At 38.3% G+C, this 63,501-nt stretch overlaps 2 protein-coding genes across 4 annotated transcripts; one reads left to right on the plus strand and one right to left on the minus strand.

The window, feature by feature from the left end:
• Nucleotides 1–22,803: 22,803 nt before the first annotated feature.
• On the minus strand, nt 22,804–48,402 carry LOC121383395. Of its 2 annotated transcripts, none has more exons than XM_041513398.1 (13): nt 48,227–48,402; nt 38,516–38,703; nt 37,614–37,772; nt 36,842–36,976; nt 35,797–35,868; nt 35,283–35,409; nt 34,469–34,640; nt 33,774–33,878; nt 32,861–32,963; nt 31,964–32,152; nt 28,682–28,833; nt 26,262–27,128; nt 22,804–24,929 (listed from the first exon to the last, which is right to left on the minus strand). In XM_041513398.1, exons 2-13 carry the CDS (start codon nt 38,688–38,690, stop codon nt 23,118–23,120), a joined length of 4,068 nt encoding a protein of 1,355 aa, XP_041369332.1. In that variant the 5' UTR covers nt 38,691–38,703; nt 48,227–48,402; the 3' UTR covers nt 22,804–23,117. The 2 variants fall into 2 exon arrangements, with proteins under 2 accessions (XP_041369332.1, XP_041369333.1); XM_041513399.1 differs by lacking the exon at nt 48,227–48,402 and adding an exon at nt 47,690–47,815.
• A 612-nt stretch (nt 48,403–49,014) lies between these two features.
• On the plus strand, nt 49,015–60,098 carry LOC121384044. 2 transcript variants are annotated; one of them, XM_041514225.1, is made up of 5 exons: nt 49,015–49,326; nt 51,831–51,919; nt 56,495–56,551; nt 57,127–57,333; nt 59,463–60,098. In XM_041514225.1, exons 1-5 carry the CDS (start codon nt 49,316–49,318, stop codon nt 59,879–59,881), a joined length of 783 nt encoding a protein of 260 aa, XP_041370159.1. In that variant the 5' UTR covers nt 49,015–49,315; the 3' UTR covers nt 59,882–60,098. The 2 variants fall into 2 exon arrangements, with proteins under 2 accessions (XP_041370159.1, XP_041370160.1); XM_041514226.1 differs by lacking the exon at nt 51,831–51,919.
• Nucleotides 60,099–63,501: the final 3,403 nt, after the last annotated feature.

Here is a 63,501-nt window from a genome sequence, read left to right on the forward strand (position 1 = left end):
CGGTCCTCGTCGAACTGACGAACGTGAATGGCAATGTCCCCCTTCCACAGTTTAGCCACGACGTAGACGTTACCGCCGAGGTCTAGTTTGCATCTCGTTTCGTTTTCTTCGTTTTTGACACTGCCCTCTGTAGTGCTTCTGTTATTTCCCGATGCCATTTTCTTCTTTCCAAGTATAGCGCAATCAGACACAGGAACGTAAGTATACGTCTTCTCACTAGCAGTGTCGTTGAGCGAATGGCAAGCGTCCTGAATATGGGGTTTTATAGACCCCCCACGGTAGCGTCCCCACGCTATCTGGAAGTCAAGACGTGTCTGAACACGCTCTCTGGGGTGACTCATGGCCAACGCCGTATATGGGCACGTTTCAAACCTTCCCCCGACATCTGGCAAAACCCCTGGAATTTTCCACTCCCCGTTGACTGGTTCTCCTTAATCAACCCACACCTGTCAAATCCATCTTGCCATCTTAACGACTTCCACACCATCTGTTTCCTGTACATCAAACGGCTGTCACAGTTAAATAAACACCCCATCATTCGACACCACTCTACATTAACGACTTCCGCACCATCTGTTTCCTGTACATCAAAGGACCCCCGACGGTTAACACACCCATCAATCTTACCAACATCCGGTGTTTATTGACACTAAGGTCAGGTTCCCACAGCTGTCCAAGTCATTAACCCAGTAGCGTCCCCACGCTTAAAGGTCAGCCAGCTGCACGACCCCGAGGTGCACTGACGTCATTAGGTTACTTAAAGGTCAGCCAATCGGAAGAGGCCACGCCCCTTAGAGGTCAACCAATCAGAACGCAGGACAGGTCACGTGACCTAGCTCATTTGCATATTTTGGTACCCAAGTGCCCCACGTACTACTAGTGAGATTGTTCCAGAGATAGAGATAAATGAGTTGAGTATGGAACAACAGTTAGCTTTTAAAAAGCTTGAGTAAGAAAGAGAAGAACGTGCATTAGAGAGAGAGAGAGAGAGAGAGAGAGAGAGAGAGAGAGAGAGAGAGAGAGAGAGAGAGAGAGAGAGAGAGAGAGAGAGAGAGAGAGAGAAAGAGAAGAGAGGGATAGAGAAAAAGGAGAGAGAGAGAGAGAGAGAGAGAGAGAGAGAGAGAGAGAGCGAGAGAGAGAGAGAGAGAGAAAGAGAAGAGAGGGAGAGAGAAAAAGAAGATAGAGAGAAAGAGAGAGAGAGAGAGAGAAGATAGAGATAGGGAGAGAGAGAGAGAGAGAGAGAGAGAGAGATATAGATTATATATATATATATATATATATATATATATATATATATATATATATATAGAGAGAGAGAGAGAGAGAGAGAGAGAGAGAGAGATATATATATATATATATATTATATATATATATATATATATATAGAGAGAGAGAGAGAGAGAGAGAGAGAGAGAGAGAGAGAGAGAGAGAGAGAGAGAGAGAGAGAGAGAGAGAGAGAGAGAGAGGAGAGATAGGGATAGAGAGAGAGAGAGAAGAGAGAGATGGGGATAGAGAATTCCAGTTAGCAAAATTAAAAGTGGAACATGAGTTAAAGTTGAATACTGAAGAAGTTAGACCAGAGGCAGGAAATGGGTTTAACATGTCGGAGGCTTATAGATCAGTGCCTGTATTTGACGACCAGGAGGTAGATATGTTGTTCCAACTTTTTGAACGGGCCGCTAAGCAGCTAAATTGGCCGCAGTCTAAGTGGACATTGTTAGCCGTGTCTAGCAGACTCCACTACACTGAGCGTATGCCTATCCAGCAAATTCTTATCCATGTTTAGATATGACGCACTTATTATTAATTAATTTTCTAGTGAACAACGTTGCTACTTCTGGTATTTTGTAAAAATAATTTATAAAGCCCCCATTTACAAACAATGCTTTTTTTAAATATGCATGTCCCGTTTCAGATCCGGGACGAGCGCCCCAATTTTCACTCCTGTCACGGGGATCCTATAATACCCGTAACTGAATAAAACACGATTATCCAAATCTCTCTCCTAACTGTATATCTATTAGATCTCTCTCTAACAGGCAGGCTACTACCCGAGTGGCCCGGCTCTAGGAGTGATCAGAGATAAGATTTGATATAAATGTATATATGTAGCACCCACCCGCTAACGTCAACGAACTTCGTCAAGCGCTCATTCAGGAATGGAACAATATTCCACAGGCAGAAATCAACACTTTAGTCAATTCTATGCGCCTGCGATGCACTGCAGTGGTCAATTCAAGAGGTGGTCATACCCGTTATTAAGTGGGTGGGTTTTTTTTTAACCCCTACCACACTTGGTCAAAATTTCTCCCAGTTTCTGTTAACCTATGCCATGATTTTTGCACCAAACGATGCATCATGGAACACTCTTTAAACGCATATATAACAGTTATTCCCCCGGTTTGTTTTCATCAAGTTATGTTCAAGCAAAGTTAGCAGAAGTTTCTTATTTTGTTCAGTATATATATATATATATATATATATATATATATATATATATATATATGTGTGTGTGTGTGTGTGTGTGTGTGTGTGTGTGTGTGTGTGTGTGTGTGTGTGTCTGTCTGTCTGTATGTCTGTCTGACTGACTGACTGACTGACTGACTGGCTGTCTGTCTGTCTGTCTGTCTCACTGTCTAATTATTTTTACCGGCTGACTGACTATAACCTACCGACCATCATATCTAAATTACGTTTATTACACGGTGTATGTTTCTATACTTTCAGGTGTTACACTTCAGACTGTCTGTAGTGGGCGGGCAGACTACAGCTATAAAAAGAGCATCAATGGAGACGCTGAGTTGTGTTATAGGCACAGCAACAACAGAGAACTCACTGCTGAAAACGCCAGGGCAACTTGCACAAAGGACGGAGGAAGGCTACTCCAACTTGAAACAGAAGCGAAAACAAATTAGTCAAGGATATTTTGTTAAACGGTGAGATGTACATGCACTATTTATGTCATGGGCGAATCAAATTCGTTTTTAGTGTTGGTGTTGATGTTGGTGTTGGTGGTGGTGGTGGTTAAACTTGTACATAGATATCCATTATATTATAACCATCTGAATGGTTTAATTCAGCAGGTGCATTTGTAAATGATTAAAGGCGGGATGTAGCCCAGTGGTAAAGCACTCGCTTGATGTACAGTTGGTCTAGGATCGATTCCCGTCAGTGGGCCCATTGGGTTATTTGTCGCTCTAGCCAGTGCACCACGACTGGTATATCAAAGGTCGTGGTATGTGCTATCCTGTCTGTGGGATGGTGCATATAAGAGATCCTTTGCTGCTAAGTTAAACATGTAGCAAGTTTCCCCTCAGTGACTGTCAAAATTACCATATGTTTGACATCCAACAGCCCATGATTAATAAATCAATGTGCTCTAGTGGTGTCGTTAAACAAAACTAACTTTTTTTAGATGACTGTTTACTGCTCTCGGTGTAGTGTGGTGTTGTGGTTAACCATTACATTTAAAGTTTCAAGGTGCTAAGTCCGCACCCCACATTTTGCCCATTTGGTGCAAGACATCTGCAGGATACTGAATGCTCTTTCGCTAACCTCTGACCATAACTCTTGCCTTGAACAGATTCCTTAAAGGGACATTCCTGAGTTTGCTGCAATTTTAAAGATGTTATCGACTAACAGAGACTTTTTAACGATTGTAATTACATATCAAATATATTTTTCTGCATAAAATATTAGTGGCTGTATATTAAACGTGTTTCTGATCGTTCTAATATTTGTACTATGTTAAATTTCATTTTATTTCCTAATATATTATTTGAAAACAAAGTCCAGTTTGGGCTTCTTACAAATATTAAAACGACCAGAAACACATTGAATATATAGACACTGATATTCTAAACAAGAAAATATATTTAATGTGTAAGTTTAATGGTAGAAATATTGTATTAGTCGGAAACATCTTACAATGCAGGAAACTCAGGAATGTCCCTTTAAGTAACACACGTGTGCATTGGCGTATGGGACACCTTACAATATATATGCGTGTGTGTGTGTGTGTGTGTGTGTATATATATATATATATATATATATATATATATATATATATATATATATATCTATATATATATATATATATATACACAATTTTTCTTTAATTAAATATTATAATATTTTCCTGTTAAAAAGAAATGGACATATATTTAAAACTACAGTACTTACAAATGAAAATTGTGCAGTTGGGTCCAGACTGTGGCGAGCCAACATTTTCGGGTGGGGGTGGGGTCGTACTCGTCCGGAAAATACATTGAAAAACAAAATTGCTTGGAGAAGGGTGTGTTCGACATCTCCCCCACCTCCGCCGTCGCAATCCCTCCTCTAAACACGCGCATGTTGGTGTCAGGTATTATTAACGAATCTGTTAGCCAATAACATTAACAATGACAAAAAGCTCAATGGAAAGCAGATACGCACTGTATGTTATACAGAATTAAATAGGAAAATTTATCATCAAAAAGAAAACATGTTACAATGGCAGCAAACTCAGGATACATTCCTGTGGCGGATCCAGAAAATCCATGGGGGGTGGGGGGCAATGACATGAGGCGGAATGCCAAGGGAACTTTGGGGGAGGTTTGTAAAAAAAAATGAAGAAAATTAATCTGTGATCAAATTATAACTGTCGCAAAATTTAGGGGGGGGGGGCTCCCCTTAGATCCACCTCTGCATTCTCTTCCAACAAGCAGTCAGTATTTAAAATAGATTTTCTACCCATGTTTCAGATGTCAACCAAAAAAGCATTACTATTGGCGGGACCCTCGTGAACGGTTCGTGGCTGTGGAACAGGAACGTCAGCAACACGATTAAGTTTTTTGACTGGGTCGACACTCCCTTACAGCAACCCAACGGCGACGGCGACTGCATCAGAATGGATTGCAAATCGAACTTTGCCTGGGCTGATGGAAACTGCAATACCAGACGCAGTTATGTATGCGAGGTAGTCGTTATGTATGCGAGGTAGTCGTTATGTATGCGAGGTAGTCGTTATGTAATGACGACTACTGCAACAGTGCTGATGTCATATAGTGATGTTCCAGTGATCGATTATAATCGAACATTGATAAGTTTGGCTCGACCGATGTACAAGACGTTAAAACAATTATTAGTCTAGTCTATGAGTGGGATCGATTAATTTGAATTTATTTATTAGAAATAAATGTGAAAATAACAAAATGTTATACTTTCAACTTCGACATAGGACCTTAAATACCTGTTTTGAAAATAATTAGCTTAAAACCGTTTTTTTAGTAATTGAAATTAAACATTTATTATATTTTGTTGTTTAGTGTATCTATGTCCGTACATCCGAGGTGTTTATGGTCATCCTGTTATTTGTAATGCCACACAATGCATGTTGTATACTTCTAAAAACGCACGTACCTAGGAGAAGTAACGGTTATGGAGATGAGCTCTAGTCTATTTTTAGGTGTTTCCCCGTTTCGTCGTCACAAACTCTGGTTACACTCTATTGTAAGTTAACCCAGATGCGTTACATATTTGTGCATTCAAACTAGCGTTTGCGACTTTTAAGCTGTTTTTCAGCAACGTTTTCAAAATGAAACATAAATAAAAGTTATTTCTAATTTTATTTTATTGTTTTTTCTCAGCTTGATGGATCCCTATTTATGGAGTATTTGTGTCATATAATACGGCGTTTTTGTGCTAATGCTTGTTGAAAGACGCGATGGAATCCGCAAAAATATTTTTGTACCATTACTTGTATGGAGCCCTGCACTCTAAAAGTCTTATAGTGAGCGCTGACATTAATACACAACAGTGTCAACGTCCGTAGATTATGTTATCTGTCGGAAAAGGATGATGTAACTGACTTGTACCACGCCCCCATTACAGATTTATATTGTAACTTTATTAGTAATGTTAGTGAAAGTGATACTTTTTAAAACAATGTTCTAATTTACTTCCTGCTGAACTATATGTGACCTGTAGGCGTAACTTTCTTCAGCCATTCAGCAATCGCTAAAATTTAGGTCAGACACGCCCGTAGTCTAACTATGGGATACACCACTGGTGAAATCAAAGGGACCGACACCAAAGCGTGGTACAACTTTTTGTATTGCTGTGTAATTTGTTTTCTGTCTTAATGGTTAATGTGAGTTTATATGTTTTGTGTTTTATTCCCCTCCACCTCCTTAAATAATCTATATTTGTTTTTTGGTACTGACATTGAAAGTTGGTAATGTCATTAGCAAAAACTATACAAGTTTATGGTAGCGTTCAACATGTACAGACAATTAAGTTTACTGGGATTGCGAAGTTCAGAGTACAACAACTGGTATTCAAACAACGGTACTAACTGTAGAATTTTGAAAAGAAAGTTTTAATCTTGAGCATTAATTTATTTATTGTTCTTAAAAACAATCCCCCAAAGACCCCCCCCCCCCCCCACACACACACACACAAAAGACACCACACCAAAAAAACAAACAAACCCCAAAAACCCCCAAAGAAAACAAAAAACAACAACAAAAAAACAACAACAACAACAATAACAACAGCAACATCAAAAAATCAAAATCAAAATCAAAACTAATATACAAAAACCGAAAGAGAAAAACATTATCTATCCCCCTACCGACCATAGTCTAGATGTAAATGTTGTTTACGTGTTGATCATGTAAGTGGTGATACAACCTTTTCACTGTAATTGTTTTTCAGACACAAAAGGAGGAGCTGCTACATGTAAATGTGGCGGACAGGCTCCTTAAAGTGACAGACACTAGTTGTTAAACACTACGACGTATTTTTCTCTATTAAAGCCGTTTTTGCTCATTTAAATTAGAAGTACTTAAATATTATTACTTAGAATATTAATTTTCGTACACCTGAAGTGATTCTGGTCATTCAAACCAATCTGATTAAAATTAGCTCTACTGGTCTCACGAGTAGATCTAACAGCATTGCATGAACTCCTGTGTCCAGATGACATTTCATCTATAAATAACAATTTAAATATGGACCAATTACAATTCGCCTTCTATAGCCTTATTCGGGAGCATACAAATTCTAAAAATATCGGGCGAAACTATTTATGCAATAGGCGAACTTGTTATATAAAATGTTATATTGAAATTAGTTTCCGGCATACTTCGTAATTCACCCGAATCATTTCGTATACGCTACCGGCCTCGGTGGCGTCGTGGTTAGACCATCGGTCAACAGGCTGGTAGGTACTGGGTTCGGATCCCAGTCGAGGCATGGGATTTTTAATCCAGATACCGACTCCAAACTCTGAGTGAGTGCTCCGCAGGGCTCAATGGGTAGGTGTAAACCACTTGTACCGACCAGTGATCCATAACTGGTTCAACAAAGGCCATGGTTTGTGCTATCCTGCCTGTGGGAAGCGCAAATAAAAGATCCCTTGCTGCTAATCGGAAAGAGTAGCCCATGAAGTGGCGACAGCGGGGTTCCTCTCAAAATCTTGTGGGTGGTCCTTAACCATATGTCTGACGCCACCGTAAATAAAATGTGTTGAGTGCGTCGTTAAATAAAACATTTCTTTCTTTTGTATACCCTCGGCATAATCCCGAATGTTTTCAAATTCTTTACAAATCACTGGCATGATTTTGCAAGTAAGGTTTTGATTGGTCGAATGAAATGTCCACTGGACATGAGCTCCAACGGGCTGCTGTTAGATCCACATGTAATAGTGGAGCTAATTTTAATTGGATTGATTCAAAACAAAACATTTCATCCAGGTTTTTGTAATACCCCAAAATGCATTTGTGATAATTCTTAAAACGATCATTCGTTTGAGAAGTAAATGGTTGTCGAGACAAGTTCTAGTTATTTGTGTACGCTGTTTTGCTGTTTAAACATCAGACTTTAGCTTCTCTCTGTTATAACCATATCCAGATATGTGTTGCAGGTTTGTAGATTAACTAAACTTAGTGTCCATTTTTACATCACAGACTTTAGCTTCTCTCTGTTATAACCATATCCAAATGTGTGTTGCAGGTTTGTAGATTAACTAAACTTAGTGTCCATTTTTACATCACAGACTTTAGCTTCTCTGTTATAACCATATCCAAATGTGTGTTGCAGGTTTGTAGATTAACTAAACTTAGTGTCCTTTCTCACTGGCTGAAACTAGGGTTTGCGCCTTTAACGTATTTTCTTCATTATATACACTTCTTTTTGTGCCGTATAATTACTTATGTGGTCAGTTTTATATTGGGTGTTTTACCTGTATGTCATTTCTTTTTTCTTGTTATGCCCGTTTTTATTAATTGTCTTTTGATTCAGATGTTGAACATGGCAATGACCATCTTATATTTGAAGGTGGTCATTCTATGGTCAGTTTCATATTGCGTGTTTTACCTGGGCATTATTACTGGGTCATTGTGTGGTTTCATGTAAGATCTATTATCATTTGGTATCGTTGGGGTTTGTTTTCAATTGCTGACCATTACGATGGCTACTTGATATATGAAGGTGGTCATTCTGTTGTCATTAATTTTTGTTGATGATTCTTTCTTTTGCTGGTGATTATTTTGTGTTTTGCATCTTGAATAGTGTAATTTAATATATTAAACACATGTTATATTAATACTTTTTAAATATAATTAAAATAAATATAATCAAACTTAGTAATGTTAAAAATAGATGTATAATTTGTGCATTCTGCATTTTGTAACGCGAATGAAAAGATTTAAACGTCCACGCGTATTGATACATGTATATTGTTTTGACTACAATATATCTACAGCTGTTGTGCGTACTTGGCAAAGTTTTTTTTGTCTTTGACCCAGTCGGAAGTTATTTGGTTTAGTACTACTACCTATAATAATTTGCATCTAATGATCAGACATAGTCTTGTAAACATAAGCGGGAATGGGGTGGGTGAGTGGGTGGGGGGTGGGTGAGGCAACTGCTAGCCCATATAAAGTCGGTAGAGAATAAATAAACATGCTATTAGAAAACTGATAAAAAAGAAAGAAAGAAAGTTATTTATGATTGCATATCTGCTGTAGCAATACTGTGTAAACCACAGAGAATTAAGTGTTATAATGCTCAAGTATATTACATAATTATGTTAACAGAAAATGTATTATCTGAAAGGCTATATTTTTGAATAAATATTTTTAGTTAAAGGGACAGAACCTAGGTTTTAAACACTACAGCATATTTTTCATTATTAGACACAAAAACACCCAAAAAACGCACGTGCGTCTGAGAAGTAGCAGTTTATTGATTTGAATTCTAGTCTATTTTTAAGAATATTTCCTGTTTTAACGTCACACTCTTCTTTCTCCAAATGAGTTATCCAAATGAGCTACAAGTTTGTAAATTAACTAAACTTAGTGTTTATTTTTCACGTGTTAAAAATCGGGTCTACGCCTTTAAAAATAGCAAATCTCAACGCAATTTAATTGATCAGAGTCGTATTGAACGAGTTGCCTCTGCATTTAAAATTTCGGCACCCATTGGTCCTATTATTTTCTGGAGCAATAAAACATATTTGGTGTAGCCATGAATCGGGACGCCTCCACCACTCGTAGGTATCAAAAATCCTGGTTACGTGTTTGTGGAATACGTCACAATTAGTATCACAACATCCACGCCATGCCATGCCATACCCCACCCCGCCACCATCACTAAAAGATAATGTACACTTGCACTAATAAATTACATTTATTTCAGGTTAAACTTAAAGACACCACTTTATTAATTATCGCCTATTGGCTGTCAAACATGTGGTGACTTTGACATATTCTGAGGTTGATTTATTCCAGCCATCAGTGTACCATAAATGTATAGGGAACCATTTATAAAAACCCATTGCATTCTGTTTGAACGATACCGGTACCGGCTCAACGGGATTTCTCTCACTGATCACTAAGAGCTAATCACTAACCCGCTGTATTGGACAGACAGCTCAGATAGCTGAGGTGTGTACCCAGAACAGCGTTCTTGAAGCTTAATTGGATATAAGCACGAAAACAGGTATAAATAAACAGACTGTCTTAAGCTTTTTGGCATGTCACCGCCCCGGAGTTGGCCACTGAATTAAATGAATTCGGGAGGACACCTGTGGAGCTGGCATGTCAGTTCGACCTTAACAGATACCTTGAATAACACTGCAGTTCATTGTGGACTCGCTTGTTTTACGCCCATCTGCTTTGCTCTACATCTAATGAGAAGTCGTCTTGTAAATGACCGACAATGCCTCAGTTAATAGTGATGTAAATATCGAAACACCAATAAGAGTTTAATGACTGAATTATGTTTATTCATAAAAGACAAATGAAACATGTTTAACCTACTCCATTGTACATTAAAATGATACTAATCATCATTATTTACTAATGTGTATCATGGCCTCATGACACATTGGATGCTGTACCTATTAATTGTTATACAACAGTGTTGGACAAAGAAAGTAATTTAAATTGTGACCAGAACGTTTCCTAAATGTACACTAATCATGTGGCCGCTTTAGCAGATTCAACTTTTATTTGGGGTGACGAAAAAAACACAAAAAAACACAGGTCTAATGTCAGTGTATCTTATGACCTATAGCAGGTTAGTCGAAAAAAAAGTAATTTCAGGTCGCGAGGAAGAGGTGGTTGTTATACAAACTGGCAAGATATAGCTCAATGATAGAACAATTGCCTGAAGTGCAATGAACTGTTAAGCTATGTACAAACGGATCCGCTTAACGCATCCGTGTAATGAATCTTCCATATATTCCCATATAATTTTAGGTCATGGCCTACATATGTACAAACGGATCCGCTTAACGCATCCGTGTAATGAATCTTCCATATTTTCCCATATAACTTTAGGTCATGGCCTACATATGTACAAACGGATCCGCTTAACGCATCCGTGTAATGAATCTTCCATATATTCCCATATAATTTTAGGTCATGTCCTACATATGTACAAACGGATCCGCTTAACGCATCCGTGTAATGAATGTTATGCGTTTTAGAAACACTAATATGTTCTGAACATGAAACAAACTGGTAACCGTAAATCATTGGGATCCACTACTCATTTGCCACTACCAACTGCAAAAATTATATTTCGACTCTACCGTGTGCTGAGGTAAACTTTGGATCATGATAATGTGGTCTATATGATGTTTGTAAATGATCATTTTCATTAATGTTTCGGCTTCAGTGTGCGTTTCAAATTACCTGTTATAATAATGTGGAAATACAGGGTTCTGCCCAGGATTTCATGAGTGGTGGCACGTTTTTTCCCACTAGATTTGGCAGCAAAAGGCGGATGTGGCGGGGGAATTTTTTTTAATGCAGGCCCTCAGATGCGATCTGAGCAACTCATAAGGCCCCTAATACAGTTTAAAATCTTGTGAATTTTTTCAGATTTTTAATGTAATTTTGTTTCTATTTTCCACTGATCCTTGTAATAACACCATATGATATAATATGATATGATATCAAGCTGCTTATAAATAACATGTTTGTTTGTTTTATTTTGTGTGCTGATAGTTTGTTATGCTTCACTGCTGAATGAAATAAAAAAGATATAATTTGTGATGCATTTGTTTATTTTGCTATAATAAGCCTATTGATAATCTATTCATTCCAAAGACAAGGGGACAGTGAAGATAGATAATGTTGCAATGGCCAGCAAGGCAGGGAAATCACAATTTATTCAACTGTGAGTAAGTCTGCGATTTTTCTTCCTTGCCCAAAGTTTCACTGCAGCCTTGAAACGAAATCTCTCGATTGGTGGTCCTTCTATCACAACCCTCAGAATAGCATCCAAAGTCTGTTCTACCATCCTATTTCGCAAATGCGTTGATTAATTAAATTTACAAACTGCGCAATAATTATGACTAACTGCTATTACGAGATATGCTCAACCAAATACATGTATTAAAACAATAAAGAACAATAATAAAAAGAAATTCAAAAAAAAAAATCTCGCGGCTTGTTAACTATTATCTGATATTCGTATACAGACCGCAGTTTCGACATTGTCGCGATGATCTAAATTTAGACAACAAACACGCTACATCAGTCAGACTGGTTTTTACACTAAGTTACATTAAATGTATTGATAAGGTTGGGAGCCAGTTAAACCGCTTGACTATTTTCGTTTTGAACTTTGTAATCGTTAGGTTTTTATGAATTAAAAAAATATATATATAACATCGATTGACATTGGAAATATTTTCCGTCAACCATGTCGCACAGAGATTTTATTTGGGAGTATTTTAGATAAATATTGCGTCAAATACGCAGGATTTCTGTGTCATGTGGATGAAGCGCAGCAGACGACAGACGATAGGTCTCAGTGGTGGGCTCAATTCCAAGTAGGCCAGCTAGCTGTGAGATTTCAGCCTCATAAATTGAACAAAATGCCATTCATTTTAATCAAGAGACTACTTATATTCCCATGGGATTGTTTTCACCTAAAGAACTTGTCTAGCGGGCCTATGCCCGCTTTGGATTGGAGACTCTATTTACGTGCCCATATCCACAGAGGTTCAGGCACGCCCATCCCGGACTTAGCCTCTGACTTCGCCAGTGACCAATTCCGGGACAGGAGAGGGGGGGGGGGGGGGTAAGTTTGAAGTGGACAGAATTTGGAATAAAGCCATTTAGTAAAGGTCCAGCGAGTGCGCGGACCGACTAGTAGACACCAAGTAAAAGCCACGATGTGATTGGCTTTAAGTTCGATTCCTTTGTTCTACCTGTCAAAACTTAAGTCTACGGAGAATAACCTGCATCCCAATCATGTCCGGACTAAGAAATTAATTCCAAAAGTAGGTTTGACTGCTCAGCCTAAAAGGTTTTAAGGTGATTTGAGCAATTGAACGGGCGCCAAAATGAAGTGCGTTGGACTATTTATAAAAAAATAAACATAAGAATTTTGAGCCACGGCCGCAAAGTTTTAAAGTCCAACTAAGCCCAGAAAAAAAGGAGGTTACCTGTCCTAGATAATGTTGGCGTAGCAGGACTCATGGCGAAGTGATGGACTGTTCAGGCCTGAAGTTGGGGAGTCCTTCAGTCAACAGCTTGCTGTTTCTGTCAATGGCTCCTGGATATATGTCCCGCAGTACCATCTTCAGGATGCATTGAATGGTTGTGTTGGGCATCGATGGAATCAGGAGTCCCTGCCTGTACAGTCCGTCCTGCTGTGCCGTCACGTAGAGTTGCTTTGTATTTTTGGATGGCTGTATCTGGTACTTCCCTTGTCCATTTGGAAGTTTGCGCCAGTGCGCGTCAGACCAAGCTCCCTTAAGGTGCGCGACGTCGGTGAAGTCGCCGAAGACCGCTCCCCGGTACTTAGATGGTAGCTGGTCGCAAACGAGAGTCCAGTCGGGTTGGTCGGATGTCTTTGGTTCGGTGGCCGCTGACATCTTCCTCCTCTTGGGCTCCCGTTGTCCCGCCGCTGGAACAGCAACAACTGCCGGAGGTGCTGATGGGCTGGCTGGGGGATCAGTAGGCTAATGACCACATGCCCCGTCTCCATCTCCGCTGGTAGGTCTACAGGAGGGATCGCCACTGTCAGTGGAGCTGACAGCTTTGGGCCGCTCCTGGCGAGTGCTTCGGTCGAGTAGTTGGAGGCGGCCGCGCAGAATGAACCGCCTCCGGTGCTTTAGCCACCGGGATTGGGTCACCCTGCACCGCCCCTGTCGGTCTCGTCGTCCTCTTCGGAACAGGTGGGGCCGCCCCTGGCGGTTGAGCCGCCAGGTTAGGCCCCCTCTGTGTAGTCTTAGGTCGCCTCCTCCGTCTTCTGCTGGGTGAGCGTCGCTTACTATCAGCGCCGTAAAGTAGCGTGATAGGTTTTGGTTTTTTTGGGGGGGAGGGGGGGGGTTTAATTTAATAACTGTTTATTTTTTCTTGACCATTCCCTTGTTGACAAATATCAACCCATGCAAAGGGAGAAGACATGGGTTGTTACAGTAATTTTATATATAATTTATACACACACAATGTATTTACTACTTTATAGGCAGACTTAATTAAAATAATATATTCACAAGGACCTGGATTTTAACAAGTATCTAGAGCAAATGAAAGTATATAATGATATATGAAAATGAGAGAGAGAGAGAGTAGCGTGATAGTTGCTGAATCACCATTGTGCTCAATGCGGTACTTGGACAAAGGCGCAAACGTACGCAGTACAGCCCATATGGTGGGGTGGGGGGGGGGGGGGGGGGATCGCCACGTTCTCGGAACACAACTTCATTGTTCGAGAGTAGTACAGAAGTGTGTATGCCCACTTGTTCATGAGATCGTTTCATGTTTTATTTCAGCTGGATCAGCGCATGCGCATGGAATAGCAGGTGATTGCAGCGTCACTCGCAGCCGTTTGACATACTACAGTAAATGTAACGCACGTGGCATAGCCGGTTATGACGCGTTTTTGTTTAAAGTTGCGGAAAGTACGTCACAATTGTTTTAAACTGTTTCATGGTGAAAATAAAGAATTATTTAATGCCTGGTCATAAAAGTAGTGGTGGTCGGAAAAAGCACTGCTTGAGCTTAGTGGTGGTCGGGCATGTCTGAGTGCTGGCTAAGACCTAGCCCGAGTACTCTGACTGTAAGAGAGCTAGACGGACATTTGGACATAAATTATACGCTCTCATTACAGTCAGAGACCAAGCTATGTATTTTTTTTGGCAATTCCCGACAACCAAAAAGTTGGCAAAGATTTCCGCTCAAATACCTTTACATCGATCATTTTCGAGTTAACTGATTTAAAAAAATCCACATATTAATCACTAATACACATACTACAGATAGAAATCCGACAGCACCCACATTCAGCTACACTTCGTGACACTCCGTCGCAAGAATTACAAAGCTCGGTGACCTATTTCGTGATGTAGATCACGTGATCGCCCACTGGGCGATTCCGCCTTGTGCAACAGTTACAGGGGCCGTCTCATACCAAGCGACGGTACAATATGGAAGAGTTGGCTAATGGTTTCCTCTCTAACACAGTGATAAAATTACCAAATATTTGACATCCGATGATTTGATAGCCGATGATTAATGAATCAATATGCTGTAGTGGTGTCGTTACACAAAACAAACTTTTTTTGGTGATTGTCGGGCACTTGTCGTTTTGAGACGGCCCCTGAAAGACGGAATGGCTGAGTGGGCGATCATGTGACGCATCGTCACGATATAGGTCGGCGAACTTAGAATTCTGCTTAGAAGCTTAGCTGAATGTGGGTGCTATCGGGTTTCTTTCTGTAGTGTGTGTATTAGTGATTAATATCTGAATTTCTTTTAATCAATCAACTCGAAAATGATCAATGTAAAGGTATTTGACGTCAAACATAGGATTGTTGTGATATTAGAGCGGAAATCTTTGCCAACTTTTTGGTTGTCGGCAATTGCCAAAAAAATACATAGCTTGGTCTCTGACTGTAATGAGAGCGTATTTATGTCCAAATGTCCGTCTAGCTTTCTTACAGTCAGAGTACTCGGGCTAGCTAAGGCCGACCAGTGCCGACCAGCGTGGGCAGAACGCTGGAAATAAATATACAAAGTAAAGATATTGACGTGATTTAACACGAATTTGGTTAACCCATCAGAAAATTTCACCATTTTGGCGGCCATTTTGAATGTTGAGCAATATAGCAACCATCTTGGATTGTAAAACTTATTTGATCATATTAGCCATCATTGAATTGATTTAAATCGATAACAATTTACACATATAAGTAAGTTTCCATGCCAACTCTTCAGATAATAACTGGTGGAGTTATGTTAGACATTTTTTAAACAAAACTCGTTTGGCACCATCGGACTCTTATTTTCCTAAAGAGCCCAAAGCAGAACAGAACAGAACAGAACAGAACTTTATTCAATCTGAACACCATCGGTGTTAAATTTGAGGTGGTTTGCAAACATTTCGGCAGAAAGTATACTGCTTTGCTGATTTATATCTAGAATAAAGTAAACTTTGAAGAAAAAACAAGCAGGTGATAGACGTTCGATGTGTTCTTGTGACAAAGAACATGTTATAGAAATATGAATACTTTATGGGAAGCCGCATTGGAAAGTGGGGGTAAAACTCACGGATTATTGCTATCGACCACTCCTTCCGTTTAACGGTTGTGTTAACTGAATAGCGGTCCGTTTAAGGAAGAACATGTTTTATTTAACGACGCACTCAACACATTTTATTTACGGTTATATGGCGTCGGACATATGGTTAAGGACCACACAGATATTGAGAGAGGAAACCCGCTGTCGCCACTTCATGGACTACTCTTTTCGATTAGCAACAAGGGATCTTTCATATGCATCATCCCACAGACAGGATAGTACATACCACGGCCTTTGTTACACCAGTTATGGAGCACTGGCTGGAACGAGAAATAGCCCAATGGGCCCACCGACGGGAATCGATCCTAGATCGACCGCGCATCAAGCGAGTGCTGTACCACGGGCTATCATGTAGCTTAAGATTAAATACACTCGTTAAACATTACTGACTGATGAGAGCAGTATATGTAGCGACAGTGGATTATCTCTCACTATTTTGATAAAGTAACAATTAATAGTCCTGCACCGGCCTCGGTGGTGTTGTGGTTGAGCCATCGGACATAAGGATGGTAGGTACAGTGTTCGCAGCCCGGTACCGGCTCCCACCCAGAGTGAGTTTTAACAACTCAGTTGGTAGGTGTAAGACCACTACACCCTCTTCTCTCTCACTAACAACTAACAACTAACCCATTGTCCTGGACAGACAGCCCAAATAGCTGAGGTGTGTACCCAGGACAGCGTGCTTGAACCTTAATTGGATGTAAGCACGGAAATAAGTTGGAATGAATGAATGAATAAATGTCCGTTCCATCAGGCGAGCGCTCTACCACTGGGCTACGTCCGCCCAACGCGCTTTGAACTGCCAACTAACGAATTCGGATGAATTTATATAACAACACGTGAACACATTACAATAGGACAATACATATATATATATATATATACTGACACATAATGAAAACGCAAAACAGATATTTTTCAATATTTTGTTGTGGTTAATGAAAAATATATTTATTGGACTTAAAATAACACTATGAGAGGAAGCCATTGATTCGTATTTTTGTCTGGGTTTTAATCCTGGTTTTGTTCTCGTTACACATACAATAGCAGAAACACACAAAATGGTGTGAAAGACGTTCACTACATGCTCAATCATGCTGCATGCAATGCACGTGAAATGCCAGTATGTGGACACATAAAAGTCACGTAACGGTGTCATATTCCTCGTCACATTAAAAATGCCACGACTCGGAGAAGAACAAAGGGAGCGAGCGTTGGGCATGGTTCAAGGAGGGACTTCGCAAAGCCAAGTTGCCAGGACCTTCAGAGTCCATCCATCAACTATTGGACGACTTGTTGAACGTCATCAACAGACCGGGAGTGTCCGTGATCGACCTCGACCTGCTCAACATCCCGTTACGACCCCACGCCAAGATCGGCAGATTCGACGACACCACCTCCGTGACCGCTTCAGAACTGCGACGATGACAGCCAGCAACACGATAGGACGTCATGGAAGGCATATCCATCCGATGACGGTCATCCGTCGACTCAGAACGGCTGGATGCAGACGCCCGTACAACGGTAACATCATGACACCGCGACATCGTGCTGCGAGACTACAGTTTGCAGTCCAGTCCCGTTGGCTCTGTCTCCTTTGCCGATGGAAGAGCACGTGTGTACAGGAGACTCCATGAACGGTACGCTGACGGATGTGTGAGGGAACGTGATCGGTTTGGCGGCGGTTGTCTGATGGTATGGGGGGGGGGGGGGGGGGGCAATCAAATGTGATTTCAGGAGTGATCTCAACTTTGTCCACGATGCCCTTACAGCCCAGCGTTATGTTGACGTTATTCTAAGACCAGTTCTGCTGTCACTTTTGCGCCGTCACCGAAGACCAGGAGGTCCCCTTCTGTTTCAACAAGATAATGCCCGTCCACATACTGCAAGAATTACCCAGGCATTCCTGCAACAAGCCGGTATCGCTGTTATGGACTGGCCCGCCGTTTCACCGGATTTGAACCCAATTGAACACATGTAGGGTGAGTTAGGACGTCGTATACGTCACCGCCAGCGACCACCGCGTAACGTCGCTAAGCTTGCACAGGCGTTGCAGGATGAGTGGAGGAACATTCCTGTGGCTTATTTGAGATGTTTGTGCCAATCCTTTCCCCGTCGTCTTCACGCATGCTCACGAGCAAATGGTGTCACACCAGATACTGACCTTGATATGGGGGAGAGGGGGGTTGAACTTTTCGATTACGAATGCAACTCGATTACTGATGATAACTGGCCATGTTTCCATGTGAGTGTATCTCATGAATACCAGTCATTAATGTCATATTACATTATCCATCAATTCATTAATAGTTTGTCGTTTTCATTGTGTGTCAGTATATTTAACATACATGGCCAGAACGCGCATCAGCATAGGATATCTATAGGTATCAATGAATACCGGGTATCTAATCAAACTACCCGGTATACGTACGAAGGAGAAAGATCAAATCACAATTTTACAAATTATAGTTACATCATCCTTTTACGAGAGATTCGTCTAGTTAAGACTAGTTATTGCAGCCAATGAGTGACGGGTGTAATGATCGAGGGCGTAGCCCGAGATCTATTACACCCGTCACTCAACGGCTGCAATAACCGTGGTCTAACTAGACGAATCTCGAGTGATGGATGAGGTTAACTACCTTGTACCACGCCCCATGACGTCATCATGATCGTGAAGAAATTTTATAATTTAATTTCAGCGGCACATTTCACCTCACTTCGCAGTCTGAATTGGACGTAGCAAATGTATGGGTTTTTACAATGTATTGGGTCCGCCTTGGACTTGCTTCGATTAGCGTGACATACCTGTATGTGATTATTTCTATTAGTAAAATTGTATTTATTAAAGTAAGGCTAGTGAATTTTTAATCATGGCTAGTAAATTTTAAAAATCACTGATCCCATGGCTTGTGGATTTTTATGAACATTCTCGAAGCAGACCTGCCAACCCCAATTTGTCACCATGTGTAGTTATAGAAATTTTATGTGTACAATTGCATTTTTTGTGTGTACAAAACCCATTTTATATGTACGCATACATATAGTATTAACCATCATACAATTATGCATATCCACGAATGTCGCAGTTGCGGGGTGCTATTTTCTAAGAAGCCCTGCGACAGCTAACCACCTGACATATAGCCAGTGAAGAAGGCAAGAAAACATTCAGAACATCATGGAATGTGTTGTTCATGACGATTGCTTCATGAAAGGTGTGCTTAAGCCTGGTTTCAATATGCATGGCCGACCTACACAGATCGATACAAACCAAAAACATTTCATGGTTCCCGTCAATTTGCGTCTGTAGCAGACCTGCTACATATTTTATAGAGACCAGACTTTATATTTAATTAATGTTCAAATATGATATCCTATATAGGCTGTTTGTGAAATACAGTAGGGTAACTTAGCTTAGCTTAGTAACTGGTTTAACGTGTCCATATACCACTAGGGTTTCGAACACGCCTATCCAGAGTCCGGGGATCGGGGGTCTGACTCGGGACAGGGATAAGTAGGGTAACGGTTAATTGTTAGTGTTTAGTGAGAGAGAAGTTGGTATAGTTGTTGTAGGCCTACACCATTTTAAGTCGGTAATTCCCCATCGTAGGCCATATTGTTTATAGGCACTGATTACGATTATATCCTCGTCATTCTGTAGGAGGTGAGGCTACTGAAGGTGTTTATGTCAGTTTATTGTTGAAATATAAATGGGGGGTGGGGGTGGGGGGGGGGGGGGGTTTACGGTTTGGGGATATGTGGTTCCTGGATTGCAATTTAAACGTTTTTTATGCTATGAATTTGTGTTACATGGTTGGTCTTATTATTTAATTATTTATATTACTTCTGGTTTAGAGTTTAATCAGTTTAGATTACAGAATACTAAATTGCATTTGATTAAAATAGCTATACATTTACCCACAATACCGTAACAATAATAGTGAAAAACGTAACATGCCCAGGTCAAAATTTAGTACCCCCAACCTGAATAGTTTCAGGTGAGGACATTGTATTAAAAAATGCATAGAAACCTTCTGCAGCTTTCCATGTCAGGTATACATGTACCTCAAAAATGGGTTTTGGAGCTTGGACTACAAGACGTACTGTTACCGAAAACAAACGAACAAGTGGTTACAATTCAACAGTAATGGCTGGTCTAAGTTCAGGGGAATACTTACGGCTAGATTAATGCCGAATCATTGATTTCTTTGTGAATAATTTATCACAGGAATGTTTTTAAATGATAATGCACAAACAGACGCTAACGATCTTTTCTCAAACAACGTTCAACTAACGTGACATTTTAAAAATATTTTCATCAGAATACATATTTTTCAGCATCTCTTGACTGTTTTAAAATAATTCTACTAGCATATATATATATATCTGATGATGTTTCCAAGGCTCTATTTTTTTTTTCTTTAAAAAAAATGTTTTGCCTGTGATGAACATTGTTGATAGCTAGCTCATTGCAATACTTCTGGTGCAGTTCATTGATATGTGAAATGGTTCAAATACACATATTTATTGAAACTATAAATTAATACATTCACAATATGTTTACCTCTCCACCCCCAATATAAAACCCTGGCTACACCAATGACATTTCCTTTCATTTGCATCAGATTTTTTTTCATTACAGATGTAAGCACAAATATATTTCTACCCCCAAAACCTAAATATCTACCGGGTTTTTTTTGTTTTTTTTTTAAAACCCAAACATTTGATTTTTGGTACATCGATCGTACATTTGTGATGTCAATAGCGTGCATTCGCCCTCCCCCCCCCAAAAAAAAAACCCACCAAAAAAACAACAACAAACAAAACCCATTTGGATGTGTCCAAACAATATGTCATTGACCAAGTATTACGCCTACATGTATTGGTATACACATACAAACATAGCATTAACGTAGCATTGGAAACGTGAATGTTACCATGTGGTTAATGAAAATAAATACTCGTATTCCTAATTACCAACCCATGTTTAAATATCGAGTCAGAATACTGACAAATGGAAATTTGTAACTGATAGTGCAGTGCTTTGTTGGCGATATATAACAACCATAACATGTATACAAGTATGTTCGTAGATATCGTATTAATATTAGTTTTGACAGCTGATTTATTATACAGTGTCATGTAAATTCGTGGGTATAATTTTTTCAGTTATTGATTTAATCAACATTGCATTTCAAAATCAAACGTTTTTGCTGAATGATGTGCAATATTTTATCAATATTATTAACACACAAAATTGTTACTTATGGGCATTCATGTAGTTCATCTGAAATTAAAATGGTTTGGTTTGTTTAACACCACCACTACAGCACGTTAATTATCAGCTATTGACCGTCAGTAATTTGGTAATTATGACACAGAAACCCTGCCACATTTTGCATTAGTAACAAGGGCTTTCATATGCACTTCTTCATAGGTGGAGCACACGCCATGGCCTTTGATATACCAAGTACCACTGGCTAGCATTCTACCAACAGAACTAACTCCCTCCTCTAATTCCAATACAAATGCCTTCTAACTATTGCGACCGGCCTCGGTGGCGTCGTGGTTAGGCCATCGGTCTACAGGCTGGTAGGTACTGGGTTCAGATCCCAGTCAAGGCATGGGATTTTTAATCCAGATACCGACTCCAAACCCTGAGTGAGTGCTCCGCAAGGCTCAATGGGTAGGTGTAAACCACTTGCACCGACCAGTGATCCATAACTGGTTCAACAAAAGCCATGGTTTGTGCTATCCTGCCTGTGGGGAGCACAAATAAAAGATCCCTTGATGCTAATCGTAAAGAGTCGCCCATGAAGTGGCGATAGCAGGTTTCCTCTCAAAATCTGTGTGGTCCTTAACCATAATTATGTCTGACGCCATATTGCATTGTCTCTGCTAGAAGGTAACAAAGGCATAAAGGCTGAGGCTAAAAGCCACCACAGCAAACCATTAGACTTTAGAGTAACAAAAGATATGAAATTCCAATGTTCTTCTTCAAAATGTCTTCTTTCCTGAATTTCATCTAAAAAACTGTTTCAGGTAGCCTGAAAAAATCACAGAACTGATAGTTCATTACCCAACTTCATGAAACAATGCATGATTACCAAAAAAACAGTTACCAATGGCTTCCACCAATGGCTTCCAATGATAAAAGGGATCAGAACCAAAACAGTGTTCCCATAAAATCTGAAATCTTGAGGCCTGCCTTGACAACATATAAAGAAAGAAAGAAATATTTTATTTAACGACACACTCAACACATTTTATTTACAGTTATATGGCGTCAGACATACATTAAGGATCACACAGATACTGAGAGAGGGAACCCGCTGTTGCCACATCATGGTCTACTCTTTTCGATTAGCAGCAAGGGATCTTTTGTATGCACCATCCCACAGACAGGGTACTACATACCATGGCCTTTGATATACCAGTCATGGTGACAACATATACAGATGATAATACATAGTTACCGGTTATTATTTCATTTGTCTTGAGTTTTGACAAATAAAAATTATTTCACGAGAGGCATAAACGTGAAAACATGTAACAAGCTTTTTAAAAATTATTTCTAAAACCCCTTTTCTATAAACACATAAAGACTTGTAACCCACTTTACACACCGTTTTTAGTTTTCATTCACTTTCAGAAAACGTTTTTAAAACAACAGTTCAATGTATAATGTTTAAAAGAATAGTTATTAAGAAATGTATTGAAATAACTTTTTATTACGAATTTGAGATGTGTAAATGCAAAATCTTTTAAATACATTGTCATAATGTATGTGTACCAAATGATGATGACATTGTGGTTAGTAATGACAAAGTCAGTGGTCAGTATGAACTAAAGAGCCCATTAATATGGTACCTCACACCAATGAGTGATCACTTCTCAGTTATGAATGCCGTCTGAGGTAATCACATACAGTGTCTACCATTCATAGGTAAGTGAAACATCCCTAAGTTATGAATGCCGTCTGAGGTAATCACATACAGTGTCTACCATTCATAGGTAAGTGAAACATCCCTAAGTTTGTTGACCATTAGATATGGTAAATGGGATTCCTTGCTGAATAAAAAGCTGCAGCAGTTCTCTAGGAAGAGATGACGTGTCCAAGGATATTGTTGGCTCTATGGACTCCCCGCTGCTGTTTCTACTGCGGCTTAATATGCTGTCACGGTCAGACACAGTTAAAGGTGAACAGCTGAAGTCAAAGTCGAGAGTTCTTGCAGAGATGGGTCTTGACAAGTCATCATTCGAAAGAAAATGTTGAATTTGTCTATTATTCAAGGATTCCATCACTGGCGAAGTAGGCTGTAAGAATAATGGACTATTTATGGTGGGCTCAAGGCTGTACTGTAAATGTTGTCTTCCAAGTTTGGAGTCAATATGTACAAATGACGTTGGCTCAACAAGCATTGGATGATTTATATTTTCAGATGTATTCCCTTGTGCCTGCTGTGGTATTTTTTGATCAGCTGAATTGGTATTTGATGCAGCCATTGTTTGAAAAGTGTTGTGAGCATTCTGTGACCTGTTAGGTTTTGCATTGCTAGTCTTGGGCTGGTTGCTTATAACAGTCATGGGCACGGTACTGTGTGATGAACTATACAGTCCTGAAGACGGAATTTCGGGCAGCATCTTTTCAGTTTGAGAAACTTTGTCAGTGTGGTGTACGCTTGAGGTTGTACAGGGTTTTGATGATGAAATTGCCAATCTGTTAGAACTCTGGCCAGGAAGTGCAAAACCCACTGGATGTTTTACTGCAGCAGTATTAACCATATTTCTGGACTGATGCACCACTGCCGAAGAATCATCAATCTGCCTTTTCTGTCTTTGATTCTGCTGTTGTACATGTGAAACAACAGAATTTAACATATTTGTATCATGAACACCAGACGGTGAACAATTCTGCTGCACCTTCCCCTGACTGATCATCTCCTGAATCTGTTGCAGGTTCACAGGACTCAGAATCTGAATCCTTGCACCAGAGGAAGAAACCGAAGCTGGGTTGAATGCAACAAACGGTAGAGAATTTTGCTGCACTGGCTCGGGATGGTTAAATATTAATGGTTTGTCCCTGGTAGCATAAGATACTGGAGTGGCTGGAGGACCAGGTATTTCTGGAGGACACGGATTGTCAGCCATGTTCTGAATAAGCATGGTTGACATAACCGTTCTTTTAGAGCCAATTTCGGACTCACTATTTAAACTGACGGAAGACCTCTGAGTTTCTTTGAACACCTGACTGGGAGGAAGAATATGAACTTGAAAACTTTCTGGGATAACAGGAGTGACAACTCTAACTCCTTGATTTCTGCTTTGACGAAACAGGAATGGAGTAGCAGAGTTATTCTTTAGATTCGTTTTATCTTTCTCACTGGCTGACAATGTAGGATTTTTAATGTTCGCTGCTAATTTCTCATTTTCTAACACCACAACAGCAGGTGCCGATACAATAGGAAACTGAATTTGTTGATTTTGTGTCCCCCTGTGTAAAATCATTAAAGGTACAGCTGCAATGTTTGCTTGGCTTCCATCTGACTCTCTAGGCTGATTTGAATTAGAGGATGAAGACTGCGTCTGCCGGTCTGTTCTCCCAGCTGGAGACACATGTCGAAGAGGAACACTAAGTTGAGGCTGAACTTGTGAAGGTTTTTGTAGACTGATATTTGTATGTTGATGTGCTATAGCTGGTTGGAGTCCACTGCCGTGTGCCATTCCTGATCTATCTCTTGTGACGTGATGTGGATCACTTTGTTTGATATTATGAAGAGCAGAAATGGTTTGGCTGGTTGCCAGATGATGCTTCTCTGTCCAATGGCCACTTGTTACACCCTGCAAAATCCAGGCATAAAATTAGATAAGACGAAACATCTTAGGATGAAAATACACTGATTTTCTAACTAGAGTAAAGAAACTTAAATGATTTAATCATGTGCCACAGCTTAATGAAATATTTTCAATTCTATTATCAAAATAAGAGAAACTGAAGAATTTAACAGCAATTTTTAGTGAGGATATATGAAGCAAAAACTGGAAAAATTAGTTATAACAATTTCAAAATATCTTAATCTTTTGACCAGATCAATATACTTTTTCAGATTTACTGTAGGAATGTAAGTTGTCATGCAGACCACAACCACTAAATAAACGTGTTTGAGAAATGAACCAACAAATATATATTCTTCTGTGATTTAATAAAGATATATAGATTATTGCATGAGTGGGAGTGCTATACGGAATTTATGAAACGAGTTTGGGAATTATTTTATTCCCCGAGCAAGAGTAAGTGGTATAAAACAATTCCCAAATGAATTTCATAAATTATATATAGCACTCCCACAAATGTTATAGGTAGTACTAAACCAAATAACTTCCGGCTGGGTCAAAGTTCGAGGTGCACACAACTTTTAATAGAGAAGTGAACACCGCAAGTCCTGTGATTGGTGATAAATTGGTGTGTTGGTTGTTAAAAAAAAAGAAGTTTTATCTGGGCAAAAAATGTAGGCAATTTTATTTCATCTAGTACCACTGTGTCAAGTAGCCTTGTCTTGAAACATGTATGGGGTACCTGTGAGAAAAAGTACCTAAATTTTGTGTGGAACTAGGGTGGTCATAGATGCTACCAGTTATCTCAGAAATGAGCAGCTTGACCCCCAATTTTTTCTGATTCACTTTCAAGGGTGAGGGGTGGTAGTATTTATATCTGTGGCATTTATGTCGATTTATATGCTGCAGGTAGAAGTTTTAACCACATAGGTTACTATTGTTGTCTATGGGATTTGATTTGGTAGTATACACCCTATATAGTTTATTTATTATCCACAAACTGATTTATAACAAACGTTAAACATGACTGTGATCGCTTAACAATTGATGTCAATAACATTCAGTGATGTTAATTACAATGAAGCTGAATATAATTATAGTAATTTCTAAAACCACAAGTGCTGCAAGCTTGCAGCTTCAAAAGTGACTTGTAACATTATAAGTATGCAATAACAGTTTTAATAGGTATTGTTATGACCCATGCCATAAAGATAACATGAGAAAATAAGATATTTATGTAACTGTTTATTGTAAACCATATGGGTAATAAAAATTAATATATGAAGTTGATTTTAACTTCTTATTGTGCACAAATTATTTTAATCACAGAAGAATTACCTGGAAGGTGTTTGGTGATTGTTGATACAAAGCTGGATTAGCCTGTATTTGTGGAGGAAGAACCTGCTGTGATCCACACAGTGTGAACTGAACTGATTCATTTGATTTGGGCATCTGAGCAATCGGAACCTGTTGAGATCTGGTTAACTGTTGAAATAAGACCTGATGAGGTCCACCAGAAACAGGAACTGACTGAAGAAGCTGCTGGTGCGATGGATCCGCTGAAGAAAACTGCTGAAGAAATCCTTGAAAAGATCCATCTGGTTTTGAAGTGTCGGGAACAGCAACTTGTGCAGACACAATCTGAGGCAACGCCTGTTGAGGTGATATCTCTTTAGGGAACTGCTGCATTATGAACGGCTGCGATCCATCGGGCTTCACCATCTGCTGCAGAAGAACACACTGTGACCCATCTTGTGTCGGCGTCAACTCATATAAAGCTGGCCGTGGTCCATCCGTCTGAGACGGTGGATGATTTAGTAATCCAGCTGGCTTAGTTATCTGCTGCTGCAGAATCGGCTGTGACCCATCTGGCGTAGAGTTTAGCTGGAACGCAGTTTCTGGAGACTGGTCCGCTGTAGACATCTGACGAGTGTGGGCCTGTTGACACTGATCTGGATCAGACAGCCGTCTTGGGTGAGAGTCATCTGGGCTTGCCAGCTGTTGAAGTAGAACACCCGATGACCCATCTGGTCTGGGTAAGTGCTCAGATGATGCCTGTGGAGAGTCGTCCGACTTGGTCATTTGCTGAACCAGTGTGTGCTGCAGCAGCTGTGCCTGGACAATGCGCTGCTGCTCCTGTATGTTCTTCTGCTGTTGCAACAGTTGCTGCTGTAGTTGTAGCAACTTCTCTCGTTGCACTTCAGACTGAAATATAATAAAAAGTTAAAAGTTTACTTTATTTAAGGACACCACTAGAGCACGTTGAATTTTTTTCTTTTTTTTCAGCTATTGGATGTCATACATTTGGTAATTTTTGACATATAGTCTTTAGAGGAAACTGCTACATTAGCAGCAAGGATAGTACATACTACAGTGCACTGGTTGGGATGGGAAAAACCCAATCAGAAAATAGTCCACTGATGGTGGTTGGCCCCTTTGACACAACACCTCAGGCAAATGATGAAACATAATGGATGCCAAAGATTGAGGAATAAACTAAATTCTAATTCACTCTGCAGATGACACAAAATTGGCTAATCAAATCCATTTGCGGATTCCCCAAGAGCCTATTTACATATTCATATGTTACTTCTTGCTGTTTAGTTAGATGTACATGTACTTACTTTTAAAATACAAATGATAAATCTTTTTCTGAAGCAAAATGCACGCTCCTCTAAATTTTATGATGTAAATGCTGTTTATAAACATTTATGTGAAGTCATGTGTGTGACACTGACAGGAATGAGGAAGTAAGTAACGACAACAATTATGAATCGTTATCAAGCACCAGTTGTGATGAGTATTCGGAATAAGTGAAATCGGTAATAATGGTTGATATAATTATATAAAACAATAAAATACAAAAAACAATATTAGGAGTAGCAGTTGTATTACACGTAAAAACTTATTTTTTTAATTTGCTTGCACTATAATTATTTTATAAGCCGGACAACTTGAAACACAATAGTAGCGACCAGGTTTTTGTTAATGCTGTCTTCATTCTGAAAAAAATTATTTAAACAATTTTTAAAAAGAAAATGAATTTATTGAATTAGAATGGGGGTAACTACATGTATGTTGTATTTGACCATTTGTAGATGTTCATGCTGATTTTATAGGTCGCAAATATCCGTTTTACCGTCACCAGTAAAACTCAATTTGTGACGGCAAAACCAACATGAATGTCTGCAAATGGTCAAATACAACATACATGTAGTTATCCTCTAAATCTATTCCATTTATTTGTTTTAATTTGTTTAAATTGTTCTCTTTGAAAAACAGTTATGGAAAGATATAGACTCAAAATATTCATTAGTAGGTGCCTTTGCAAGCATTTTTGATTGCTACTGCTGCCAACTTTTCAAAACTTACAATTACAAACATAACTACTCAGTAGATATAACTACCTAAGTTTCTCAAAAGACCTACTACTGTCAATGATAATAAAAACCCTGGGACCCTGTCAGAGGTTGATAAAACCCTATACCAATTCCCTCATCTCAGGTCATCCCATGTCATAATAAAAAACCATAACAATCAATGAATATCTAAATGAGGCCGCTTTTGACCATCAGGCCTATGTAATAGATAGATAACTAGTTTAACATGCTCATATACCACTAGGGTTTTGAACATGTCCATCCCCGAGTCCAACCTCCGATAAGATCGGTGGCCTGACTCAGGACAGGAATGCCTAGGTAATAAGACATTTCAGGACTCTTTTTTACTAGTTCAGCTGACCCAAAGTAGACACTTACATTTAGCGAGGATGTATTCAATTCTGCACAGTTTGTCGCCTGATCTGGGCAACTTGTTGTTGAAGTGACCTCGGCCTCCTGATTCGACTGATCAGTCGACTGACTCACTGTAGACGTGGGGGTGTCAGGTTGCTCCATGTGTCCGGTAGTGGCTGAAACAGAGGCAAGAACAAGGTTACAAAAAAATCACATATTACACTGTAAGAAACATGTTCGTTACCAATACCAGAAACAGTACACAGTTATCAGAATACATAGCTTGTTTAAAATGCATGTATAAAAGGAAAGGAAAGGAAAGGAAATATTTTATTTACCGATGCAACAACACATTTTATTTACGGTTATATAGCATCAGACATATGGTTAAGGACCACACAGATATTGAGAGAGGAAACCCGCTGTCGTCACTTCATGGGCTACTCTCTTCGATTAGCAAGGGATCTTTTATATGCACCATCGCACAAATAGGGTAGTACATACCACGGCCTTTGATTTACCAGTCATGGTGCACTGGCTGGAACAAGAAATAGTCTAATGGGCCCACTGACGGGGATCGATCCCAGACCGACTGCACATTGAGTGGGTGCTTTACCACTGGGATACGTCCCGCCCCTAAAATGCATGTATAAAATGCACACCATAAATAATAAAAGTACACTCCCCGTCATCAACATTTCAACTTCAGAATTTTTTTTCACAAAGTATGAGTGAGCATTCACTGGCCTATCTTATTTTTCACAGCACTCACATAATCAGGTTTGTCAAATAAGACGGCACTTGAAAAATTACATCGGCTGCAGTAATTTTCCCACCAGTAACCTTTTACAGATTAATTACATTGTTTGGCAAGCTGCTTTACACAGCCATCTGCTTTGAACATCCAGCTGCATTTTTATAACAACACATGAGCTAACACCCATTGGACACATCTTTATTACGCTGCAGTGGAAGAGATACCCATGTGATATTTATCGTCTCTTCGCATTGTGGAATACATCCTTTGAGAGGTCATGACCTTCGATCATGTGAGCAACGGTGTCACACAGTACAACTCTGAACAGATGTTTTGCGGAAAGTGTGCACATGGTTCTTTCGATTCATATTTTTAAATTGGAAAAATACTTCCTGTCAATTCTTATAATTTAACAAAATACATATTTTAATAATTTAGTTTAGCCTTGAATATGTTTATATACTACTCAAAAGAATTTAAGGGTCAAAAATTTATATCCAAATAAGTTTCAGAGTGTATTAGATTGATGATGTAAACTACACCAATTTTTTTATTTATTGTTCCATATTTACAAAAACCCACAAATAAACGTCACTGTATACAAGAAAGTCACATGACATGCTGTCAAAGTTGAAGGTTGTCAAACATGGATTTTACACATTAGAACATTCGTTTAATAGTGTGTGAATCCACCCCTGGCGCGAATACACTCGACACATCGTTGCCTCATGCTGCTGATCAGACATCTGAAGAACTCTTGGGGAATGGCCTGCCACTCTGCCATAAGAAGTTGACCCAGATCATGAAGGTTGGCCGGAGGGGCATGGTTATCCCGAACTCTCCTGCCTAATTCGTCCCAGGTGTGCTCTATTGGGGCCAAGTCAGGCGAATATGCTGGCCAATCCATCCTGGCGATACCTTGTTGTCTGAGAAAGTCCGTTACCACCCTGGCGCGGTGGGGTCTGGCATTGTCATCCTGCAGAACTGCCCCGCCGCCAATCTGCTGAAGGCCTGGGAGAACCAACGGCAGAATAATCTCATTCAGATAGCGGATTCCATTCAGACTGCCATCCACCACATAGAGGGGGGTCCTGTGGTGGATAGAGATGCCGCCCCACACCATGACGCTGCCACCACCGAACCGGTAAAGTTGTCTAACGTTAACGTCAGCGAAGCGCTCCCCAGGACGTCTGTAGACACGAACTCGACCGTCGTTGAACTGGAGACTAAACCTGGACTCATCAGTGAACATCACTCGACCCCAATGAACATGTTGCCACCGCAGATGAAGCGTGCACCAGTGACGTCTGGCCGTTCTGTGACGTGGTAGGAGTGGTGGTCGAACAGCCTGGCGACGGCAGCGTAGATTATTGGCTCTCAGACGATTGCATATGGTTTGATCAGACACTCGAGTTCCAGTCACAGTCCGCAGATTGTCACGTAATCGGCGTGCAGTGGCTGTGCGTTGACGGAGAGCCATATTGGCGATGTAGCGGTCCTCTCTATTTGTAGTGCTTCGGGGTCTTCCCGAACGTGGATGATTTCGAACAGAATTCGTCGCTTGGTACCGTTGCCACAGTCGGCCAACAACACTCTGACTGACACAAAGTCTCAGAGCAACATTTCTTTGCATATTGCCATCCTGAAGCCAAGCAATAGCCCTTCCTCGATCTTCGATAGTCAGTTGAAGTCGTACCATTGTCGAATTTGGGGTGTGCACCGTACACGAACGCAAGCTCCAATTATACGGAAATTCAGCATTGGGAACATGGAATACACGTGCAAAGCGTGCAAATGAAGCGCTTTGTGAAAAAGCAAGTTATGGGCACTTAGCAGACCTTTCGCTTTCGCCCTAATTTACGTGCAAATGTAAGCATATTTTCGCCATTAAAACTAGTCGACAGTGTCAATGACAGTGGATTTTAATTCATTTATGGGTTGCTTAGACCCACTTTCATCAAAATGGAACAATACCATGCGTGACATTATGGTCTAGCTAATATAATTGACATTCAGAAAATAATGTCGAAAATATCGTCTGACCCTTAAATTCTTTTGAGTAGTATATACTATTGTTGATGTAAACATCATTGATAGATGTGTGGCATAAGAATGCAAAGTTTCCTTGATAAATAGCTAAATAAAGTCGCCACAACATGACATCATTTTGCTAAATGACGTCATTTGGAAAGCGACGTCATTTTCTCAGTCTTTAATCCATGCATTTTCATCTCTTGTTTAGTTATTTTGGAAGTCATTCTGTGTGACTGTTGTTCATTGATGTGCGGTGTAATAACTAAAATACTATACTTGTTCCCGCGTGAGACCGTTTATATTACAACTCGTGTGTTTTTAATCATACATAACTCATTTTTACTTGTAATGTACGATTAAAAATACACTCGTAATATAAACAGTCTCACATGTAATTCGTTTAGTATTATCTATATACATGAGATAAATTACAAATTTCACGAATGGACATCTATACTACTGGCTAATTTATGTTTCCATGTACGAGCCCATAGATTGACACAAATATGACTCACATAAGCTGCCGTCCATTGGAGCCATTTTCCCCTTCAGTGTACAGGTTAACCAATACTTTCGAAGACCATGGATAGGTGGCTCCCTCTCACCACCCGTTTCCTTCATCTGATCATTAACCTTGCACACTGTACTCTGACTGCATCCTGTTACCATGGAAATGAACTTATAGCAGTTTTGCCGTATTCCTCCTAAAGTGAGAAAAAAACTACTTTAACACCACCTCTCTTTTATTAGAGCCACATGGCTTGTGGTTATAAAAATATATAGCCCAAATTAGTAAAGTTTTATCTGCTGTATGCATGCAATTTATATGGTGTTGCCAAAACATATGTTGCTAAGACTTAAATATAAACTTTAAACGTTTTGTAACATTGAGACCCGATTCTTAGATTAGTGGGTTAAATGTTTACCTAAAACTACTGCTGTCATAAACAGTAATGAGTACGTACATCAAATACTTGAAATAATACACTGCAAAATGTATCAGAAGATTCAACAGGTTGTTTTCAACAAACATTTCTCTTATATATGAGCAACATTTAAAAGGACAATGGACACAAAAATTCAGATATCTTTGCAATGTCTTGAAAAATATAGCATATTTTGATCATTTCATCAAAGTTTTCAAGTAGCATTGAAATCCAGGGCCCATATTTTTAAAGCTATGTTTGCTTTATATCATAAAACTGCTGTTGGCTATGACGTAACTGTGACACTCGCCATAACCTATGATTGGTTTTACAATATTGCAGAGCTAAGATAGCTTCTAAAATCCTTAGGCAGAAAACCACAAAATTCGGAAAGTACTTTCATTTCTGTATGAGGTTTTTGTCATGAATAGAATGTATTTATTAATCCACATGCACAATAAGTTTTGTCTCTAGACATATACTCACCAGAAGGTGTAAGCATCTCTGCTAAAACTCGACGTGCCTCAGCTTGACCGGTCTGTGCCCGCTCACGCCATTGTTCAAGAAGCAGTAAATGTGTCAGAGACATCTGAACAAAAAAACAAAGAAAACAACACAACTTTACTGTTAGGAAATAAGCAACAGTATACAGATATAAACAAGCATGAATATTAATGAGATCTGTTTACAGAAATAAAATTTCTTGTTAAAAAACTATATTAATTTGGTTTAAAAGCAAAAAAAAATCTAAATTGGGGGATTTTTCATGCCAGTACCGGCTCCAACCCAGAGTGAGTGCACCGCTAGGCTCAATGGCTAGGTCTAAAGCCACATACACCGAGTTTCACCCACTTCACGGGTGCAATTATGGGTGTGTCTCCCGAGTGTATGACCCCACATGGAGGATGATTACCCGGCATGCACTGCAGGTTCCGTGTAACCCGGGCTTGGGTGATACCGAGATAGCTCAACTGACAGCAAGCGTGGAGCATGGACCTGTCAAGTAGTCCCATACCAAAATGGAAATACTGCGGCTTCACCATTCATCTCATCATCATCCATGTTTGTAATGTCCAAAAATACAAAAGATTTCTTTGTCTCTTGTGTTAAATGTTTGTGGCGTTTTTAAAAAACATAAAAAAATAATAATCTAAATAGGAGTACACAGTGTCCTCCCATCTGCTAACATCTGTTCACGGTGTTAGTGTCAAAACTGAGCTTTTTCTTTGATAATGTTGCCAATTAAATTATACTTATAACTGTAAAATGACCGCAATACAACAGCAAATCAGAAAACGTAATTATGCTGTTTTGATTTGGAATTGAAATAATTGATAATGAAATTCTCATGTTGAGTTAGTCGAGAATATTAGTTGATATTTATGTATGGCAGTCTTACCCTGACACAGTTGTCAATGCAGCAGTGATGTTTGTATAATACTTTCAACGGTATCAGCTGTCCAAGAGCACACTTTCCTCGCACTCGCTCAATCCGACAGCCACGCTGCAATTTATAATAAAAAAACACAAAAAACAGACAGTGTTGTTTATTAATTATAAAATGGATTCTGCATAAATGGCAATTGAAAAGTAATTACATTTATTTGGTATAAATATATTTTTACATGAACTTATCCAATATGCTAATGGATAAAACAAGAAATCATCCATAGAAGCAACTCTCATATATTTGGGTAAGGTCAGTGCTATGTTCCTTCACACAAAATTAGGTGGTACAGGCATGAAAAAAGATTTTAGATGTTTGAATTCCACTGAAGTGTAATTGATTAAATGCTATAAATACTATTCTTATTTGACATCAATGGTACTAGCCTACTAAGGTTGTTAAGAAACTAAATAAGCTCAATAACATCAAAAGGACTGAATTTTTTATTTTTTTTAAATTTAGGAATTAATAACAGTACATGGGTAAACATCTAAACCGAAATGTTTCAGCTGAGTTGGAAACAGAATATTAAGCACTTTCCAATATTTCATGCTTGAACTAATAACTATATATTAGAAACCTTGCAAGTTTGGAAATATTAATAATAACTATAGTGATTGTGGCAACTGATGCTAGCCAAAGCTTACCTCTTCTGTTTTCAGTTTCTTGTGGAGAAAGTTGTTTGAATAGCAGAGAACTTTTTGTGTTGCCCTCTCACAGAGTTCAAGTTCATTACGCAGATAATGTCTCTTGGTCATCACAAAATGTTCAAACTGCTTCGACCGTTTCTGACCATTTCCCAAACCAATGTTTCTATATCTAAAACAAAGAATACCTTCAGCATAAAGAATGTTAGTTTCACTGTTTCTAATGTTAACATAAGATATTAAAAAACAAAATACAGACACTTCATGTCGTTAGCTAATTTCTGCTTTAATTGACAATAGCACCTAATACAATATTGTGAATCGAAGAAAATTCTAGACTGTAAGCAATGATGCAAGAACTTACATTTAAAAGAATATGCATTACCACTTGTTTAACTGAAATAAAGGCATCGGAGATATCTGGAGGGTATATTAATTTATTACATACTTATTCAATCTTACTATAGTAAACTGTGTGATAAATGTTTTTTGTATCACACGTATTGCAATCTGGACCGGAACTTGTAAATGGGGAATTCCCTTTTTATTGTTACTGACATCATGTATGACACGTCTTGTGGTATATATTCGTGCGCAAAATAAACTTGTGCAATAAATAGGAAGCGAAAACAACGTATGTGAGGTTCTGTATATGTATCAATCTGCCTTCTAATCTGCCTTCTAATCTGCCTTGGGGTGGTGGGCAGTGTGAAACTACGTTTAGACATAAAAATCACAAAACTTGCACTAGTTATATAACCAGGTTTTAATTACTACTGTCACCCTTTGCTACACAAACAAAACAATGACATACTTTTTGCCTCTCTTGCCAGTCATGGTCATTTGATTAATGTCATAGGACTTGAGTGAAGCCAGGCGTCTTGCCTCCATTAAAAGATTCACCAAAAGTCGAGCATTTACACCACATGCTTCCTTTGTTGCTGAATTTTTTTTTAGATAAATGAAAACAAATTGTGTATCAAAACACAGCATAATTATGATATAAAATATTAGGACCTCAAAGTAACAACCTCTTACACTTATTGATTTATTTGGCAATATTCAAAAACATGTACAAAACAAAGAAAAATAAGTTTCCACCTATGAAAACTATTGTCTGAATCTATGGCTTGATATTTATATCGAGATATTAGGGTACTGTGTTCTCATTTATTTCTCAAAGAATAAAAGATTAAGGTATCCATGTTGTGAAATAATCTAGAAGACAAGCCTGAAACATTAAGACATTAACTGCAGTTATCCCAAAAACCCAGCATACTAGGTAAACTAATACACCAATAAAACAATACTTAAAAACAAAAACCTACTGCCACGTAGAATGTATCTTTGTAGACATTTGCATGGTGTTCGTTTGATTGTAGGGCAGTAAAGATCTCCGACTGAAACAGAAAGAAAACTTCTCTGAAATACTGGCAAAACCAGGATTACATATCACAAGAAATACTGTAAATCATGAAAATAATGTGGCATGTTATTATTGCATTGGGACAAGTATACACTAAAATGTGTATTTTTATTCATATGCCTGGCAAATGCAACTTTTAAAAGATCACACTACAAAAATGTTTTATTTTATTTTTTAGCTCACATCAATTAAACAATAGCAGTTTGCATTTGTTTTTGACAATCAAACCAGTGAAGTTAGACATTTAAGTTAGTTGGTAGTAATTTCACACTTCCTGTACCTCTTATGCAGAGCACCACAGAAATGACAAGGTGTGAAGCTAACGTACTACATCTAGTATCAACAACAATTAATGGACTTTTTGTTTTGCATGTTCAGAAATACATTTCTTTTATGTTTGTGTTGTACTTTTTCATGACATGATTACTTGGGAGATAACCATATGGAGTTTTTAGATTGGCAGGTGTTATTGTCTATTTGATCCCGCAAATGTCATTTGTGACCGAAGGTGTTAGCCTGAGGTAAAAAATGAAACATTTGCGGGCATCAAACAGACAATAACACCCGCAAATCTAAAAACTCCATATGGTTATGTCCATTGTAAACTGGATCGCTTTTCAACAGAACTAACTGTATATTTGGTATTTCTTGAAAAAAATACCTGGCTACAATCTAACTGTAGACCCTTGAATCGTCAACTTCGCCTTTTCCAATTGCTAATGACGTCACTTTCTAATGACGTCATTAGCTTTCCGGGTGTTATTGTCTATTTGATCCCGGAAAAAGAATGTAATTAACCAATCACAATACAGAACACACTCGCCATCAGTTTACAATTTCTAATAACATAAAATGGCAATTCCATTCTAATATATAGATTTCTACAAACTAAAGGGAGGCAAATATGAACAGCTATGTAGTTTGTTTACAACAAATGACTTAACTACCTTCTGGTTCTTTCAAATCTTTAGCCAACGTTGCTGCAAATCGTTTGGCTTCAGCCAAGTATTTCTTCTTATCCTCTTCAGTCAAAGTTGGTTTAGGTGTTCTCTTTGCATGCTTTGGACGATCTAAAGCCAATCCTTTAAAATGAAATACAGATTAATATAGTAAATGTACAAGTTTATTTGTGCTCTTTAGCAAGACACTATATAACAAACATAGTATAATGTTCAAGTACATTAGTTTTATCTTGGAAAAAAACCCTGAGATGGCAAATACAGAAAAATGTACAAGTATATTAGTGTTGTCTTGCAAGACATGCGTTAACAAACACAGTAAAATGTACAAGTATATTAGTGTTGTCTTGCAAGACATGCGTTAACAAACACAGTAAAATGTACAAGTATATTAGTGTTGTCTTGCAAGACATGCGTTAACAAACACAGTAAAATGTACAAGTATATTAGTGTTGTCTTGCAAGACATGCGTTAACAAACACAGTAAAATGTACAAGTATATTAGTGTTGTCTTGCAAGACATGCGTTAACAAACACAGTAAAATGTACAAGTATATTAATATTGTCTTGCAAGACATGCGTTAACAAACACAGTAAAATGTACAAGTATATTGCAAGACATACGTTAACAAAACACAGTAAAATGTACAAGTATAGTAAGTGTTCTATTACAAGACAAAAAGTACCAAAATATCCCCATAAATCATTGTTTCAAATATATAGGAAAATGTAAAAAGCCAGTTACAGAAATGATTCTTACCACAAGCATTGCAAAGAGTCAGTTTGCGTCCTGTAATAGAATCGGTTTTAATACGAGGACATGGCTGATGCTTGCTGCGGTTTGTCCGAGAACCTCTCTTTGACATCCGGGGATTGCACACGTAAGGAGATTTACACAGGTCACAACAAAACGGCATCCCTTTAAAGATGAAAAATAATTAAAATATAAGACATTGTAAGAACAAATATTTATATATACGTACATGAACCATACTACTTTAATAATATAAAATGAAAAAGTGGAGGAACTGGGGATGGAAGGGCATGTACCCTCCACTCAAGGATGAAAATTAAAAAACAAAATATATAAATAATAAATCCTGGTTTTACATTTAATATAGATCTGTCTATTCGTGTGTGACTAGCATATCCAATGTACTTTGAGAAAATTTAATTTTAATTAAAAAACTAAATATATTGGATATGCTAGTATACAAAATAAACAATTACAAAAAGTTATACGTTTTAACAGTCGGTTTGCTTGTAATAACATCAGACACCAGTGTGGTTCGAGGTAGATGAACATAATTTTGTGGCACCAGTGTCACTTTTAATGCTCAGATACTTTAAAACATTTAATTATTCTCTATGAATAGGTACATGTATTTCTCATGTTCTTCACCACTCATCCGAGACTGTGTAAAATGCAAGTGGTCGCTGTTTTTACAAGCCGATACTGATGTTATTGACCGGGCAAAGTCAAGTTGATGAGACAGAAGTTTTGGCTAGCTTCAACCACTGGAGTGAGGCCTGTACTAATACTGACAGTCATAACAAGTCTTGAGAACAACTCACAGAAACAAATACTTTAATCGAGCTGCATGTATGTACTAGACTAGGCAATTAAGCAGTTTATAACCACTGATTAAGCCATTAGTTTACCATTCGACAGACGATCATATGGTCTATTTGCGCCATAAGCAGGTGGTAGGATATGCTTTTTCTTTCTTCTTTTGTGTACTGCTTGTGTACTTGATTCACCAATCTCACCATCAGGAGAGAATGACCGCTTCTTCTTCTTTGGTCTTTCACTTTTCCTTCCAAATGAAGAGTCCATGTTATCAGCTCAACTACAAGAAGATTTTATCGATAAAAAAGCTTACAAATTTGCAGGAACAAAAATAACAGTCATACTGAAATGTTAAAATGCCACATGAAAGTAACTTTAGGATGTTAAAATAAAAATAAAAATAAAAAACCCCTCACAAAACAAGGGATGCAGTAAAATATTTGTACTTTAAATTAAAGTTTGAAAATAAAATATTCTGGAACATAACAAAACATTATTTAAAGCTACACTGTATGATTATTGAGAATTTGTTATATAAAGATCTATCCAAATGAACCACACCTCGCCCTCAAATAGACCCTGATCTAGAAATAAAAAGTTAGAAATTACTTATTCTTTCCCCGGAAAATTGGCTGAAATGTCTATGGTCCATGGTCAATAGTGTTCAGTCATGTTCCGCTTTCATTTGGAAACTTTCCAAAGCATACACTTGGTTTGAACTGTAACATTTTATTATCAAATACTACTATTTTATCCAGTTATAAAATTTACTTGAAACAATTTACTATTTTCATTAAAACAAATAATTAATTAACCTTGACCCCTGTCAAAATTCTATAACGATCAGACAATGCTGTTTACAGGTCAGTATGTTTTTATTTTTCACAATTCTGGAAAAAATATTAAGCTTAAGTTTAAAAAGATTGACTTATCTTTTGTCAAATATACATCATATCAAAACATTACCGTCGGATGTTATATTTATTGTGCATGAAGCCAAAACAAGGGTGCGAAAAGTAATCCTGATTATTACTGATCAGTACAATGGCAACAGGTCGTTTCGCCCTTATGATTAATTCGCCCGAGTTGTTTCGACCAGGATCAATTCGAAACGTCAACCGAGTCGTTTCACCCTAATTTTAATTTTGTTGAAATAACGTCCATTAATCTAATATTTTTTTCATATTAAGTTGAAACATCTGTTGAAATAAAACAATTCCTTAGGCCTACATGTTTTGGTTTTATTTTAAACAATATTTATTCCATCATTTACGAAATACATATACGATAATAAAAGGTAAGTATATATCAGGGCTTCTAGATTATGGTAGCCCCACTCCCATGGCTAGTGACATTTAATGTTGGGCTAGTAAATACCTAACATTACTATGCCTATGGCTAGTGAATTTTTTGGTCAAATGTTTTAGTTAAGTCTATTTTATAAATATGAATATCCTGCCCCCCCAACCCCACCCCCCCACCCCCCCACGTCAGTGTTTTTAAGCTGTATCTCTCTCTTTATGTGACATATCTGATTATTACTATTATTTAGTAAAATTGTATTAACTTAAAGTAAAGTAAGGCTAGTGAATTTTTAATCATGACTAGTACATTTTTTAAATCACTGATCCCATGGCTAGTGGATTTTATAAAAATTCAAGAAGCCCTGATATATTCATCAGCTATAGTGTTAATATGAACATCGGCCATTTTTACTGCATGCTATTACACCATCCAACATTCCGTGAACATTTGCAATAATTTTAATCAATTTGAAATCTTTGAAAATGTCTTTAATGTTTTTATTTATGATCAAACAAAGCTGGCAATGCAATGTGACCTCAGTCATTAAAATTTAGATCACATGACCACGTGATCAAATCATGACATATGATAGAGAGGGTTGCCCAGTATTCGACCAATAGAAAAGCCTGAGGAACTTCCAAGAACCACAAATGTACTACTTTTATGTCTTTTGGTGCTGTTTGTCAGGACTTACACAATTATATTTTTTTTACTTTCAGTCTAATATCATTATATGTAAACTGAGATAGGACTAAAGAGACTGTTTATCAGAAAGTATGTGTGCGTGTGTGAATGTGCATACAAGCATGAGCGTGTGTGCGTAAATGCATGAATATGTTACAGTTGTTAAAATCAACATTTTTGGATTTAGTTGTTTGATATATCTTGCATTTACTATAAAATAAACTTCAAAGTTTTGTTTTATTAGTTAATTAGAAAGTGGTCGAACACTGGGTCATCTGGTCGAATGCTGCATACCAGTGTTCCTTGCGGTACTCAAACATAATCTAATTGGCGTATACTGCATATTGCCAGTAAGTATGTACAAAGAAAACCAAATATTAACAAATGCCAATAAAACGAACATGTTATAATCCTTTCTTTCTTAAGAGGTTGAATACTGGGGTCATTGCCCTACATGAGGTTTCCGTTTTAAGAATTCTGGCAAAACTGTAGTTCATCAAGATAAACGTCTCCGGCACGATATTTATTATTGTGATGTTTATTGCTGTGCCGTAACGTTTATCCATTGGATCGAATTTTCCATTTGCAATCACAATTTAATAAAATCTGGCATATGTGCTTTATTTAAGAACTTCAACACGTACAACAACATATTTTAATAAATTTTAGACAACAATATTAAGTACAATACCTTTGGTAACCTTTCCAGGATTAGATGTTTGAAGACTTTACATTTGAAAACTATTTTTATCCTGGCACATCGAAAATGTGGAATGAAAATTTTGCTGAACGAGAATTATTCGTATCAAGCATTTTACGTACACCCAATGAAAAAGAAATATTGCGGAACTGAATGGAATTGATTATTTATTTTGTTATTTGTGTTTCTATATATGTGCTTTGTGTGGGTTGCTTTATATGCATTATTAATATTATCACATTAAAGTTTTTGGGTGTATTATTCTTTTTTATTATTATTAAAAAAATAATGATTGTCAGTACAGGTTATTTTAAGGCCTTCATTTATTTACTTTTTAAAAAATTATTATTTCCTTTAGCATTTTCTAAAAATATTATTATTACAGGCCATTACTTACATATGTACATGCGTTTCAAAGGTTTTCTCTTCTTTTTTTTCTATCATTGCAGGTCATTAGTTATTTTAAGGGGTTTATTTAATTATTTATTATTAATTTTTACTCTTCTTTTTTGTTTTATTATTATTTATTTTTTTAGCTATAATTACTGGTTATTAGTTATTTTAGGTTTTTTATTCAATTAAAAAATATATATATATATATATTATAAATTTCTTATAATTAACCTGCACAACCCCCAACTCCACAACCATAAAAATCATTGATTATAATAGTTTCATTAATCTTTCATAATATTTATATTAATCTTTTATGACAAGTTCTGGGGAAAGGTGAAACGACACAAAGAAATGGGGAAACAGAAAATATGAAAGTTAAACTGGCTGTTGAAAATATTTTATACATGTAAATGTAAAATGTTATAATGATTTTCAATGACACATTCAAGTCTAAAAATAGTAACATCAGATGCCTCATAGTGACAGTTGCCCTAGGCATGGGCCTCGATATACCTGACGTAGACATTGTCGTCCATGTTGGTGCCCCAATTTTACTCTGTCCTTAAAAACCACAGAAAAAGATTTGGCAGAGCTTGTTCGGAATGCAAATCATGTTTGTAGCCTATTCGTGCAAATGTGATGAATAAATTTGAAGGTATCACCAGTGATGGTGGTGATACACAATGTGATACAAATGCTATTTGCAAATGTGCTAGATGCTAATGTTGTTCTACTTGCATTGTTCAATGTCCCTGCTAAGATAAAATTAAATTTGGAATTTCTAAATTTGTAAATTTCATTATGGATACATGGTAGTAAACGTCACCTGTGATATGTGTCTTGCACCTTTCAATGATAGGTGTGGAAAACGTTAAGAGTTGCTGCCATAGCCTTGCAACCATGTGAAGTTGTATTGCACTGATGTGTTTCATCCATACTGTTGATGACAACTGCTGTTAGTGATAATTCATTCCTACTTACCTAATTTAACATTAACTGTGCTGTTGAGGATTGCCTCGCAACCATATGAACATTTATTGTAATAATTAATGTACAACTGTGACTTGGTGACAACTGCTGCTTGAGACAACTGCCTCGTACCAATGTGTGTTAAACACGGGTAAGCACACCAAATTATGAATAATGCACATTAACAAGAAAACAAGAAACAAGCAAATGCGCGATATCTTGCCACCCCATTTCATCCCTCTATGTCTGTCTGTGTGTGCGTGTGTGTAACGGAAACATTTATAAATGAAAAAACCCTGTTGTATTTAGTTAATAATTAAATTAATTAATTAATTTATTTATTTATTATCATTATTATTAAATCAATAATTTATTGATTATGTTATTTATTTATTATAATTACTAACATTATTCAGTAATTTATTATTATATTATTATTTATTAAGTATTTTTTATTATATTATTTAATTATTATTATTAATTTATTTATTATTTGATTTAAAAAAAATATTATTCATTAATTAAGTTTATTTATTTAATATTATTATTAAATGTGATATTCCATTAAATATCGTGGAAGAAACTCGTGAACCCGAGACGAATAATAATAAAAATAATCCGATTCCGCCAACAGTTTTCAATCACATTTTCAATATGCTCATAATGGCCAGCGGGAATGTTTGAGATTTTGTTCGTAACTGAAAATTGGATTAATGCAGGATTACTATTTGGACAAACTGTCTATTTATGCGTAAAACGTGACTCGGGAAGTTTTCTTTATACAGTAAGTGTTTATATTTATTGGTACATCTCATATTTCGCCACAAAATAATTAATTCCACGGTTGTATCGATTCCATCTAAAATCTGGGTGGAAAGTGCACGCTTGGTTTTGCTGTTTAAACTTGTAAAATGTCAAAATGTTAAAAAACGGACCGTAAACGTTTACCTTGGTGAACTATACTCAGTGTTCTCACTGGGTGAAAATTAAAGGAGAGTGGCCGCTCGGCACCACACCCTTAAAAAAAACCAATAAATGAAAAGCAAAAAAAAAAAAAGGGGGGGGGGGGGGGGAGGAGGGGAGAGAAGTTTGGTTACCATATTGTTGTGTGTTGGTTAACTTGTGAAAAGACATACTCCTTATTTTGGCTACAAATAAGTGCAAAAAGTAAATACGAAATTCAAGCAGACTAGTCTTTAACTGAACCGAAGATGATATCGGTCTGACATTCACGGACAGTTCCAGTTTTGCTGAACTGATCAGTTTTAATATTATTATTTTTAATAAAGATACCAAAAACAATAAAGATGTTTGTAAAGTGATCCCCTAATGTGGGATAGATTTTTTTTTATTTCCATCTTCATCGAATGAATCGATCGCTGTGATAAAATATCACCAGCTGATAAAAAGTAGTTTCGTTTTTGTAAAGGCGGTGTATATATTATTTGGCACTTAAGATAAATGATTTTAATGATAAACACTACAACTTCCATTGTTTTGATAAGCGTTCATATCCCCTCAAAATGAAAAGTTTACTATATTTTATAAAGAACTGCTGAATAAACAGAATGACAGAAAGTAAAAATCACCAGTTACAACCAATTTACATCTGCAACGGAGGACAAAATATCAGACGATAGTTAGTGGAAACAAAAGACAGAATGACCGTTCTGATCACGTGACAAATTTGGCGCCAAATAAGTGAGGTTTTTTTTTCAATCGAAGATTGCCGAATCCGTAAAAATGTTTTCATTGCTCAATTAAAATATAACTTTTATTGTGTCTATTAAACATACAAATGGATACAGATATGGGACAAAATAGAGGCTGTTAAAAATACTGTTAAATAATGTTATGGTAACTGTCGTAAATGGTTCGTCAATTGCTTTTTCGTACACAACTCGGCTTGTTTCCTTTGATGTTCAGTGTCCAGACTGATCAGGTTTTTTTTGTGTGAAAAAAAGTGTGCATTTGAAAATAGCGGAGATAGGTGCTGCAAAATAAAGAGGGGCGCACAAAAATAAAGGAGGGCGGAGAACGTGAAAGAAGGGCGGCAAAATGGAATAGCGGGGCAGGACGCCCCGCTTAAATGGAGCAGCGAGAACACTATCGTACCGTCACACGTTTTCGATCGACACGCGTTTCTGATCGCTCATTTGTAATTGCAATAGTGCGAGAATGCGCGAGCATTGACGTCACCACAAGAACGAAAATCACTGCTTTTGTTCCGAGAGAAAAATGCTGCGTGTCAAGTTTCCAATGGTAAGAATTATCTCAAATATCTACAACCATAGTATATTTTATCAGTTTTCACTAATGTACATATTTGGTATGAAGAAAATGCTTTACGGAGCAATATCTAGTTGTCAAAAAATGTTGTAAACTTGTCGGCTGCTACACTGATGTCACATCTGTCAAAAGTCACGTGATACACCACGTGATACTCATGCAACCATAAAAATATATGGAAGACAATTTGGGGCAAATCTTATGTTGTTTTTGACGTTACCTTGTTTTGGACATATTTTAATTAAGGGTTTTTCTCATAAGCTAAAATTTGCCACAGTTATGGGCAAATTTAGAATTGATATTCAATAAATTATGATGTATTTTATATAATTATAAATAAATTTTATATTTAATTTAAAAAAAGAAGAAGATATTCCTTTAAAAATTATGTACCGTTGATTTAGGAGTTTGATTTTTTTTTTTTTTTTTTTTTAAAAGGCTGTGATCAACCGACCAAATGTAAATTACAGACAATACAATCACCAGTCTTTAGAAAATGCATATGAGGCGGTTAAAACTCAGGGAATGCCGATTAAAAAAGCAGCTAGGATTTGTTCAGTGCCATACTCCACCTTGCACGACCGTCTAAGTGGAAAAACGGACATCGATTGTGTTAAGTCAGGACCAGACCCATTGTTGTCTCAAGAAGAGGAGCAAACTTTAGTGACAAATGTTGAGTTTATGTCATCTGTGGGCTTTGGGTATACCCGCACTGGTCCTTAATATTGCCACAGACCTTGCTGTTCATCTTGGCAAAAGAGAAAAGGGTGAAAAACCATTTTCCCTGCGATGGTTTTATGGGTTTATGAAGCGATGGCCCGAGCTTAGAGTTCAAAAACCACGATCACTTGAAATCATGCGTGCCAAAGCAACATCAAAAGATACCATCAACAAATACTTTGATAGCCTGGAAAAGATTTTAGACAAGTCTGATTTACGAAACAGTCCAGAGTCCATCTACAACATTGATGAAAAAGGCATCGTAGAAAATCACAAACCCCCATCTATTGTTGCATCACGTTCCAATGTCCCAGTTGCTGTAACAACGAGCAGGTCCAACACTACTACGGTTATTGGGTGTGGAAATGCCCTTGGTGTTGCCATACCACCGTATTTTGTTTTCAAGGGAAAGCGCATGCGGGAGGAATTGTTAGCAGGTTGTACGGCAGGCACTGCAGGAACCGTTAGTGAAACGGGTTGGTCGAATTCTGATATTTTTCAAAAGTATCTTAAAGAACATTTTTCACTGTATGTTCCAGCAGCATCTTCTGACAAGCCTGTCTTAATTCTTTATGATGGTCACACGTCACACATAAATTTCCCTGATCCAGTGGGCACGAGAGAGGCACATAATATTATTTGTATTACCTGCTCACACATCGCATGTTCTTCAGCCAATGGATGTGGGATGTTTCGGCCCGTTCGAACGCATTTACAATGGCATGAGACATACCTACATACGCGAACATGCAACATCGGGTATTGACAGACATTCCCTTTGTGAGACTGTCTGCAAAGCTTACTGTGCAGCACTCACACCCGCCAAACTGCAGTCATCGTTCAGAAAGACCGCGATTTATCCATTTAATAGAGACATTATATAGCCTTCAACATTCCTGCCTTCAGCTGTTTTAAGCAACAACATGGCGTCAGAAAATGAATCACAAACCAGGGCAACTGTCAGCTGTGAAGACAATTCATCAAAATGCAAGATGTTTTTCACAACTGCAGAAGAAGTGATCACAAAAAAACCAAAACCTACTAAGAAGAGGAAAGTACTCAGTGCTGTGATCAGTGGTAAAGCCATCACGGAAGATTTGGTTTTGGAAGATATCAGGGAACATCAAAAGAACAAACAAAACAAGGAAGGATTGCAGAAAAGAAAATGTACAAAATCAAAGAAAACTGAAGATTCACCAAAACCAAGTACGTCAGGAATTTTTCTCCCACCCAGTGCTAACACAAAACAGCAGCTTGAAGACGAAGATGATACATCGGAGGAATCTGACGACCCTAGCGATCTTTGCTGCAAGTGCAAGAAGAGCCAACCAGATGAATACAAACACTGTGTTTCACTTTGCTTCGTTTCGTGGGCACAATGCACCTATCCGGCATGTCAGCATTGGGTACATTTAAAATTTTGCACTCCAGTTAGGGTTGTACGGAGACATTCCGAATTTTGGTGTCCTTGCCATAATGAAATGGAAGAGTAATAATCACTGGAGTAAAAAAAAAACTGAAAAAAATTATGTAAAATATGTTAAACGTTTAGCCTAAATTTTTCTTTATTCTGAAAGTTAAGTAACATTGATTGAAAGTTACACACATTTTTAAATCAGTTATATAACGTGGAATTAAGTGTAAAATATGACATCAATAGTGCTCCATACAACGCAACAGCGACCGAGAAAATAGCCGACCAACGAAACGATCGAAAACATGTGACGTTACTAAAATACAGAGGAAATTCCTTTACGACAAAGCAAGACGTTTTCTCCAAGGATATTATGGAATTCATTGCGGATTACTGGTGTTTTATGTGGTAAACTATTGTGGCAACAGGTAGGTAAATTATTAAATACTTACAATTTTTTATTTATATTTTATTCATATATTTCGCTTAAACGATCGAAAACACGTGACGCCCGGATATACTAATGCCGACATGATTTAATGCACTTGAATGTGTTTCAAGAAAATCTTGTGATTAAAAAATTGTACATTTTACGAAGTGAAACTGCGGTAAGATATGCTATATTAAAATAATATTTATTGTGTACGAAGCTAAAACAAGGGTGCGAAAAGTGACTGCCGTGGACTTTAAAACTGAAATTATTCACATAAAACAATGTTCATAGATGATAGGAAGGACTATAGTTTTTAAATTAACACATAATATGCATAATGAATACCATCACTATACCATTTAGTATATATCACACAATTCTGGAAAGTGTGGTGACATAAAAAGTAACAAAATGTTGAAAAAACATAAACTGACATCCGATTTAGCTAATAATAGAGTTCCGTCCCTTGACAATTACATGGTCTCACATTACAGTTGATATGTGATGGCTTTTAGCATAATATATTAGTTGGTATCTTGATTCAAGAAAGTCCATTCATACAAGCTGGGGATTCATAAAAACGATATATATGCCTACTGTTTGATTTATATCACATTAGTACCTTAAAACATGAATATCAGCAATGTATTATCACTACTGCAAGTACTGAGTAGGTATGGCCTTACGTCTCACATGTCATTGCACCTCCCCCCCCCCCCCCAATGGATTTTCTGGATCCACCACTGATCTTGATAACGCGACTGTAACTGGGGGTGGAGGCAGTCCCCCACAAAATATCAAAATAGCCCCTTTTAGTTTTAGAAATTCTCCTTTTATATATAGGTAGTCAACCCTGTGTTAAGCAGCCACCCAAAGAGAATATAAAAACTAACCTTTTAAGACGGGTGGCCGCTTAATACAGGTCAGCTTATACGGTTGTAGATGATTTGGGAGTATTAAAATGTGACCTCTTAAGCCACTACCCCTGCCCGTTGTGACGCATACCATCCAACATAGACATGCTACGTTCCGTATTAACTCACTCACTCACTCACCCACTCACTCACTCACTCACTCACTCACTCACTCACTCACTCACCCACTCACTCACTCACTCACCCACTCAATCACTCCAGGCCCGTACGCAGAAATTCATGTGTGTGTGTGTGTGTAATCGACGGCCCAAAGGGCTGGAGTTGCTAGGCGATGCGGGGGCATATCCCCCCGATTTTTTTTTTTATTATCTAGAATGCAGGAGATGCACTTTCCTGCATTCTAGGAAGTAAATTTGTCACATCGTTGGACTATTTTTTAATTTTTTTTACACATCCACAGATGAACCTCGGCAGACTATGGGGGGGGGGGTGCGTACGCACCCCTCGCACGCCCCCTGCGTACGGGCCTGCACTCACTCACTCACCCACCCACCTCAGCAAATAACACCAATTTAACACGTGATAATAATGTTTACTGCCACTCTATAGTTATGATATTTTATACTATAGGTGCAGTTAACATGTAACCATGCATCGCTGGTTTCACCTGTGTGGCATGTCAGTACACAGGTGAAACCGACCAAACTAATTACCATGTGATCATGCATGCTCGTAGTTGCACATACACAGACGTCTAATTTTAGACTGACATTGTATTTATGTCTATATAGCCACTGACCTAGCTTGCTATTTTATGTTTACGTTTGTGATTTGAAGGTAGCTGGGTTGACTGCAATAACACATACAGCGGGACAAGCAAAGCGCTTTACAACCTTGTCATAAACGCTCTTAGGTCATTTTATGGAGTAACAGTTTAGTACAGTACAAGTGGTTACACAATGATATAGATCTTCTGTGCAATGGCAGCCAGCACGACCAAGCCTGCGGATTTATTACCGTACAGGAAAAGAAACCGTTCACAGTAAACACAATACGAAATTAAAAACTGTAAAGAATAACAGCGATTATACAAAGTACGATAACAAGATGGACCCGAGGTAAGCAGAAAATATAAAATCGTATAATGTATAATTAATAATACAGGATTTATACTACAGTTAACCGATAGGAAGGACATATTTTATTTAACGACGCTCTCAACATATTTTATTTACGGTTATATGGCGTCGGACATATGGTTAAGGACCACACATATATTGAGAGAGGAAACCCCGCTGTCGCCAATTCATGGGCTACTCTTTTCGATTTGTAGCAAGCGATCTAGTTTTTATATGCACCATCCCACAGATAGTATATACCACGGCCTTTGTTACAGCAGTTGTAGATCACTGGCTGAAACGAGAAATAGCCCATATGGGCCCACCGACGGGAATCGATCCTAGATCGAGCGCGCATCAGGCGAGCGCTGTAACTGAGCCACGTTCTGCCTCAGTTAATCGATAGAGTAGGATTTGTCATTTGTCATATTCAGTTCTGTGATTCTACAATAATTACACACATTATATGCACAGACATACACACCACACACACACACACACAGACACACACACACACAGGCACACACACACGCGCGCGCACGCACACACACACACACACACACACACAAGCACGCACTCAAACCAGTTCTAGCAGACACCTGTATTAAGAAGCCACCTGTCTTAAAAAGTATCTTTTTGATACACCCTTTGTTGCCTGCTTGACACAGGTTTGATTGTATATATTACATGTAACAGACGTTTAGAAGATGGTAGTGTCGGAAGAGTGTGTGTGTGCGCGCGCACGCTCAGCTTAAAGGTGCTTTCGAACCACCTTGGTGAATCCATTCAACTGATTGTTTTTTTCTCGTTCCAACCAGTGCACCACAACTGGTCAAAGGCCGTGGTATGTGCTTCCCTGTCTGTGGGAAAGTGCTTATAAAAGATCCCTTGCTGCATTAGGAAAAATGTAGCGGGTTTCCTTTCTAAGACTAAAATGTAAAAATTACCAAATGTTTGACATCCAATAGCCGATGATTAATTAATCAATGTGTTCTAGTAGTGTCGTTAAACAAAACAAACTAACTTTTTTCTTTCTTTCATTATTTCTTTCTTCTTTCTTTCTTTCTTTCTTTGAATAATATTTATTTCTGTTAATATTTAAATTGCATAAATATATTTTTGTCGTGACGTTTATGTAAGGCATAGTATAGCAAGTTGTATAAATTGTGTCTTATCCATTGTTTTTTTTAAAAATGCAATAAAATATGTTTCAATTAAAGTGTTCAAATACAAACTATTCTTTATGACTTACGACAATACTGTACGAGTTATTTTAATGAACTATAAACTCGAAGGAAGGAAATGTTTTATTTAACGACGCACTCAACACATTTTATTTACGGTTATATGGCGTCCGACATATGGTTAAGGACCACACAGATACTGAGGGAGGAAACCTGCTGTCACCACTTCATGGGCTACCCTTTTTCGATTAGCAGCAAGGGATCTTTTATATGCACCATCCCATAGACAGGATAGCACATACCACGGCCTTTGATGTACCAGTCGTGGTGCACTGGCTGGAGAATAAACTCGATGTAATGAAGTTAAATTAAATTAAATGTAACCTATTCCAGCTTTATATAGAAAGTGCATTACAAAGATTAGATTAGCATCACACAGCTTAGCCTAGTCGTTGAAGTTGATTGCTCCAACCGGCCTCGGACATAAGGACATCGGACATCGGACATAAGGTTGGCAGGTACTGTGTTCGCAGCCCGGTACCGGCTCCCACCCAGAGCAATTTTTAACTACCTATTGGGTAGGTGTAAGACCACTATACCCTCTTTTCTCTCACTAACCACTAACAACTAATCCACTGTCCTGGACAGACAGCCCAGATATCTGAAGTGTGTGCTCAGGACAGCGTGGTTGAACCTTAATTGGATATAAGCACGAAAATAAGTTGAAATCAAATGAAATGTTTGCTCCACGAGTACTTGGGCGCGGGCTGAGTCTAGCAAGACTCGAGTACCCGTGCAAGGAAGAGCACTCTCATTTAAATATATTGTTTACGTCATTCTGCCACATACTCGCCGCCGGTTATCATATATAGGGCTATAACTTGCCTGAACCTTTTGTGGATATAGGTACGTTAATAAAATACCCGTAACCCGTATGGCTATGAGACATGAAGGGAAAACAAAAGTCGAATGTGTGGAATGCAATACAATGGCATGATTTGGCATCCATATTCAGCGCTGGAATTAAGATGCAAAATGCTACTATTATAGTATTTTACTTGTTGATTCCGTAGTCTCATTATAATCTAGGGTAAGTGTCGAGTACTCGAGTCGGGGTCGAGTTTGACCCTAGTGTACTCGAGTCCAATATTTTAGTCATCACAATACATGTATATGTAAGACTGATGATCTGTAAAAGTTGTGGTTAATAATGAACTGAACTGAATTTGAATTGAATGCATAAACACAAACTCCTACATAACACGTGGTAGTTAAAACGCTTGTTTAATACATGCACGTAATTGTCATGTTTTTCTTTAGTTCAACCAAACGTCGATTTCACAGCGAGGTGAAGTTCCAGAAACTGCGGGACAAGACAGGTTATCGCTGTTTTTTCACAATGTTAATAGGTAAGGACCACGTAATTTGATTGAATTTGTAAACAATAATTGTAAAAATAGAAAGTTTTAATGAAATGCAGTCTAGGCTAGTTAAATCTTCTTTTAAGTAACTAATCTTGGCCTAGATCCCGATGTACCCACCTTTTCTGTGTTTTAGTATAAAGTATAGTTGTACAAATAGAAAGTTTTAATGAAATGCATTATATAGATGTAGCGAAGCAGTCTTGGCTACTTAAATAAAAATGTTTAAGTAGCCTAACTAATCTTTGCCTAGATCCCGATGTACCCACCTTTTCTGTGTTTCATATAAAATATTATTTTAACTACGATCAGAAACACATTAAATTATTCAAAATTGATAATATAAGCACGAAATTGTATTAACATTTAATTTAAGGGAAAACAAAAAAGGTGTAATGTTCGGCTGAGAATACTTTACATTGTCTGTCAGGTCAGTGCCTTTAAAATGGTATCTTACTGGCCATGTCTAAGCTTGCTGGAAATGGTAATGTCAGAGACAAGAAGATACCATGGCGGAGCAGCATAAAGTTCCGATTTCAGTCAAACTTGGTTGGTTACTGCTCGAAATCAAAGGAAAGGAATATGTGTGTTAACAACACCTCGGTACCTTTAAACTACGACAATTCTAATATGTCTATTTTGACACTTGGTCTAGATATGAGAATGAGAGACAACCTGCTGTAACCGCATAGGCTGCTCCTAACGAACAGCTTCAAGGGATCACATTTTCACAGTCGAAGGAAGGAAGGAAATGTTTTATTTAACGACGCACTCAACACATTTTATTTACGGTTATATGGCGCCGGACATACGGTTAAGGACCACATAGATATTAAGGGAGGAAATCCGCTGTTGCCACTTTATGGGCTACTCTTTTCGATTAGCAGCAAAGGATCTTTTATATGCACCATCCCACAGACAGGATAACATATACCACGGCCTTTGATATACCAGTCGTGGTGCACTGGCAGGAGCTTTCACAGTCGATATCTAGTTCAGTCGGTAGAGTGTTCGCCTGAGGTGCTTGGGTAGAAGGATCGAATCGGTGAATTCATTCTCTGATTGGGAATTTCCCCGTCTCATAGAGTGCCCTGCGACTGGACTAGTGGCATATCAAAAGCCGTGGTATGTGCTGTCCTGTCTGTGTGAAAATGCATATATAAGATTAAAATGTAGCAAGTTTCCTCAAAGATTGTATGTCAGAATTATCAAATCTTTAACATCCAATAGCCGATGGTAAAAATGTACAGTTTCCTCTGACGATTATGAGTAAAAATTACCAAAGGTTTGACAACCAATAGCCGATGATTAATAAAACAATGTGCTCTAGTGGTGTCGTTAAACAAAACAAAGTTTAACTCTTCATAGGCACGAACACACATAACACGGTTTTTGATATTCCAATCATGGGACACTGGTTGAAACTGGATAAACACCCGACGGGTCCACTCTGCCACTGAGCTAAACCAATCAAAATGATGAAACCTTTAACGCATTAAAAATTGTATCTCTGTGCAAGTTAGAGTCCAAAGAATATTCAGACACAGTTACAAAAATAATACAACCATGAACCTCAACAATAATACGATTCCTACGCAGAGAGAAAAATCAATGAAATAGAAAGAAGGAAAGAAATGTTTTATTTAACGACGCACTCAACACATTTTATTTACGGTTATATGGCGTCAGACATATGGTTAAGGACCACACATATATTGAGAGAGGAAACCACACTGTCGCCACTTCATGGGCTACTCTTTTCGATTACCAGCAAGAGACCTTTTATAGGCACCATCCCACAGACAGGATAGTACATACCACGGCCTTTGTTACACCAGTTGTGGAGCACTGGCTGGAACGAGAAATAGCCCAATGGGTCCACCGACGGGGATCGATCCTGGATCGACCGCGCATCAAGCGAACGCTTTACCATTGGGCTACGTCCTGCCCCAATGACATGGAATTACACATACATATAAAATTGTCGGTGGATTTATTTTTACAACATTTGAGTCTAAAGAATATTCAAACATAGCTACAAAATAAAGCAAATATGTACACTAAAATGCAATAATATAAAAAATTAAAGTATTTTTGTTTAATGACACCACTAGAGCACATTGTTTTATTAATTATCGGCTATTGGTTGTCAAACCTTTGGTAAATTTGACTCATAGTTTTCAGAGGAAACCCTCTATATGTTTCTGTTAACAACAAGGAATCTGTTAAACGCACTATTCTACACACATGTCAGCACATACCACAGTCTTTGATATACCAGTCGCAAGGCACTGGTTGGAACTGGAGAACACCAAATCAGAGAATGGATCCATAGAGGTAGTTCGACCCAGCGACGCCAGCTCCCCAGGCTGGCAATAATATAAAGTCAGGATTCCAATTACTAGATTGTAGTTGGTCGATTCCCACATAGAACAAAAATCAATGAATTAACTCGCTTGCTGGTAAAGTCGGTGGATCCCCATTTTGTTGTGAGTATCGAGTTCAGATCACCATGGACAGAGAGGCTGGCCTTGTTTTTGGTTCGTATAGTAAAAACGAAATACATGTAGCGTATTGGCAACAGAGGCTTTGCCAGGTTTTTGTGCATTCGAATACCATTTGCGAGATAGTGTACTATTGCTGTTATGTAATAATAATCTTTCATTTCTGTACCATTAAGCTTGAGGGTATAACTGTAACATAATATATAATACATTGATTTTATGTACATAATGCATGTTACATTTATTTCTACTAGATAGAGGAAATTTTATTTGGCAGCAGTAATGGTACAGTATAATACGAAGAGAAATGGCTGTGAATGCTTTGTTTCAAATACCGACTAAATCAATGTGCTCTAGTTTTGTCGTTAAACAAAACGTATACCGACTGTTATTGATATGTTTAAAATTCAGTACTCGATCACGTGTTACGTCCTAGTGTTGCTTGTAAAACTCTTCCAACAATTGTTAGTCTCATTCAGAACATAATTAGGCGAACCGAAACTCTAGTGGTACAGGTTTTAAACACACAGTTCAATTCTTTATTAACTTTGAGCTTTACAGCTCATCAGTAAACAAAGACAACGGCTGCATATAGTGCAGGAGATGCAAAAACAATATAACAGTGATTACATAATATAAACATAATGTAATACACATTTGTACATAATGGTTTGATATTAATCATAAAGTGTTTCTTAACCTGTTACACACTGGAGGGGTATACTGTAGCTTAGTGGTAGAGCGCTTTCTTAAGGTACTATAGGTTAAATGATCGATTGTGTATATGGCGATTAGTGTATTAAATGCTATTATATATACTGTATTGTCTGATGGAAAGTGCATATTATATCCCGTTACTATTATACAGGAGTGACCTATGTGGCGACAGAAACGTTCTTTTCTTGTTATTTACAGCAACTTTCTTTTCTTATTATTTACGGCAACGTTCTTTTCTTATTATTTAGACCAAGTGCCACAATCATATTATATTAAACGCCAAGTACCCTGAGTCCGCTGAGTACAATTGTCCTTTGTTTGAAGGGTTCCGTTATAAATATGCCCTACCTGTATCAGAGCGATACAAAACTAAATTTGAAATCCCTCAAAAGGAATAGAAAATGAATATTTGTTTACCAACAAGTTTACCATCAAACTCATGCAATTGCCCGTGGCATGTTGTTTTTGACGTAGACATTTTCTTAATTACAAGGGTTTCTCACAATACTAGAATTGTAATCCGTATTTTTCATGCGCGCGGTTTTAAATGGCACAGCGCGGGCACGGCACGCGGAAAAGTGACGCATTAAAATATCGATTCTGTGTTATCAGTAGCAGTGTTTCCATAAAAGCGGCGCGGGCTTTGATAACAGCACCCATACCGCACCCGTACCTCCTCAAAAACCACGCACATGGAACAAGTCCTAACGAGTGGTTATTTTGACACTCGATTTGGTCATCATCATTCATTCATTATCATTCATTCATTATCATTCAACTTATTTTCGTGCTTATATCCAATTAAGGTTCAAGCACGCTGTCCTGGGCACACACCTCAGCTATCTGAGCTGTCTGTCCAGGACTGTGTGTTAGTTATTAGTTGGTTAGTGGTTAGTGAGAGAGAAGAGGGTGTAGTGGCCTTACACCTACCCACTGAGCACTGGGTTGGAGCCGGTACCGGGCTGCGAACCCTGTACCTACCAGCCTGTAGTCCGATGGCTTAGCCACTGCGCCACCGAGGCCTGTCTCGATTTGGTCGATTGAAAAGCAGCAAGGGCTCATTTATATGCATTTCCCCATAGACAGAAGAGTGCACATCGCGGCCCTGGATATAGGCCTACCAGTCGTGGATCATTGGTTCACACCTCAGACTAGCTACATGACGTCCCATTAAGCTCACCATATCCAATTTTGGGAACTTCCCAAGATTCGCCAACCATTGGAAATGCTCAGCAGATATTCGCCATTTTCATAGATCACAGACGTGATACGCAGTTACACGAATATGTACTATTAAACAAATATTCATTAAGTGTTTTTTTTTTAATTTTGTCTTTCACAGTTATTATAATCATGATGGGGCTTCTGATCATCATAGGATTTCCGAAAATTGTAATTGGTAAGTGGTATATTTCGCATTACCCAATTAATGTCGCATGTTGCATGTTGTTTTAATGATACCAACACTTAGCAGTCAGTATGGAATTTGTATTCCCGTGTGAGCTATTCTATATGACATTTCTGTCCATAAAATTAAAGGTCTTGGTATGTGCTATTCTGTCTTTAGGATGGTGCATATAAAAGATCCCCTGCTGCTAATTGAACAATTTAGCGGGTTTCCTCTCTAACACTATACGTCAAAATTACCACATGTTTGACATCCAATAGCCGATAATTAATAAATCAATGTGCTCTAGTGATGCCAACCCCCCAACCCCCCCCCCCCCCAAAAAAAAACAACAACAAACAAAACAACAACAACAACAACAAAAACAAAACAAAAACATATGACAGGTAACACAAAATGAGAAAACCATCATCTCATTTTTATTGCACTACCAAGTGATCAACATGTCAACAAAGCTGTGATCTGATCACAGAATGTCACTAAACATGTCAACTTTACCAATGTATTTATGTCACGAGACCTCATACATCATTAATTAGTCCGTTTTGTGTTCTTGAACCTCGCAGGTGTTGAATACCTCACGCTGTGTCCAGTGGCTCCCTACGTGCCGCTCTACCTACTGGTGTCCGGGGTCGTGGGGGTGTCGTGTCCGCTGTACAGCGTGTACGTGTGGATGTGCGTCTTCGACAGGACGAGCACACACAGGGAGAACACCGTGTGGATGCTCATCTGGACCGTCCTCGCCCTGGCGATCCCCGTCATTCAAGTAGCAGGTGCTGTACTTTATCTAACCCTACCTACCTAACCATCCCCGTCATTCAAGTAGCAGGTGCTGTACTTTATCTAACCCTACCTACCTAACCATCCCCGTCATTCGAGTAGCAGGTGCTGTACTTTATCTAACACTATCTACCTAACCATCCCCGTCATTCAAGTAGCAGGTGCTGTACTTTATCTAACCCTACCTACCTAACCATCCCCGTCATTCAAGTAGCAGGTGCTGTACTTTATCTAACCCTACCTACCTAACCATCACCGTCATTCGAGTAGCAGGTGCTGTACTTTATCTAACCCTACCTACCTAACCATCCCCGTCATTCGAGTAGCAGGTGCTGTACTTTATCTAACACTATCTACCTAACCATCCCCGTCATTCAAGTAGCAGATGCTGTACTTTATCTAACACTACCTAGCTAACCATCCCCGTCATTCAAGTAGCAGGTGCTGTACTTTATCTAACACTACCTAGCTAACCATCCCCGTCATTCAAGTAGCAGGTGCTGTACTTTATCTAACACTACCTACCTAACCATCTCCGTCATTCAAGTAGCAGGTGCTGTACTTTATCTAACACCATCTACCTAACCATCCCCGTCATTCAAGTAGCAGATGCTGTACATTATCTAACCCTACCTACCTAACCATCTCCGTCATTCAAGTAGCAGGTGCTGTACTTTATCTAACCCTACCTACCTAACCATCCCCGTCATTCAAGTAGCAGGTGCTGTACTTTATCTAACACCATCTACCTAACCATCCCCGTCATTCAAGTAGCAGGTGCTGTACATTATCTAACCCTACCTACCTAACCATCTCCGTCATTCAAGTAGCAGGTGCTGTACTTTATCTAACACTACCTACCTAACCATCTCCGTCATTCAAGTAGCAGGTGCTGTACATTATCTAACCCTACCTACCTAACCATCCCCGTCATTCAAGTAGCAGGTGCTGTACTTTATCTAACCCTACCTACCTAACCATCTCCGTCATTCAAGTAGCAGGTGCTGTACATTATCTAACCCTACCTACCTAACCATCTCCGTCATTCAAGTAGCAGGTGCTGTACATTATCTAACCCTACCTACCTAACCATCCCCGTCATTCAAGTAGCAGGTGCTGTACATTATCTAACCCTACCTACCTAACCATCTCCGTCATTCAAGTAGCAGGTGCTGTACTTTATCTAACCCTACCTACCTAACCATCCCCGTCATTCAAGTAGCAGGTGCTGTACATTATCTAACCCTACCTACCTAACCATCCCCGTCATTCAAGTAGCAGGTGCTGTACATTATCTAACCCTACCTACCTAACCATCCCCGTCATTCAAGTAGCAGGTGCTGTACATTATCTAACCCTACCTACCTAACCATCCCCGTCATTCGAGTAGCAGGTGCTGTACTTTATCTAACACTACCTAGCTAACCATCCCCGTCATTCAAGTAGCAGGCGATGTACTTTATCTAACACTATCTACCTAACCATCCCGTCATTCAAGTAGCAGGTGCTGTACTTCATCTAACACTATCTACCTAACCATCCCCGTCATTCAAGTAGCAGGTGCTGTACTTCATCTAACACTATGTACATAACCATCCCCGTCATTCAAGTAGCAGGTGCTGCACTTTATACAGGTCTAACCATACCCACCTAACCGTCAGAGTTAGTATTGAGTAAACAAAATACTTTAAAGTTTGATATGGCTCCAGATCTTTGTTGCACACCCTCGTCTGATTGATCGGAGAGGTGCAGGACACCGCACCTCTTATTTTGATCCATATTTCTTGCGAAAACGAGTATATAGTTTAATAGTGCCAAGTGTACATAGTTTACAAATCAATATTATTTGAGCCACTGAGTCAGGTTTAGATGCACGAGTCATCCCTTGTTTGCTTGACAACCTGTATGAGATTCCATTCCTCAACATTTTGATCAGTGCAATGTTTATGTCTTTGAAAGTAGCCCTTCTGATCTACGTAGTATGTACGTAAACGCCATTTACTTTTCTTAAGCTTAAACTATAGATATTCAATCTTGGCGTAGATGTATCTAATATTTGTTAGCATTTTAAATTATAATTCGGTACCTACGTGTACTTAGTAACATTTTAATTTACTTTCAGGTGGACCCTATATAATTTACATATATTCTACGACGGGGAATTATTCAGCTAATTGTGACGTCTTAAATTACGGAATAGGCGAGAGAAATAACACAAACAGATATCTACAGTCAGAAGATCAAGCAGATTATGATCAAAATAGTAGCCTATCAACTGACACATTGGCAGTGTTTAATTCCTCTTTGATATCCAATCCAGAATATACGTTCAGTGGTATTAAGAATGAGAGTGATTTCCAACCAACTACCCGTAATTCCTCATCATGTGTTTCCTGTGATCGTGTTGTGATGGAGTGTGCTATTGTCACGGTGGTCATAGAATACACATTTGTGACATTGCCCATGATTGTGATGAGTATTGCCGTTATATCGTTTAGAACGCAGTATTCCAAAGGAAGGGGTTCCTGTACGTGCTGCTAATACCGATCGGAAAGGACTGCTCTATTTGTTGCCAGTAGCAATGCTATTGTCAAGATGATCCTCAGCCAATATTGTACGCAAAATTAATGTTTTATCTGTGATATCGCACATTCTTACTCAAATGTGTCTTGTTGTCAACACCATAATGCTATAACCATTCACCACTGGCGTAGGAAATGGGGTGGGTGGGGGTGAGGGTGGGTGGGGGGGGGGGCAAGGGGCATGTGCCCCCCCCCACTTTTCTGATACTTTGCTTTATATTTGCTTTATAATAGTGTAAAAGTGTGTGTAAATATAAAAGTGTGCCCCCCACTTTGTGGCACCTTCCTACGCCACTGTTCACATATTATTTTAACTAGAATAGAATGGAATGGAATGGAATGGAATGGAATGGAATGGAATGGAATGGAATAGAATAGAATAGAATAGAATAGAATAGAATAGAATAGATGTTTAACGACACCCCAGCACGAAAAATACATCAGCTATTGGATATTGTAACTAAATATTTGTCTTGAGCGTAGTCGTCAGAGGAAACCCGCTGCATTTTTCCTAATGCAGCAAGGGAACTTTTATATGCACTTTTCCACAGACAGGAAAGCACATACCACGACATTTCACCAGTGGTGGTACACTGGTTGGAACGAGAACAAGATCCAATCAGTTAAATGGGTCCACCGAGGTGGTTCGATCCTACGACCCAAGCACCTCAAGCGAGCACTCCACCGACTGCGCGAAATCCCGCCTCATGTTACCATGACGAAACTGGACTAAAATGATTGAGTTTTCTCTTTGTATTTTGTATTTGTTTCTTTGCTATTAATACATACTTTATAGTCATCTGTATTATAAAACTTGGTGTCATGACTGCGTGTATTTAACTGATGATTATGGATGACACCACCTCCACTCCTCATAATGTTTTAAAACGCATTCCACCACCACCACCTTTAGAATTGTTGAACAGCCCCTGGACTCGCTTCCTACTCCAGAAAACCCTATTACATTACCTCATTCTGCTGATTCCAAAAGATAATTGTTGGCCATGTTACTGTCAAGTTACATCCGTGGTATTTCAAGGCATTTTGTTCATGCTACCACGTTCAACTATATTTGGAACAGTTAACTGCTTCTGTCTCAATAAAACAATGCAATACCATGCTTCAAGTTACTGTCTAAATAATGTAAATATTCAAAAAAACGTGTTTCCATTTCTTTCATGTATTTATGTAGTAGTCTGTTTATTGTGCCTTATTTTTCCCACATGAAATTATTAAATGTTATTGTTTTCTTGCCTACACTTCATATGACTTGTCGTTATTGTTAAATAAATTGTATAATTGTATTAAAAAAGCCACCGCACACACTGTCTATGAGTCCTGTTAAGACTATGGAGCGACATGCAAAACATAGTGGGAAAAAAAGACATGTATTTTTTTTTTTAATTTGGGGTGGGTAGTGGTGGTTGGCGTACCCATAGCATCCCTGGCTATGCCAGTATTTAAAAACATTTTTGAAAAATTGCAATAGTTTTAAAAGACGTTACATGGGATTATTTACTTGAAGAACAAAGCACTTGAGAAACCTATATTTAAGACTAATAATGTTGTGCTGTTTGACTATCAACTTGTTATTCTGTTGTATTAACGTCCACGTGCAGGCATCCAGAACCTCCCTAAATAGTGGGTGAACTCGCGCAACTAACTTCGTTCCGTGCAGTTTGCTCCCACACCATAACAGAAACTGTCTGCCGCGTATAGCTTTGTTTATATGTGAATAATACAAATACGAAAGTTTCTAAAGTAGCTTGATTTAAGAAATAGAAATGCACGGATCCAGGTGGGTTCTGGGAATCTCGACCCCTCCCTCTGTTTCCGAAATCGTTTCTCTGCTTTTGTCATAGTGCTTATTCCTAATCGCAGAAAGCCCCCCCCCCCCCACACACACACACCACCCATTTGTTCTCGTGTATAGTTTTAGACCCCCCACCCTCACCCGCAATTATTATCAAGTTTATATCACTCCTGGTTTTCACGATTATTTAACTGGGGATGTAGGCTAAACTTGATGGAACATATCATGCCTTGACAGGGCCGTAGCTAGGGGGAGGGGGGGGGGGCAAAAAAATCCGGAAAGCATTCTAGAAACTTAAAGAAAATGATCTTCTTAACTGTTTAAGGAGTTTTAGACTATTAACTACTCAGTTGCCCACCCCCCTCCCCCCAAACAAAAAATCCTAGCTACGGCCCTGCTTGATTCTCTCCATCACCCCTCTCTTTGGTCTCCGTCACTGTCCTGAAATTAGTTAAAGGGAGATCACTGTTATTTTTTTAATTATTATTTGCTTTGTTCTTAACACCTTTCGTTTATTGTGTAAAAAACTGTTTTGGCGCTTTGCTTAAAAATACTTTCGATTTCAGGAACGAATATATTTAGGAGTCTAAATACCATTTTAATATAAGAGTTTATAAAACTGTAATATATTCAACGTTCGTATATTACTTTATATTTCCATCGTAATTTGACCCACAGACTGGACTCAGGTTGGTGTGGCATTTTTTACTCCAGTACTCTGGTTAAACGTACAATGCCGAACGAAGGCGTGCGCTAAACAGCGTGCTCTGAATGTGCACGTAAAACCCTGCCGAACAAATGTAGCCTTCAGCAGAAAAAATATCTGAAAGTACGTAATAAAAACAAGACTGATCATAAGTGCCTCTACTATAGTTTTTTTTTATTATTTCCAAAACGCCTTTACTTGTCTTCTTACGTCAAACCAAACTGAAATTGTTTGAGCACTGGATATCTTAGTTCATCAAGATAAATGTCGAGCGCAGGCTATCTTGATGAACTATGGATATCTTTACCATAATCAGCGTCCATTTTTTAGTATTTAAAGTGGTCTTGAGTCGGATAACATGGATTAAATAATAGATAAATTATAAAGATCAGCTACAGAACTTGTGTAATTTGTCCTTTGTTTCAGCGATATGTTATTGCTGTTTTTGTGTTGGGTGTCATCCAAATATTAGACATACGTAATACTTGAGGTAGTGGAAATACATGGTAAAAAAAGGTCTACGGTAGGACATTTTGCCCGAATATCTACCATTTTTGCCCGATTTTCAGGTTTTGCTCCAGAACTAGGAGTGTCTCGTACGCTTTTGTCACTTTTTAACACATATAAATCGTATTGAAATACATATAGCTGCGCTTACCCAGATAGTAAAACACTACGTTACGATTATATCAAACACATCGCAAGACATTTGAAAATGGTGGGTGAGGAAATCTCCAAACTTTGCGTAATATTTATATGGTGTGATGTTACGGAGCGTTACAAGGGGAATGGTGTGTGTATAATTGTAACAAAAATAGTTTTACGTGATATTTGAATGGCCCCTTTAATTTACCACTAGGACAAAGCAACCACACTGTGAGTTTTTAATGTCACAAAGGATACATTTTAGAAGTGTTACTAACTCTATGCCCGATGATAGTCAGAAAATGAGTCCAGCGTCCTAAAAGGAACGTGTAAATTCACAACTCTAAACATATAATATATTTAGGATGGACATGGTAGGCCTATATAAAAACGTATACACATATTCCTCCTTTAA

The sequence above is a fragment of the Gigantopelta aegis genome, chromosome 10 (assembly GCF_016097555.1).
Source record: "Gigantopelta aegis isolate Gae_Host chromosome 10, Gae_host_genome, whole genome shotgun sequence".
NCBI lineage: Eukaryota > Metazoa > Mollusca > Gastropoda > Neomphalida > Peltospiridae > Gigantopelta > Gigantopelta aegis.

Excerpts from the sequence above, each read along its gene's own strand:
- LOC121383395 (XM_041513398.1), bottom strand. The coding sequence starts at position 38,690 with ATGGACTCTTCATTTGGAAGGAAAAGTGAAAGACCAAAGAAGAAGAAG. Across the intron at positions 33,879-34,468 it reads AGAAACTGAAAACAGAAGAG|CGTGGCTGTCGGATTGAGCG; the intron begins GTAAGCTTTGGC and ends TATAAATTGCAG. Across the intron at positions 32,964-33,773 it reads GCATTGACAACTGTGTCAGG|ATGTCTCTGACACATTTACT; the intron begins GTAAGACTGCCA and ends TTTTTTGTTCAG.
- LOC121384044 (XM_041514225.1), top strand. Across the intron at positions 51,920-56,494 it reads TTTTTTCACAATGTTAATAG|TTATTATAATCATGATGGGG; the intron begins GTAAGGACCACG and ends TGTCTTTCACAG. Across the intron at positions 56,552-57,126 it reads ATTTCCGAAAATTGTAATTG|GTGTTGAATACCTCACGCTG; the intron begins GTAAGTGGTATA and ends TGAACCTCGCAG.